Genomic DNA, 62,500 nt, shown 5'->3' on the forward strand with positions numbered 1-62,500 from the left:
CAGTGCCGTTGTGGAACACCGCTAACAGCTAGGTAGCCAGGACAACAGGTGGTGTCTATCACAGCAGCTGATTAGAGTCTTGTTGAAAAGTCGCTTTAGCAGTGAAAAGTCTTGTTGCCATTGACAGCGGTCTGTTATAGACCAACCCGTCCGTTATCGAAAAATAACAGACGTGCGAACGTTGGGGAGCCCCGTTGAAATGAATGGAGCATTCGACAGATGACGTCACAACCATATAATAACTGATGATAAACAGGTTGCCATGGATAGCAACAAGTCCCACTAGAACCTGCGATGTAAAGTCAGAGGTTCAGAAAGCAGGTTAGACATGACTCAGTCAGAAATGTATCTGAATCTCACTCATGAGGTATCACCATAATTCATCATTTGTTCATACAATGAACAGGAACTCAACTCAACATAGTCACATGAAGCAATCAAACTGGCCTAGTCTATCAGAACCCTACATTCTATCATTCCATTTGGTCATGAAGTTCAAACACATAAGCTTACAGCAGGACTTATTTCTGTATGCTCATTCTGCACTGGTGGAAGGTACCTCACAGATCAGCACATACAATTCATGTACTTGTGTCATGTGTACTTCATGTTTACTTGTTTTACTACAAAAACTGAGTCAGTGCTGCTTGATTGTAAACAAATAGTATGCTAGCTGTCAAAAGGTACAAAGACTCCCTTTCATCATGTGCCGGGAAATCAACATGGAAACAGAGCACTGTATCAGTAGGTCCATATCCACATAACCGCGGAGAATCCATGGTAGCACACAGGGTCAGCCTAAAAATAGACGGTGCGCTTCCAGTTCCTCCAGATGCTGGCATCAGGGGCTAAGTATGTAAAGTAGGTGTTTTACTCTGTCCCTCAGATGGAATGCAAATTAAATGTCTCACTCTCCCACCCCTCTAGACAAGGTCATCACAAGGACATACAGTAACAAGCAAAGGAGGGGATGAGGTGAGGTTTGAAACGCAAAAGCTGAGTCGAAATTAGACAGCTTCCCAGTGCTTCACTAGTCAGACACTTTTATGTTCTTCATGTCTGACAGTAAATAGGGGATGACGTGCCAATGTTACTAGTACTACGGTACGCTTAGTTGTAAAGAAATAGGCTGAGGAAATCGGTCAAGCGGTAAAGTATGGCATAGACGCGCAAAGCGGTGGAGTAGGGTGTGTCTGAGCACCGCCCCAGTCTTGTGAAGTGCTATTGTGTGCTTCGAAAGAAGAGCATCAGTTCGCTGTAATTACTGCTGTGACAGGTTTTGTTTAAATATAATTGACAGACACACTCCGTTCCCAGTCGCATCTCGCCTGAGCTATCCAGGCTGTTAATTCGTCTTTTATCGTGATGAGTAGCTGTCCCTGGTACTGAAAAAAACCCAATAGCAAAGGCACCTCGCACAAAGCCTACACAAAACACTATCAATGTGGTGCTGATAAAAATGTAATAAAATAATCGATTGTTTATGAACTTACGAACTAGGAGATAAAATTGAAGACATCTTAACATGCTTTCTGTCAAGAAAATCAATATTATAATAACTATGTGTCTCATGTGTAGATCATAACTCAGGATCTTATTCAGGAGTACAGTATTACCATTTGCATGTAGAAGGCACAGGTTTTGTCTAATGATATACTGAACACTGGTGCATACAATGCAACAGATTAAAACCTTTGGGATGCGATAATGCCTAAATAATCCGTGAAATGCTTTCTTATAGTATGCTATTTTAAAGTAGCTATCTTATATCGATTCACACAACTCATCTGTGTGATGAAGTCTGAGTTGTCCACCTGAATGAACCGATGAAAAACGCGCAGGTGACCGACCAGATTAACACTTTTAAAGGCCTTTTAAAGTCAGAAGTAAATTCGTGGAACAAATGTGGTCCGAATGAGCATCCACACGAATGGCACGTGCTATAAAGCTCTTCGCGAACGCATTAAACATTAACCAGACGAACATGGGCGGTTTCTTAACATCCAGGGGAAATACATAGCGTGTCAAATGTTTAAAGGCAACTATAGGCAGTTAGTGCACCATTGCCCATAGCGCATAAAGGTAACTAGTTTACAAGTGTATGGATGCTTATTAATATTAGGAGATGATTCAAATGTTAATATCTAGCGCACGTCTAATTCATATAATCAGGACTCAGCAGCGAGATATGTATTCAGTCTGTAGTGTAAGCTGCGTATCCAGGAGTGCCGCGAGAGGCCATGCGCCAAGTTTTACGCACAGCTCTCCACACTTCAGTAAAACTCAGGTTCTTGTGTGTTTACCATGGTTTATCCTGTGGCACTGTGAACTGCTGATACCATCAATATCCGCCAGACACTCGGTTAAACTATTTAAAGGTGTCTCCTCTTGCAGTGTAAAAAAACAGGACATTTACGCATAATGGGGCGAGTGCAACGAAAATGACATTTCGGATTTCGGTCGACAACGTACGTTGTGATTGGCAAATGGTGTCAACTCAAGTGGTGAGTGACTCAAGTGGTTCATTAGCCTATGTCATTTGTGTTTTCGTACAGTTTTGCCTTAATGGCTTTAAGTGGCACACGTTGCAGCAGGCCTTCAGGCTCGTAACGCTGGCGTCTGAAGTGCAAATGAGGTCCGTTGAAGGCCAGAGGTCACAGGGACAAACTCGCCTTGCACCATCACCCTTACCTGAAGTCGCTGTATGGATGGATAATCCAGTTGCCAGCTGATTTGACTCTCTCCTGTTCTCTTTCCACCGCTTTTTGGCTCCCAAACATTCGCAATGAAAACTTGTTAACTCCTGGCTGCAGCATAGCACTGAACTGTCTCTGCATGTAAGTTTGATTGTCTTTTGGGTCCACATCCTCCGCCAAAAGATGAGGTCCGTCCTCGGACTTGGAGAAGGTGACAGAGCTCCTGGCATGGGGCTGACTCGGTCCAGACCCAAAGCCTGGCACGGAAGAGGAGGCTTTCCTACTCGGGGCATTGGAGAAGGAAACTCTGGAGTCCTTTTTCTCAGAAACGCCACTGGCAGCGGTTGCGCCCCCGATGCTACCCGTCTCGGCAGCTTGTACCGAGAACCCGGCAGGAGTTATCGAGCCGTCCATGGTGGTGGTGGTGGTGGTGGAATTACACGCGGTTGTTTTCAGGTTGTCGTCAGCCGCAACTCCACCACCTGTCTGCGCCTCTTGTTTGGGGACAATTGACGGCGAGCTCCCCGGACCGATAGTGTCTCTAATGCAATCTCCGTTTTGGTTGCATGTCATGCCGGGGGCATCTTCTTCACCTCCAAGCCCATTGTGCAACCTGGTGACGGTGGTCCCTCTCACTCCATGTGTGAAGTCTCCTCCGCCTCTGAGGATGCACGCACCACATCCACACGCATCTTTCCCACGGAGCACCACAGATGTTGTGGTGCCTGAAGAAGTGAGAGGAGTGGAATCCTTGCCTCCCGATGATAAATCATTGTTGTTTGAAATCTTGCTCGCTGTTACCGCGGCTCCCCCTCCTGGTGCGGAATTCCTTACACCAACACTGCCATCATCCTCGCCAACATCACCAACACAACTGCTGCCCCTTCTGCCATCCACCCATGCCATCAATGGATGCACTGGCTTTTGAAATGCCAGGTCCTCATCTCCATCTTCCGATTCATCCATGGCAGAGCCAGTCTGCTGATAATTGTCCTGCTAGTGACGTGAGGGCGGCGGCGAGGTTTTGTTTCATCCAATGACACCAGCACCAGACACCCCAAATCCTGCTGCTATGGCTACAATCGCAACTGTTGATTCCTCTCCTGGCAACGGCACACAGTGAGTGCGTGATCTTTTGCACACCACTGCCATTACATGATATAGGCCTACAGTAAATATTTTTAAAATCAAATATCACTTCAAGTAAAAGCACGATGTCTACCTTTATTGTTAACAAATCACCAGAGATAATGTCCATAAGAGCAATTAAAGACGAAGGCCTTTTTAAACATGACATTGCGCATCCTTTACAACACAATGTAGGCCTACATCTACATCAACAAAATGAGTGTAGCTGGCGTCAACTATAACCCGAAACTCATGTCAATTTAGACAGAAAAGTTGCTTAATCTCACCAAGTGCACACACAACAGGCCACAGCTCACAGGCGTGCACATGCTCCGGATCACTGCGTGTAAAGATCGCCATCTAGTGACCACTGTGGTAACTCAAAAATGCTTGGTTTTCTATTGGTTTGCTGAGACTCGAGCCTTGTTTTGTTCAGCTTGCCTACCGTCCAGCTTGCCTACCGTCCACTTCACTGAGCAAACTGTTCTGTGAGGTCGAGGTCGCTTAGTTTGAGGGATAATTTCAAATAGAGGGCAAGGAGTATGGCAATGTAGAGCTTGGAATTGTGGAGGGTTCAGTGAGCGGGTTACTGGCAGAGAACAGCTGGACTTTGCACAGAATCAAAAGTCAGGGGTGTTGCTATGGGGAGGGCGAGCTGGGCATTTGCCCCTGGGCCCGGGACCCTCCCGTATCCATGCTGGGGGCTGTATTGTGACTGGGGACCCTATACGTGTCTTGCCCTGGGGCCCTGTGCAAGTATTCCACCACTGGTAGAAATTCGACTTAAAGGGACACTGTGTGAGATTTTTAGTTGTTTATTTCCAGAATTCATGCTGCCCATTCACTAATGTTACCTTTTTCATGAATACTTACCACCAGCATCAAATTCTAAGAATTCATTATGACTAGGGTGACCAGACGTCCCGGTTTGACCGGGACAGTCCCGGTTTGGAGTTGTGTGTCCCAGGTCCCGAGCAAACCCTCTCGGGACACAAATATGTCCCGGTTTTGGCCACCCACTACATTGCGCCATGTCTATCAGGGTAAATATATGGAAACGATTACATGTTTACCGGCCGCAATTAATGGCAGCCAGCGCTTGTATAGAAAGTCTGAAGGAGTCAGTTGCGATTTGACATTCCTCCCTCTAAAATTGATTAGAATGCAGGAAATGGCATCTAAAAAGTACAAATTTTCCTGGGGGAGGACCCCCAGACCCGCCCGCCAAATATTGTCCTTCAGTCACGCACGAAGTGTCCCGGTTTCAGACTACAAAAATCTGGTCACCCTAATTATGACTGGAAAAATTGCACTATTTATACATGAAAAGGGGAATCTTCTCCATGGTCCGCCATTTTGAATTTCCAAAAATAGCCATTTTTAGCTGCAAAAATGACTGTACTTGGACCATACTAGAAAATATTTGTTTATTACTTAGTAAACTTTCATGTAAAGATCAAATTTGGCAATAGGCAGCCCAGTTTCAACAAGCAGCAGAGTTGCCGTACCTTTTTTGACCATTTCCTGCACAGTGTCCCTTTAAGTCGAGGACAGTAGGCCAAAGAAGTGTGCCACCACTTACAGATTTTTCAATCTGCCCTGCTCTAGCCCCAAAGTAGTAGCAGTTTGTATCTTGAAGAGATGTCCAAAGTCCTTTCCATGTGTTAAGTCCTGGTATACTTGGGAATGTGCTGAACAAGCACGTCCTTGTGTTAGTTTGACATGTGACAATCCATCCTGCTCAACATTATGAAGCACAATTTGAAAATCGATGCAGGGCTAGTTGTTAAGACAAAGCTCACTTGTATACGGTGCACTTGAACACACGCACGCACACACACACACACACACACACACACCCGCACACGCGCACACACACACACACCCGCACACGCACACGCGCGCACACATGCACACACACACACACACACACACACACACACACACACACACACACACACACACACACACACACACACACACACACACACACACACACACACACACACACACACACACACACATTAGAACAAGGGGTTGTTAGCTAGCATGATATGGTATGCATTGTCAAGCCTGATGAGGAGATCCTAAATTGAGGCTGCGAGCTGGGAGGGAAGGGGGATGGAGAAGTAATATGTCGAGCGGTTTAAGCAGGGGTCAGTGGTCAGTGGAAATACGTAAGTATGGCCAAAATAACTTTTCCCCTGACCATACGGAATTCTATACCAAGTTCAACATAGAAATTCAGTTTGATGGCTTATTCTCAAAACGTAGCATCGCAATGTGATGACATCTTAGTGTTTGTAGGGTTAGGGTTGCTGCTTTCAAATCACTCTGGCCAACCTACCTAATGTGCCTATTATCTGTTTTACTACTTCGGGGTAAAAAAAAAAACTAGGCACTAATGAAAAGGACAATGGTACACATAGTGTTTCATTATTAGAATCAGTACTCTGATTGGGCTGTGGTTTGGGTGTAGTACATTTTGTCCCTCTGGGAGATCCTTGTTTATTGGATACTGGCCAAACTAAGCTCTGTCTATCCTACAACTTTTTGTGCAGCAGCTCAGCTCCTCATTGTGCTTTTTATCGTCTGGGAAATAACTCTCCCCCCCCCCGCCCCCTTCTTTCCTCCTGGCTATGAGCCACTGTATCACAGCTCCACATTCTAAAGGATGGGGTGGGGTGTGATTGGGGGCTATGATGCTGCTTGGTGAATCTAGTCTGATCCAGTTTGACCAGTGGTACTTTGACTTTCTCTAATCCCAACCTATTCCTCTCCTGTTCGTTAGCTGCCTCCAGTTCCACTTTATTTACTTGAGCGCAAAAGAAGCCAAGATGTACATAATAACACCCATTGCATGGTGTGCATGGTACAATTATAATTGTCTGGCTTTGATACTTGACTTTGACACTATGTCACCAATATGTGTTTTCATGACTAAGAAGATGTAAAATGTTTGCCTATGATTATTTATTATAATTATAGGCCTATAATTACATCTGGTGTTCACTGAAGCATACATTTCAGTCCATTTCAAATTTCAGATTCATACACTCAATAAAGGGGATCAGGGAAATAGGCCCAGAAAACAACAGAAAACAAAAGTCCTTCCTGAAGTTGTTGTTTCGTGCTCTGCTACACACCATCCAGGCCGGGGAGCTATGTGTCAGATACGGGTCCAGAGTCCCAAAGAGGTCTTCCCTGGGCCTGCTTGTAGAAGAAAATCCTAAGAAATAACCTTTAGGTAGAACTTTTTGAAGTAAGAAACGCACTATAGCAACGACTACTGTCATTACATTACATTACATTACATTACATTACATTACATTACATTACACTTAGCTGACACTCTTATCCAAAGTGACTTACAGTTATTTACATGGTATTGTTTACAGTCCATGAAGCATTGTGTGGTTAGGTGCCTTGCTCAAGGGCAATTCAGCCATGGGTGAAGGTGCTGGTAAGGGTGGGATTTGAACCTACAACCCTGATCGAAGGCCAACAATTGAGCCATGGCTGCCCCTGTACTGTCAATACTGCATTGTCAATGTAGACCTATACTTAATTCTTGCAAAGAAAACTCTGTCAAGCCTGAAATCATGCTGAGCTGAAAACTATCAGCCATGTCTCCCACGGGTTCCAACAGGAAGGTCTACTGCTCCAGGGTTAGCCTTATTTTTATTATTTATTTTTTGAGATCGTTTTTGGTCTTTTAGACTTTATTGGTCACAGGACAGTTTGAGAGAGAGACAGGAAACATTTGGGAGAGAGACAGGGAAGGGTCAGCAAAGGACCCGGGCCGGAATTGAACCCGGGTCAGCCCGTAGCAGACGAGTGCCCTACCATTAAGCCACGGTAGGGCCTGGGTTAGCCTTATTTTGTTGACCTAAAGGAGTGACCCAGAGAGAGCTGTGGTACTACACTATAGGCTCTCATGTGGTCGACCTGTGTGGTTTCATTGGTAAGGATTTACTTTACATAACACTCAACTGACACTTTTATCCAGCACAACTTAAAATAGGAGCCCAATCAAGCTTGACCAAGCTACAGTGTTAAGACAATGCTTGGTTACATATTACTTGACGTCGGCGTCAAACGCATGCCATAACAAGTGTCATAACAGTGTCATGACACAGTCATAGAGGAGTCATAAACTTTATGTCAATATCAGTATTTTATGGTCATGAAAATTTGACATTGTTTGGGCTGTCTTTACCAAGAATGAATGTCACTTTGTAATAACAGTCATAACAACGGTAGCTTTCAAACATGGGTAACACTTTACTTGAAGCCGTGACATGACTGTGTCATAACAGTGTCATAATACACTCATACATGTGTCATAAACATTATTTCCAATGTCATGAACATCATAAGAAGGGTAAATAATTCTGGGTAAAAAAAAGATTCTTCAAGGGTTTCGTGAGTAATGTTGACACCTGTCTATTTGCCTGATTATCCCAGTTTTTAATGGTCTCTTCAAAGAGAAAAATATTCCAGATATTAAAAGAAGGGAGCTATTGCTTACAAGTAAAAGGATAAAAAAAATGTTTTTTTGTCAGAGCTGGCAACCCTATTCTTGAAGCTACAGAGAAGTGACCATAATCCTATAGTACCTAGCTTATTGCTGCCTTGTGGACAACAGACAACACCTTTCAATCATCACCTTGGAAGAGAGGGCAAAACCAAGCAAGTTGTCAGAAACCGCACTGCATGGGATAAGCCTTTATTATAGCCTCCAGGTATGCAGGGAGGACCCCAAAGCTAGATTGCTACTTTGGAACCCCAACGCTATGGTGCTTTAAAGCTGCTATATGTCTTAGATTTTTGTATTTGTTTGTTTGAGGTTTTTTTTGCCAATTTTAATTTGGAATATAACCCACCTATTATAGTCATTTTCACAGTTAAGCCTTCTCTGGACTTTTTGGACTTACTGGGACTCGTAAAGCTGGTGCCTGCTAAGTTTTTTTTTTCTTGGCAAGTAGAAAAAGTTGTGAAATTTGGTGCAGCATTACAGGAAGCAGGGGCAGGTTCAAACCAAGTTTGCAACAAGTTCAGGAAGCTGCACGTAGGCTACTGAGTCACCATTAACACGGAAAGCCACAGTGGAAAGTAGGACATGTATGGCTTGCTACTACAGCCACACACCACGGCTTGACACAGGCACCTGCAAACCAGCCAAGTGCTGGTAAAACTTGGCTGTGGCTAGTAATCATTTCAGTGTCACTAGCCAATTTGGCAGGTATTTTACACTTTGTATGACATATTAAGAGTAATTCTGTAGTTTGCCTTATGTGTGTCAATTGTTTGTATTCACCGTCACTTCAAGAAAAAGCTCAGCCAGTTTCTATTTGTTTGATTTATATGTAGAAAGCTATACACCCATCTTGTTGTAGCACCTCATTTTCTGAAATTAAATGTACAGTGTCATCACAAATGAAAAAAAAACACTATCAAAATTGTGGCTAGCAGAATAGCTGAATGGCTAGTGACTCTGGAAAACCACTTGCCACTGTGGCTGGTGAGAGAAATAGTCAATGCCAAGCACTGGCACACACACAAGGGAGTATCAATGCCCGGGGGGCCACAGGGTGCAAGGTGTCAACAATTGAATGAATGGCTTAGGTTGCCCTTCTAGGACAGGCATTGGAGATTAGCCTTTGGCTATGGGCCTGCATGTTATCATACTTTCTCTGGGCTGTAGCACAGTCTACTACATGATATGGATCTGTCTGTCCTCACCATAAACCAACCTGAAAGATAACCTACATTCTACCCCCCTGACCATCCTCAATGGGCCTCAATCTTCAGGTAAAAGTACACCTTTACCAATGTTTTTTTGTTTGTTTTGTTTTTTAAATTATTGATTTCATTTTTAAGTCCGGCCCCCTCCGTCCCTCTTTCTCTGGGGGACCATGACCCTTTTGCCCAGTGGCACTCATTGCCTCTAAGAACTTCTAGGAATCAGGAAATTCCACCCTGTCTGTTACATTAGCCATTTAGTCCGGTCAAGCAGAACTTATTAGGCTTTGAGAACACAATACGGACACATTACGGGGAGAAGAGTACCCTAAGCCTTCTCACATTTTCCTTCCTTTTTCACTTTAAAATGTACAGATAAAAGCCAACAGGCCTATGCTTATCAGTTGTAATTAAACACTAATTAACAAAAAAAGTCTCATGAGCTTCCTTCATGTCTTTAAGCCATGTTATGAGTACTTTTATGATCTTGGTAAGAGGTTTGAAAAGGAAGGGCTTTAGTAAGCTAGTGTGAAATCAGGTTGTGCCGTGTTCAGTAGGCCTATCGATGGACAGCAGATTGTTGGCAATTAGGCTAAAGCTTGCAGCATGAAAGTTGCATACGTGCATGTTGTAGGCCTACCCAACAAAAGGTATATTGTGGTTTGTCCAAAGCTTTTGTCAGCATTTCCAGCATTATAGGGTCACTGAATCATGTGTTGGTGTGGTATAACAGCACGTAAGCAGCACATGAACGGCAGGACAGAGCCATGATTATTCCTGAGCACACACACCAAGGAGTAAGCAGGCCATGCTGCCCTGCCTGGTTGACTAGTGTCACAACAATCCATTCACAATGGGACCTACACTTACCACTTAAATCCAGGGCAGAGCCTGTTTTATTGAAGAGAACAAGAGTTGGGGGAAAAAAAACAAACACTCAAGGCAAAATTTCCAATCAAATAGGTTTATTGAAACTGTGCCAGTCAGTACAGTTTGACAGTGTTAGTTCTTTGCTTGCTGTTGCTTACGCAAAATAAATTACAATTCTTAAGGGTTTTGTTTCTTCATTGTAGCCATGATTTAAAAAACGAAAAAAAAGTATTAATACACACCCAGCCGCAGATGCATTTTTCAAAGGGTGATTGAAAGTATGGCTTCTGAACGGGTACAAGGAGGGACAAACAAAAAAAAAACCTTGCAATGATTGAACAGATTAATTTTCAAAAGCTAATTTCATTGATGCAATCCAGAATAAAATACAACATAAAGTGTAAAGTTAAAAGTATGTGTACGGTCAAACGTTTCATCACCACCTACCCAGAACAGTGAAAAGAAAATGGCACAATTAGTTTATCTTGGTCCTTTCCTTGATCTTGGTCCTCACATCTACAGAATTCCCAAGAGAGACTTCGGTGGATGTAAACTCAAAGAGCAAAGTTTTAAAGTCTACTGAAAAAGTATTTTCACGTGTTACTCAATTACTTAAAACCTTAATTAAAATATGCATAAAAGAAAGAAAATAAAAAGCAACGCGGACACTCGGTCACTAAAAAAAAAAAGTTTCGAATCGTGCAGTCACATGCAGCATGTGGTTCTGGGTATTGCATTTAAAAAGTGAGTGCAAGACTTAACACTTCATTAAACAGCATTACACCTACAAGTGAACGGAGCATATATAAAACGTCATGGACTAGTATTTAAGGCTTAAATTAAAAAAACAGAAGGAAAAGAAGAGATGACTGATGGATTAAAAAAAGAGACTGAGTGGCCTCTACTCTGCCCGCGACTCAAAAATGAGTGCAGTGAGTATGCACATCAGATGTTACAAATACCGTCACGCTGGACTTCAGCCAGAGGCCTTTCCACTTCCTGCTTTCCCACAAAAAAAATCAGAGATGCGAGGGGAAAGCTAATAAACCAGGAAGGGGAAAAATGGGGGAGGGGGGAAATTAACCAACCAACTATTTATCATTCCCACATTTACAAATGGTTTGTCACCAAGTATGAGCACACTTTTGATTACCGCAAAACATGCAAACACCCATCCGAGGCCTTCATACAGGTTCGCTGGCAGCACAATGGGTTGGAGTAATACACACAAATATTATATAGCTTTTGTTTCTTTACAAACAGCTAGAGGAGCCCAAATTATCATCTCTACAAGTTTACACTCAAGCAAACAAAAAAAAGTGGAAGGAACAAAAACAAAAAGGTTTAAAAAAATAAAATAAAATTGCACTGTGCACTAGATTGTGTGGTACTCAGCAATTCAACGCTCCTCTTGAAAACTCTTGTATAGTAGTCATAAGGAATCCTGTAAGAGAGGAAAATGACAAGTTATACCACCGCCTTTTATGAGGGTAAAAAGATTGTTTAAACAAGTGTTGCAATGGTCTTTAGTGGACCCTAAACAGATATCTTAAATGTAGACTATATAATTTCAAACGTTCAAAATGTTTGCTGCCCAAACATTGATAGCTTCATTAATATTTACTAGGTAATAAACTAATAATAGTTACTAGTCTGACTGAAGTACACCACGTTTTGCGGCCAGAGATGTCTATCTCTAGTCCAGGGGTATTCAATTATATTTCAACAAGGGCCATTTTTTCAAATTCCTCCCAGTAAAGGGGCCGAACTATACGTATGTATGGTTGCCGACGGTCAATGAAAAAAATATGGAAGACTTCATTGAAGTGGAGGGTCTGGGGGTCCTCCCCCAGTAAATTTTGCATTTCTTAGATGTAATTTCCTGCATTTTAACATCCTGTGTCCTGTTTCAGCATGATAACGGAGCCCATACTTTTATCTCCAAATTCCAAAAAGTGATTCTGTATTTGAAGGGGCTTGTGGGGGGCCAGAACCTTGCTGTCCAAGGGCCGCATCTGGCCCCAGGGCCACCATTTGAATAGCCCTGCTCTAGTCATTCAAAATTGTGGATATGTACAATGCCTACTTATTCATGGGTGGAAAGTGTATATTTCCAGCATAAGTTCTGGAAATAAACTACTGAAAACAGCAACAGTCTACCTTTAAGACCCACCTCTGCCCTCACCTCTCTAGTGGTGCTCAGTTGGAGTTCCTTTGCCGGACATTCTTGTCCTTGTGGTTGGTGGCAGAATTGCTCTTCCTGTAGAAGCACAAGTGAGTGTTGATTTGAAATGTATAGACAGCTTTTAAATTCTCACATTTTATATTACACACACACACACACACGCACCGAAATCCACACATGCATCGCACTGGACTGTCTTAATGCGCGCAAATCGCACATCTTGGAAAATGTTCAGTGCTGGATTACTGGCTGTAAGGACTGCTAATAGTGGATTATACTTACAGTGGAGCAGATCCTGAGTCGTCATCTGTGTTCCCCCCCACACAGAGGCACGCATTAGGGGAGGAGGAGGAGGAGGAGAGAGGGAGGGAGAGAGAGAGCACGAGTGTGAGATTAAGAAGCAGACAATTAAGGAGGCACACAGAGCTGTGCATCTGGAAACTGAGGACTGGCTCATCCTAAGGAAGCCTCTGCATCCGTCAGTCACACTGAAGTGAACTGTGTCCGGAACAGTCACCATGTTCCGTGAGGGTCAACTGAATCTTGCCAGCAGCAGAGACATGGACTTTTGATTTAAAGCTTTAAATCTTAATTTTTGCCAACAATTTCCTTCCACATCGCTCAAAAGTACACATAGATAGTCTGATCCATGTCAGCTGACCTGACCAACAGTTGACGTGTGGAAGAGAAATTCCCCATTCCTTCCATCACTTTTGATTCGTGAGGCACTTGAGTGTTGTGGAGAACACTGATCGCTTGTTTAACACCACACCCACAAGATTTCTTGAAAGCCCTTGCAAGGATGATCAGTGTTTGCATGCAAAAAGCAAAGCAGAATTCAAACAAATATATATATAATAAAAACAGACAAGACAAACAAAAATGAAAGGAATCTTATTGTGAGAAGCAAGCAGTTAAAGAGAAATTAAGTGCAGATGTGCGGTGAGTGGGAGAAGCATTCAGAGCATTCGGGAGGGCCTGACTGACTGACTGGCTGGCTGGCTGACTCGCTGGACGTGTGACAAGGACACATCATTTCAGAGGTCATGTGGGACAGCCCCAGTCCCTGGCCACGCCCTGCCTAAGCACAAGGCCAGATGAAGACGCTGCCATTTCCCCTGGCCGACACAAGCATGCGCACCCGAGGAGGCAGCGGAGCTGACATGCAATTTAAAAATTAAAAAAAAAAAAAAACACACAAAAATAAATAATAAAAAGGAAACTAATTTCAGAGATGTAATTATGGTCTTGTCCTCAAAAGCTTAATCTGGATGAGAATTTATTTTGATACGATGTGATGCGTTAGCAAACACGCATATCAAAATGTTTCCTTGCCCTTTCACTGGCACTGGGCGGCGTGTTACACCCACGGAATTGCCATGCTCGTGTTTCACATCAATAGCTCATACATATCACCTTTCAATGAGGGAGAGAGAGATATTTCTGGCTTAAGGGAGTAACACACCAGTGAAAGAGGTGAGCGTTCAGCACTGACTGAAGGCGTATGGTCTTATAAGACGCTTAATAAAAACAAGGCACTCTGATCTTTGGTCAAAGGTCTTATTTTCTTGCTCCTTAAACTTTACCATCAAAAACCACTCCAAACTGGCATGCAGTTCAGAACTTACCAAAACGTAAAACCAGCAGCGAACAGAACAGGAATAAGAAGGAGTAAATCATAAAATAAATACTTACAGCAGGAAAAAAATAAAACTCAAATCTCAACTCAAACAAATCCAACTGAATGAAGGATGTAAAAAGATCTGTCACAATTTACAAATTTAAGGTTGAAAGCTGAGCAACTGAAAGCCAACGGTAACGGAGAAGAGTAAACCACACTGTTGATTTCAGGAGGAGAAAAAAACACTTTAATTAGGAAACCTGATATATCTGTTGCTGTTGTATGGGCTATGGGAGGAGGAAAGTGAATGTTGGGGTCACGCTCTTTGCGGTCTGATTTTTTTGGGTTAAGTGTATTTCTTGTGTTGCAGCCCTTGCCGAGTTAATTTAGTAAACCTCCACTGTCCTTTGCTGTCTGAAATTGAGGTTAAGGGGTGGAAGTGTATATGTAGGGTCACTGTCCTTTGCTTTCTGATCTTTGGGGAACGTGTATTTATTGGGTTGCTGCTCTTGCTTACTGAACTTGGTGATGAGAAGAGCAAAACTGTAGAAATGATGTCCTTGCTGTCTGAGCTTGGGGAACGTCCACCATCCTGGGCTGTCTGATATTGGGGTTGGGGGTGGAAGTGTATTTGTAGGGTCACTGTCCTTTCTTTCTGATCTTTGGAAAACGTTTATTTGTTGGGTTGCCGTCCTTGCTTTCTGATCTTTGTAGGGGTCACTGTCTATGCTGTTTTACTTTGGGTTGCACTGTTTGTACTTCAGGGTAAGAGGAGTAGTGTTGCTGTCCTTTCTTTCTTAACTTTGAGGAGGTGGGAGTATACTTGAATTCCTGTTTAAAGATGAGTGGGTGGGGAACGGGGTATAGGGGGAGCTTTAGCAGCTGTGTTTAGGCAGTTTTTGGGTGTGAGCTGGCTTCCTTGTCATCAGCATTTTTTGTGTCAGACGGCGGCGGCGGACGACGCTTACCGTCGGTGACCTCGTCGGGCTTTCTCTTCTTCTCGTAGATGAAGATGACGGCGATGAGCACGATGACCTCGGCCACGATGCCCAGGAAGGGCCAGAGGGCGGCCAGCCGGCTGCGCACGCGCAGGTGGATCTGGCCCGTGGCCATGCCCAGCCCGTTGTCGCCCTTGCACACGTAGTCACCCATGTCGGCGGTCATGTCCAGGGCCTTCACGTACAGGATGGTGCGCTCCGGCGTGCTCTTGATCTCATACTTCTCCGTGCCGTTGATGATCGCCTGCCAAGAAGACAAAGGTCACATGGTTTAAAAAAAAAAAAGCTGACCAAAAAGCTAGGCCATTAAAGTTTGATCAACCTCTTTTCTTCAAAATGTACCCCCCCCCCTCCCATGTGGTCAGGCACCTTTAAATCATGAGTGTGGTGCAAGTGCAGTTTTTTTTTTGGGAAGGACAAAACCAACAAATCCTTATGGGCTACTACACAATGCTAAGGGTTCTTACCACTTCGCTATCCCCAGTAACCTTGAACCAGAACCAGTCCAAGGGCAGGGGGTAGCCGTGGCTCACGCAGGTCAGAACACCCTTGTCGTTCTCGTTGCCATGCTCGGACTCCTTGTAGGGCTTCACGTGGGTTGGCGCTGGAGAGAGAGAGAGACAAAGGCCCCGTTTGAAATGCCGCAAGTCTACGCAAGCGTTGGGGTGTAAATCACAGCCTCCATGACGATACGATTCAATATCGATACGATTCGATTATTATTTCGATACTTAAGAATGGCCCACGATACGATGCGATTCGATTATCTTCCCAATTACTTTCCATTTCTATTAAGTTATTGGGGCCAACGATTCGATTATTTTCGATACTTAAAAATGCCCCACGATACGATGCGATTCGATCCAATCATCAGAATATATTGCGATATATCGATATATTTTGATATTATTTACACCCCTAGCGCCCATGCGCACTACGGAATTACAATGCATTCTGGTTAGAAATTCCTAACCAGAATACATTGCAATGTTGCAGTGCGCATGCAGTAGATTTCCTACATTTTTGAGGCCTGCAACATCACGAACAAGCTCAAAGGTGAGGGTGATGCCACTATTAACACAACAGGCTTCATACTTCCTTAATAAGCATGTTACTTACACGGATAAAGCATTACTTATTTTAGAACACCCCCCCCCCCCATCCCATTTATGGCAGAAAAAAAAAAGCTTTGCTCACATATTCACAAAATGTTTCAACGGTAGCTCCAAGACTTACTTTTTACTTCAATCTCTTTGATAGATTGGGGCTGTGTGTCAAAGACGCAAGCATACTTTCCTCCGGCAGTGTTGGTGATCTTATCAATACTAGAAAACAAAAGCATGAAAACATGTTTTTGTGAGGTGCCTTCACTCAAAACACTCCACACAGCCTAGGATGCTGACTGAGCACAGGAATGAGTGCTAGTCAAAGACAAGGCAATGGAGACTGTTACTGGCACATCTTACACATCTATTCATCCTATAGGCAATACCTAGCCATCGTGTCATTTTGCTGGAGATGACATCAGGCACTCCCAAGTGAAAATACGACAGTGAGCTGGGGTCTCCAACCAGGACTTAACACAAGACATTAATAATAACAACAACAACATAGATTAAATAACACACATTTGAGATGGAATTATTAACAGTCAAGACAGCCTCCTGGCACCAACCACCTTAAAAAGTTATCTGAAATGACAAAGCTTTTCTTTTGAATGCAATTCCAAAACTTATCTTGTAAAAAAAAGCATTGCCATTCATTTAAATTTTGGATCGATGATTCATATGTAACTGCATAGCATTTCCAATTACTAAATGTCTCTGATATCAGCTAACCCCCCACCCCACCCACTGTGACAAAAAAAAAATGCTGTGACTACAAAGACACGAATCACTACACCTCTTCCCTTTTGCTTCCCCTTGAATGTTTTTCTCCAACATTTTCGTTTAAATTTCATTTTCTCGCAAATTCTTCTAAGTGGTTCCTTTCCTCCTCGGTCAGCGCACAACAAAGTTTCCTATTCCCCGCTCCCTTCGTCCGCCAGCTCTGTAGCCATTATTTGCTTCCCACAGCTCCATAGGCCAATTCGGGTCAGTGAGAGTGATCGGCTATTGGCGCTTATCCCCTGTCGCTGGCGGACTGGCTACAGGCAAAGCTGCACGTCAGCCCTGTGCAGCTTACAGTGGCTCAGGCCTAGCCGGCACTGTGGGCAATGCTAGGCTAGGCTATGCTAGGCTGGGCTGAGTGCCAGTGTGCACCCTACAGCGTTGCCACTAATGGCCACAATGGTGTGGGCGTCCATGACATGGGCCGGAGGGCCCTAGGGCAGCCCAGCCTGCACAGGCCGAGAGGTGGGGGAGGGGCGGGATAGAAGAGCGGGACACAAATCTCGGGTGACTGAGTGATCGAAGTATCGAGTGAGCGAAGTATCAAGTGAGAAAGGGAGAAAGAAAGACGGAGCAACACAAATGTGGCGTTGAGCAATGTTTACCTGTACTCGGTGGTGGCATCAGCACCCTCAGTCTCAGTGTTCTTGATCTTCTCTCCATTCTTGGTCCAGTAGCTGCCCTTGATGGGAGAGGGTGCATCGGTGATGCTGCAGCCAAGGGTTACACTGGTTTCGTTACCAGGGAATACCTCATCACCTGGGGTAGCCGTGATTTGCGGATCTATATACAAGCGGGGAGAAAAGGTGTGAGCAGCAGGTTAGAGTCGTGAACTGAAGAGAGGGTCAAGCTTGACTAACGACAGTAGCAACAGAAACCATTAAAGCCTGCACAACTCTTAAAAACCCTTCGGTGTCATTTGCAGGAATGAAACCACAGTCACTGCACTACACATTTTTTAAAACAACTCGGTGCTTCTAACCATGTGTAAAAGGTTTCATTTACCACAAATGGGCAAAGTGCATCTCTTTCTGCAGCTGCTGACAGGACGCCAAGATAATACACAAAAGACTCCAAAATGGACACAATAACAAGACATGTGCTGGTCCAATGCTTGCAGGAATAAGGGTAGGGTCTACTACACTACGAACCATGAGGAGAAAAGGTGTAATGAACACAGGCAGTGGCAGGCCAGCCAGAGAGGCACACAGAGCGTGACTTCAAAAAACACGAGAGGAAACAGCAAGATTTTTTTTCTTTTCCAGAGAAATTTCAATGGGGTTGTTGGGACACAAAAAGAGTGAAAGAGAAAGCGAGAGAGAGAGAGAGAGAGAGAGAGAGAGAGAGAGAGAGAGAGAGAGAGAGAGAGAACAAGGGAGTGTTGTGAGTCCCGTGGCTATGTTTTGCCATAAGTCCAGTTGCCGTGTTCTTTACAGGAAAAAGCAGGTTTCCGGTACACAAGAACTGCAAGTACTGTACAGTACATGTAAATCTCAAGTCAATCGATTTAAATCTGACAGATCAACCTGTAGAAGATGTACATTTAGCTAATCATATGAAATACACCCCTCAAAAAACTGGTCAACATTGTAGCTTTCAAAGTAATGCACATCACATGACAAACATCTGAAGAGCACTACTGTCAAATGGGAGCGTTGGTTAAAAAGGAGACTCTAGCATTCCTAGGGCTTCCTAATAGGACGAGAGGGGGAAAAGGCAGACTTGTTGAAGTAGTGCACTAGAGCTACAGGGAGGGGCCGTTAGTGGTAGTGTGGTAGGGAACAGAGGGGGAAGACGCCTACGGCAGACCGAGCTCCTACGAGGAGGAGGCGGCCTGGGAACCAATCGGGAGAGGGGTGGGTGGTGGGTTGGTTGGATAGGGCCGAGGGCGGGTTGACAGGGATGAGGGACGACTGGAAGACGACTGGAGGACGTCTAGGCCTAAGAGTACGGAGCAACGTCTCTCCCCCTAGCGCGGCCAGCCAGCCAGCCACCCCTCGCCGGCACTCACTGTCGAACACTAAAACGTTGGCCTGGGAGCGGATCCACTTGATTTTGGGGGTGGTCCTCAGGTCGTTGCGATGTGGGTCGTTCGAGGCGCGGCACTCGTAGGTGCCCGACTCGATGAGCGTGAGATTGGACAGGTAAAGGGCGCTGGTGGCGTGGTTGACGTAGGTGGCGTTGATTTGCACGCGCTCCTCGCGCGCCCCGTCAAACAGCTGCGAGTAGTTCTCGTACGGCTCCTCGCCCTCTACAAACCACCACTGCACCTCGGGGATGGGATCGCCTATCACCTCGCAGTGCAGCTCGGCACTGTCCCCTATCAGCTTCATCTGCGACAGGGGCGATTTGATGAAGCCAGCTGGGGGTGCGGTGCGGTGCGGTGGCACAGCGCAACCCCGGAGCGTTCAAAACACACGGGGACATTCATTACATGTGTGGTGTGGTGTGGTTGAGTGGAGTGGAGTGCAATACATTTTTTTATTTTTTATTTTTTAAAGTAGGGGTGTGATTATGAAATGGATGAAGGGCGGAAATTAAATAAATGAGAGGCAGAGGGGGGGAAAGAAAAAGAAAAACAACAGATTATTAGAGCGTGAAAAACAGACAAGACATTCATTAGAAGCAGAAATGGTGTCGAGTCATCATTAGGTTGTAAGTCATCTTTTGATTTTTTTTGTATAAAAGCCAAAAGAAACTACATCCATGATTGTTTTATTGCATCATGTAATGATACTCAACACCATGTCAATTAAAGAGGAAAAACAAAAGATGTGTTAAAATGAAATCTGTGAAACAACACAACCATTGGTAGGCATTATGGAGGCAAAAAAAAGAGAATGAGAAAGCAATGAGATGAAATCATGAGGAAGTGAATGGGACCATTTCTACACAGCGCAGTAAGCTGATGAATGATCCCATTCACATTGATCTTGTGTGATTGATTGTGTGTATTATATGATAAACTCCCACTAGCCCTTTTAACACTCCCCCCCCCCCCCCCAAACTCCCTCTACTCAGGGTCCAGAGTTCAAAAGCATAACACTTGGAATCTTGTTGCGTGGGGTTTCGCGCTCCTGCCGTGGGCTGGAGAAATAATAACCTCAAGCCGGAAAACAACGTGTGTTTGTGTTTAAGACCCCCCGCCCCTCCCCCTATAGAGCCACCTAAAGAGGGTTCCTCCTGGCCCAGACCTGAAACAATACACGGCCTGAGAAACCTGGGCGGACACCGAAGATGGAAGCACGCTGAACAAACACCCTACAAAAGATCAACCCCTGAGACAAGGTTTCAAACACTGCTGAGATGATCAACAACTAGTTCATGTTTGGATGACAAAAATAAAAAGTATGTAAGAGGGGTGGGTGTGGAGGTGGGTGTGGAAGAGGTTGTATATTTTCTTTTTCTTCTACAAAGGGGAAGGTGTACCCTCATGTTTTGGCTGAGAGGACGGACAGAAGAATGGACAATGTGAGAGCACTCTGCGCACGAGTGGCTCTGCCGCTGTGCACTGTACGCGGACTGGTCATGGCTAAATGAAACGAGTTGTTGCCCTGACGGTATGGCAGGCTGTAAATAACACTCGCCCTTTAGGAGGAGGAAGGCCAAGGAGGGCCTTTGCTATTGTGAAAGGTCGCCTTCATGCCGAACAGGCCAGAAAACTGAATAATTATAGAACTGAACTGCACGCTCGCTCCCTCGTACAGAATGTTTGATGCTACCAGAGAAAACACTTCAGAAGCTTCCTCAGAAAGGATAATAAATAAACAGGTTCTTCTGCAAGTGTGTAGCGACCAAACCATTAGGCCTAGGTCAGAGTCCAAACAGTCAATTATTTATTTCCATTCAGCTAAGCAGACAGCACACTGATGTTTGACCTGTCAAAGTCGAGGACAATAACAATCAGCCTAAAACAATGTAAACGTTTCCTCTGAGGTACAGATAAGGAGAGTAATTGTCTACAGCCTCTTCTGACATCTCGCTCAATGGGTTTTGCACACATATGTGCACAGGAACGTGGGCTACTCCCTACTCACAATCAAAGCAATTGCACTTAGCCTGAAAAAAAAAACTGTTAAAAAAAAAAAAAATCAATAATAATAATTGTACAGGAAATAACTTGGGTGCTCCATGACAGTGGCAGATCATTCAAAGCCCACTCTCCTTGATTATTTCCAGCAGAGGGAAAAAAAACTGTGTTCACCAACCCAATTTCTAAAGCAGGCAACAAGCCTGGGCTGCATGACAGAGCTGGAGGGAAATCTAAATGTAATTCTGTCTGGGGCAACCATGGCAAGAGTCAGCCCTTGCGCCTTCTTCCTTGCCATCAATCTTGAACCAAGTCATTGCTGCCAGCAATAAACAGGCCTGAAACATCTACATGGAGGTGCAAGGAGCATGTTGTTCCCACACTAAACCCTACCGATCACAAAGCAGCAATTGGTTAATGAGTAAATGATATAATGCTTCCATTGCACATTGAAAGTGGGCAGTGGATGTTCCATTTGAGATTGGAATAACTGCTGCCCAACACGGGGTCTAAGTGCAATCTCTACCTCCCATATAAACTTGGTTTGCTTTAATAACAGATGACTCTGTACCACCACTCAGACCAGCACCCTATTTCTAACCCACAGTGAAAAGCTGCTTAGACCAGGATTAAAAGGCATTCATCAAAACTGATGGCAAGAATGACAACAGTCACAGTGTAAACAAGTGACGCAGTTCAACTTAAAACACCGACACTTTTCCTGATCAAAGACAAAATTCAGAGTTCATGGGCTTTTTACAAAAATCAACCACTAAAGCAAGACCACCAAACTACTTTTGATGATGGTCTATTATGTAACTGGTTGTGTGTTCCAGGGATATAAAGTTTGCTGCGCTCTCCTTGACACGCCATGGGCTTTCGGCGACTGATGACGGCTGGGCATAATCGACTTGTCTCACAACGCCATTCTCTCCAACATTATAAACATAGCACACAGCCATGGTCTATTGTGGGGGGATTGGTGAGTGTGTTGCTCCATTAATGTAATGCTACATAATGACATGACATCTCGTTGCAATAATAGACTGCTGCGAGGAGAACCACAGGGCACTAGCAGAGACAAGTGACAACAAGGCTGAATGAATAACACGCTATCCTTCTGTCGGCATGACAAACTGGTCTATTCCGGTTCTTCCATGTCAGCTCAGCTGATGTGAACGGTGGAGTACAAACGGAACGATCATCTTATTCTATGTTCCAGGGGTTTCCCTTGTATGTCTGACATTAGTCAGACAAGAAAGTTAACATCCCCACCTGGTTGATGCCATTAGAGTAAAACCCATGCACATACACATGCAGAATGTAGGGCACAAAATAAGTTCTCTACAATCACGTGATGAAACCACACATTACGCTAAGTACTTGATATAAACATTTAAATACAACTATAGTATTTCATTCATCTATACGAGTTGCTCCTGTTTTCCTGTTTTTATGCGAGGAGATGGAGAAATATGGATAGGAGAGCTCACGTCTGTGATGGTGGCAATGATTGACTAGACTACCCCCTCGTGTAATTTTACTACCCGACAACATCCAACATATTTTGACATTTCATAATATATACTAGCTCGTATGGTGAATACACCAACTCAACGGACTGGTTCATTGTAGCCTCTCTTGCTAATTTGTTAAGGCAGATTTCTCTAATAAATGTCAGCGGGCTTGAACTAGCCTCTTCGCCAAAATGGACGTTCCCCTAAAACAGAACCTCGTTTCGATCTCCACTGAAATATCCACGGTAATCAATTTGAACGCTGGTCGTACGTTAACTACACATAGAAAATGTGATTAGTATTGTGGTGGTTTCCATTTTAAAGAAATTATTTTCAACTGACAGTTTTTTTAATCAACTCCAGTCGACAACAGAGGCATAAACACCGTACGTAGGTGAACTAAATGGACATCAAGCAGTTGCGGTCTGTAAGCTAATTTACGTTTTTTTTTTTAACATGAGAGGTTTGGCTACCTACGATTGAAATTAAATGTTTAACTTAGCTGAATTTTGTAGGATCTCAAATCACTAACATTGCCAGTGTTGTTGTTTGGTGGCCTATATTTATCGTCCTCACGCTAACTAGCTTAGCGATATCAGGATAATTAGCAACCGATGACATTGCTAACTCATGTTCGTACAACGGTTGTCTACGTAGGCTAGTATAGTACATAACACCATAGATATCACAAAGCATTCAGAACGAGAAGAAATATTATGTTATGGACACCATATATGTGTCCAAATAGTCGTCAATGTTAACCCATCGCAATTGCAAAAAGAAGAAAATATATACGTTACCTGTCGCAGCGACGGTGTGGTAAACACACAACGACAGGGTTACAAACCCCCACAGTAACCTCATTTTGGCTTTCCTAATTAAGTGTCGTCTTGGTGAAGGATGTTATATACCCAACCCCGAACCCCTTCCAAACGGATGAATTCGAAATGTTCGACGGCTAGCAGGTCTTGGTGACACTGGGGTTGACCGCAGTCGAGCGTCCTCTATTTGTTCCTCGTGCGTTGCCGTGAGCCCGCACGTACACACTGGGGCGTCACCACGTCCGAGGAAGTAGAACTAGAAATGTGATAGAAGGCACAGCCCTAGCAAAACAGGTTGTTGTAACCTCACGTAGTTTCAGAAATGTGAGTGTTGTGTCGATTATTTCAACATTTATGTACCGGGTATTTCACACTTTTTTCATGCCAAGCCCGAATGTCCATAGCTGTTTTGTACGTGTATGCCAACTAGTGCGGCTGCCTGGAAAATGGAGATACAGCCAGGTCGTGTGTTTACACTCTCTCCTCCGTGTGACACGGCCATGGATTTCAACGAAGGATGTTTTGCCCTCTTATTGAACACGGTTATTGTCGATATTGTTCATAAAACGTAAAACTACCAAACGGGTATAATATGGTCAACCAATGGGGCTGTGGGTGGGTGTTCCCCTCCAACGTTACTTTGAGTATGTCTCCATCCAGTGTCGGCTGTAGGTATTGCCATTTCAAGGGACAGGCACCCCCCAGCCAAAGGTACTTGCAGCCAAGAAGCTTTTTTTGCCTCTTAATAAAATTACAAATTACATGAACCGCTATATTTGAAAAAAGAAAATCCACACAAAATAAATATTCATCAAGTTTCATTCAACAAAACAATCAGCAATAACCCTAAATGAAATATCTACAACTGAACATAATTCAATATGTCAAACACATCCATCAACTCTCTCCAAAGAGCCAATAAAAGAGTTGCAGTATAGCGTATTGGTAGCCTATGTACAACCCTAGGCACTGGACAGCAATCAGCATTCCATAATTTGGGTTCTGAGGTGGTCCGGGTCATCAATATCTTCATCATCTTATCCATGTTTTGTAGAGAACACAGACATCTACATGTTAGCACTTATTTTCACAGTGACAATACCCAAAGGCCAATCTTGAAAAGTCATAAATGGGCATGGAGTAATAAAGCAGTGTCATATGGGCTTAAATCTGGTCGATAATACCATAATGTTCAACTTAAACATTATGAACATTATGGTATTATTGACTAGATTTAAGCCTTTATGACAATGTTTTAAAGGAACAGACCTCCCTTTTTTGATTTTCACATATTTGCAGTATTTCCCAGCATTATTCATGAATGTGCATATCATTTCCTTCTCAGTGTTTTCAGTAGGCACCTACTTAGATTTATTGGATCAGAATTATTAGCATAGCTTAGCATAATCACTGGAAGTAAACGGTAACTTCAGCATCAAGCCACAAGTGATCACTGGACGGAATTAAATTGCCGTTTTACACTCTGGTGAATTTTACACTATACTGTTAAACGGGGCAATGCAAACACATAGACGAAAATGATATGCACATTCGTGAATAATGCTTGGAAATACTGCAAATATGTGAAAATCAAAAAAGGGTGGTCTGTTCCTTTAAGGTACATTACAACTGAGGACAGTGAAATTGTATAAATCAGCTCTCCATAACCATGCTTTACCTGAAGTAATAAATCACATTTGAAATGAAAGTTTTATTTCTGAAATATGGGCTATCTGATATATGGCAGAACCAACACAAGTCCGGTAAAAATAGTTAAGCATTTTTTTAAATTTAGCCTTAAATAACCCAGCAAAGTGACATCCTTATATTCATGGCACGTCTTTACACAACATAAGTGAATTTGTTTTTGTTTTGGCATGATTTGTTTCATCCTCACAGCAGTGCCTTCAACTTCCCAATCCTACTTTTATATGAATATAATAAATTGGTTTAGTGTACAGTCAACAATTATGAACATGCACCTGTATTCCGACTGCACTGAAGTTGGTAAACCATCAGATTCTTTTTTTGATGGTGTATTACAATCATTTACAATCATTCTATTATGCAATGTTGAGTCTGTTTCATTACTAACGGTGTGTGATTGACAGACTATGATGCCTTGCCTCTTAGTGAAAGAAATATTGTCTCTTCGGTATTGCAATTTTTTTTACCACAGCATTGATATGTTTAGCTCTAACTCTCTACAACCATAAAAAGGCGATCACGCTTTCTCTGGCTTTCGCGCACTAACGACTTACTTACAAACTGAAATATTTAACACTTAAAAGTAAATCTGTTATGGGGATTATTGACATTGAATGCTTTCCTGACTGTTTTGGGTGTGTTGTTTTAACTGAAAAGTTCACATCAGGTTGCTTCACCAATTTACCCCCCCTTAAAAGAAAAAAAATCTGTACAACTGTCATTTCAACAGCACCTACACAATTAACAGGTACAGATCCTTAAAAAACCCATCACAAGAGTTCACTTAAGCTTCCTTTAAGCAATTCACAAAACAATGTCACAGATATGGGCTCTACTTAAATATTTATATATAGGTATATATAAACGTGGGTCAGTAAATGGGCACATTACATACAATCCCGCCTGTATCAACTTAATTTGTGCAGCCCAAAAAGTATTATACATAAGAAATGTCTCGTGAAAACAATGCATGCCCTCTCCCTCCCTCTTCAAGAAGAGCGAGCAGAGCAGGATGAAAAGTCTACAGATCAGGGAGTATTCCTGTTCTTCAGCTCAACGAGGCCCACTGGGGATGACCCACCCACTGTCTTGCAGAGGTTCTGAAAAGCTCTGCCTTTTTCACTCCTCCTCTCGTGCAACATATCAGCTGGCAGCAGGAGAACAGGTTTCACAGAGGCCTGTTGGGAGAAGGCGGCGGGGCCCTGCAGTGTATAGATTGTGTACGTCGTCATCACCTGGGCCAAATGGTACAGGGTGGCTGGCCAAGTCAGCTAGCTGAAGTGACCCGGGCCACACCCCTCCCTCCCTCCCCTCGTCGGGCGGGTGGGTGTGAGAGCAGGAGACCAAGCGCCGCCACTTGTCAATTTTGGTCTTTAGGAGTTGTTTGGCATGCTGTCGTCGTTGTCTGGAGGGCCCTCGTTGTTCTGGGGGTCCAGAGGAGAGTTCATGTCTGGCGGGTCCATCGCCGTGTTCTGGCCACTCAGGCTCTTCCTACACACCGGGCATGTGTCATGCTGAGGGAGAGAGCAAGCGCGCGGGCGCACACACACACACACACACACACACACACACACACACACACACACACGGCATGTCAACAAGAGGTATTAGCGAGCGACAAATCCACTAAGTGCACCCCTCTAATCCTAGCAGCAGGAGCTTGGCCTTACCTGTTCCAGCCATGGCACTATGCAGTCGTTGTGGAATAAATGAGTACACGGGAGCTGCCTGACAGACTCCCCGGCACTGTAGTCTTCTTTGCACACGGGGCACTCCAGCCCAGAGCCTGCAAGAGAACAGGGAAACAGATTAGCCCCTGTGCGCAAATGCGGTAATAACATTCTTGTCACCAAAATTATAATGATCAAGTCTTGCAGTGTGCTACAGGAGTGAGTACACTCCTCACATATCATAACTGCTTCAATTTATTGTTCATTCAAGATGACTAAGAATACAGCCTTTAATGTCTCAAAATGTACCTCTTAAAAGTGAGTACACCCTATGTTAAAATTCCAGAGAGGATCATGAGCTGCTTCAGTAGACACAGGACATGTTGACATGCATTTTTCCTTTTGTGAAATTCAGCTTTCCAATGTTGACAGCAGAAGCAGATCATGATCTTCTCTGTGGGTTTTTAACATAGGCTGTACTCACTTTTGAGAGGTACATTTTGGAGACATTAATGGATGTATGTACATTGGAATTATTTTGAGTGAACAATACATTTAAGCAGTTGCACAAGTTGTACACTGGCTACTTTTCATTGTGTCAAAGTGCAATGTCTTTAATGTTTTCCCATGAAAAGATATACTTACAAATCGGCAAATCTATCTGAGGGGTATACTCACTTCTGTGACACACTGTAATCTGTGTTACTTAAGGGTCTCTGTAATTTCATAGCAGTGCTAGGATATAGTTGAGTCTTTTCAGCAAAGGGTGAATGGCTGTTAAGATGACGCTTTTCACTCACCGACATGTTCGTCTGTGACTTCCACAGTAGGGAGGTTTTTTATCTTTTCCCGGTCTGCTGGTGGGGGGCCGGTGTTCTCAAACTGATTTAGTAACTGGGGAGGGGAAAAAAGGCTTGCGTTTTAAGGGGCACAATGTAGGATGACATCGTTTGCACGGTGCCCGTGGCATGCCCGTCTCAAAATCTACACAGTCATGAAAAAATGCTGTTTAAATAAACTCGCTGTGAGAATGTTTTTCATCACGGAATGCCAGCATTTGATACAAATATGAATAAAGTATGTGAAGCGATTTTTCGTATGAGAAATGTTTCCCACAGCACTCGTTCGGACCGCTCTGCCAAAACTTGCATTTGGGGTTTTCTGACAGCGGACCGTGGAAGTGGTCGCGAGAATCATCGTTCACCTATTAATGACTCAAATAAGGATCGGCTGACTCTGGACAGTGATTAATTAAACATTTAATCCTACCTAGAGCCCCTTTAAGTAGTCAGCTAATTGACTAGCTTAAAGGGCCGTTTAAAGAGGCCTGTGCTGATGACTGCATTATTCTGCTTGATTTAGGTAAACACAATAGATTTCAAAACAAGACCTTTCCAGTGATGGCAACCTTTCTGTTAAATTGTTCTCTATTCTTGCCAAGGTGAAGGCTATAAAAGCATTAAAGAGAGAAGCTGGAGCACACTGCAGCTTAAAGTTTTAACCATTTGGTGCAAACATCGGATTAACGTTTCAATGTTTACAGCATCTAAACCTTGAAGCGTTAGTCGGGCGTTTTTGCAACTAATAAATGTTTAAAACTTTTAGCTGCAGTGCGCTCCAGCACCTCTCTTCAATTGCCGTTTATCCCACTGTGAAGCTCAGGGATGAGGCGTAGAGTGCCAATTCAACTTGGACTATTCACATCTATAAAAGCATGCCTGTGTTGCTTTGCATATTCTATGGTTAACATCCAGCCATGTACCTTGTTTTGGTAGACGTACAAGAAAAATTTTTTAATTTCAATGCTGTTTTGAAAAGAAGAGTAATTTCCGTCTGATTATACCTGTGTAATAATAGCATCCAAGCCATTGGCACCCCATGCATAATCCATTGGATTTGAGTGAAGAACCCCCCTGTTAGAAAAGACAGAGATTATGCAGTAGAAATAAAGCACAAAATTAATTTTCAAATACATGATGCAAATACAAGAACATTTCTGAGCACACCGCCCGCGCATCTTACCATGGCCCTACACCGATATTTGGCATTGCCGTGGGTGCAATTATCCCATTGACCAGCTGTTGAATGATTCTGAGGAGGGAAAAGGGCAGCAGAGCAGTCAGTCACTATTGCAGAACCCCTGAGACATTTCTGAACCTAACTGCACATACGCAGGCGTATGTTTCTTGACGGTGTTATTGCTATCCACTTAGAATGTTTGGCTGCCTATAGGAGATTGCATTGCAACCAATTAAGGCCTTGGTATATTTTTAAATCTGTTGGTATATAATCTGACTATGTGGATGAAAACAAAAACACCATTGTGACAGGTGCATTTTAGGTCCCTAAAGCAGATATTTGTAAAACCCGAGTTTTAAAAGGAGATTTCTAAAACTCTGTTTCCATGTGTACACAAGAGGCCCAAACTAGGGATGCAAATTATCAATTAATTCTTAAATCGTAAATTGATTGACTTTATAAATTGACTTACGATTAATTGTAAGCAGACCCCCCCAAAGGTGATTGAAATGTTCCCACTCTTCACACGCACTTCATCATGCCCATTTCACCTGGGTCCCTCGCCAGTTGAGTTGGCGAATTAATTGCGCTTTTTAAAAATTGATTAACGTTTTAATCGACTTAATTAATCGATTAATTGTTGAAATCCCTAGCCCAAACCAATGCATTTATAAAAATATTCTCATACATGTAAACAGGGTCTAAGTTAATCCACTTTTGAGAAACGGGGTCCTGTCTACTTAGCTTACCCTTCCAGAGTGGGCACCCCCTCGTGCCGTACCGCATGCCTCCTCGGGACATGTCGTCCCCTGGGCTGCCTGGCGCTGTAGCGCTGGCGCGATGCCGTCTCATGTTCCCGGCGGTGCTCTGCATCCCGATTGTCCTCCGTGGACGCCCCCGCCGTCCCAAAGTCAAAGTTGTCATCGAAGATGCCCAGAGCAAACTGGCCATATGCCGAGGGAAATGTGAACACATGGTGATCTAGATTCTGCATGGGAACAGCATGTTGGATGTCAGCTATTGCTTTTGTGGTTTTCAAAAGTGCAGGTTTTCATTAGGTCAGATCAAATGTTTTAAAGTGCCTTTCACAAACCTCAAACCTCTGTTGGTTTTGGTCAGTGCTTGACGTGCTAGATGCAGTCCCATTTTCCGCACTGATGAGAGAAAAAGGTCATGATTTTTATTTAGACAAATGTTGCAGTTTTGCATAGAATATCAACAAATCTGGTTACAGTGTGTCACTTACAAGAATTGTTCAGAAAAAAACTATAGTCACCACATAAAAACACGACAGGTTCTATACCGTACTTGAGTGGTAAAAAGATAGGTGAACAACTTAAGTTATATGAACTGTTCCAACATATTATTAATTCATTACATTACATTTAGACACATGTATCCTTTTAGTAATGTATGAACACTTAATATCAAAAGCAAGTCAATGCTACTTTGTAATTTATCATCATAATTGGCATTTATACCTCCTCTACACCAATGCTTGGCTTCACCACTATATTAGACCTACTGATGCCATGCTCTGGTTAGGGCAGCAAAGTTCCATGGTTATTCATCCAAGCTGTAGGCAAAGTCTGTTCCCATAAGTCCCATCACTCGGCGGCCATCTTGGCTACGCCTCAAACTGACTATTTGAGATTAGTCAGTGATGGGGTATATAAGAATGAATGGGGGAAATAATGTTGAGTGACAGTGGGACAACACAGCGATACACAACTCATATGGTTGGAATCACAATGAAAAACTGGGTTTAATGGCAGTCTTAGAATGACCGAAACATGAAAGTAACACTTTAAAACAGCGTTTTTCTTTATGCTATTTTTGATCTGCGCATGCGCCACATTCCACGACAACGTTCTGTTTTGCGGCAGGTGGGAGCAAGTTGCGTGGACTTCACCTCTTCCGGCCGGCTGTCAAACGCACCATTCTCCGGTCATGTACAGAAAAGACACTGGATTTATTTTCTGATAGCCAAAGCAGTAAGCACAATGGTCGTCCCTGCTCATCAGTAATAAAAAAAATAGGCTATTGAATAAATTAATGATGTAGGCTAGCCTGCCTCAAAATTGGTGTTTTAAACTGTGATATCATGTTGTTGCCTAAACTGATAATAGCTATGACCAACGGTGAAAAATATAAGAAAAAAGTTGAATGTCTTGCAGACTTGCTCCCGTTTTGCTTTTTCTTACTTATTTGTTTTCAACCATAAGAAAAACCACAACGGGTGTGCACATGTATGCACACGGACGGTTTTGTTTCCGTGTATGTCCCTTTGTCTTGCACCTGCATTTTGGATGGGCACAGAAAGGTGATTAATGGTCGATTTGCGCTCTCTGCCCAATTCACAATTAAGTTTCCACGGACGGCAAACAAACCACATGGCCGCCAGCGAACAAACCGATTAGGTACGAGCAGTCGTAAAGGTTTACGTTTGCACTTGCGTCGAGGCGTCGAGACGATTGGATAAGTGACAGCGCAGCTCAGCAAGCAATTGGTTCTCGTTACCGGACAGGTGGGAGTGACGCCGGCAAACGCCATATTCGCGTAGCCAAATGCTCTCGTTCATTCCTATGGAAGGTTTCATGAGTGATTCGTCTCGTATAAGACCGTTTCTGCTGTAGGCCAAGTATCGCCATCTCAAAAGCACCTCTATCTCGTAAGACTGCAGCTCTATGGTATACAAGTGAAATACACGTGCAGATTTTAAGCTGTTTTGGCTTTGTAAGTATTGTACAGTAAAAATGAACAAACCCTCTCTCCTCCAGCAATTCTTCAATAAAGCCAGACTCACAACGAGGGCATATGTAATCCTGGAAAACACAACAGAGCAAGTGTTTTGTGAACGTTAATATGATTACGATAAGAACTGTATCATTTGCAGGATTTATGTCATAGGCAATAACAACAGACTCCATGTGTGCTTTAGCTGTAATCACCCACAAAATCCTCCCCAAAATCCCAAAACAACACTTGGTACACTAACTTCAGCAACCTAAGAGGAAGTTGATAGGAATACATCTCGCTTAGACGACATATAGCACATGTACAGTTTACTAATGTGAATTAAGGCTCCGTCAAGCTCAGCTGACACGAATACAGACCTAAAGTGACAGCAGAGGAGCTTCGAATGGTCGCTACAACCAGGGGCATGTAAACAAAACGGCCAAACACTGCAATGATAGTTCCAGACAGACAAGAATAACACTTCCTGAAATGTAGCCAAGACGGCCGACATCCAAGCAAAAACACCACCAGAATTTCATCAAGCTATGGAAATGTGAAGGACACGAAGACCACAAACCCCTGCAGCTGGTCTAGAAGATAACTTTGCTATGGCTGAGATAAGTTAGCCAAACGACGCATACCATGCTAGCAAGCTATCAGTTAAACAAGGGCGATCTACCAGGTGTCCCAGGTAACTTAGCTAACCACATTTTAAAAGGAATATCACTGTGTCACAATCTCACTTAATAGGCAACTATTAACATGCACAGTATTCTGTATTGCTGTGTGTTGGCTAAGCCTGTTCGTTAGCATGCTAAACGCCGTTTGATTCTTGACACAGTGAGTTAGATAAAGAGGATAGCTAGCTAGCCATCGCAAATGTACATAATCGTTGGTTCTCTGTGTCACTCCCGAATATTTGAAAAGTTTCACTTAAAAGCCCGTGTTAACACACAGTAACTCACAGGGAGACGGGGGCTGATCTCTGTCGAACATCTATGACAGAAAAACCGGTTGCTGGGACATGGTGGAGCTTCTGCCATCTTTCATCACTACCTTGCTAGTGAATCATGGGGGGATATTATAGCTACGGATCCCTGTCGCGGACAAATACTGCACGTTCGAGACTTGAGAAAATACTGGTACTTGACATGGGCTTGATACCGGTAATAAAACCACAAAAACAGTTTGTTATTTTTATTTTTAAAAATATCGTATGGGCTTTCTTTCTTTCATTTCAATGACTAATTTTGAACACATTTGTTCAAATCATAACGACATTTCTTGGAAAATCGCAAATCAAGCAGAACATTCTAGACAGTTCAGGGATCATTGATCATGAGACAAGTTAACTGTCGTTTTTTCCTTCTAAATGTGGCTCTCTTACAATCAGATATTTGTATTTAAAGAAAATATTTAGCATCAGAAATATAACCTATCCGAGCTGTTTGAAACATAGGCTTTCTGGTGTGTTAAGAGACATGCTAAAGGGTGCCACAGGGTGGTGTTGTTCAGTCAACAAGCAACGAGTCCAAAAGTGCGCCTGAACTTCACAGGCCCATCATGCCTGCCTACTGTCTGCGCCTGAATCAACATCTTTCATAACTTCTAGCCCTTTAGGCTACTAGGCTACACTGCACAGGCTTTAAATAGGCTAAATAACGACAACAGTTGTAATTATAATAAACACCTTTAGTTTACTGTAAAATAAAGAATTCTAAAAATTCCAATTTACGTAAAATAGTCTATGTTGTAGGCCTACAAAAGAGGCAATAAATAAATACAAATTAAAGATAATTTTGAACCGTCTTTTGCACAGGTTGCACTAGAAAATCGACCATGGTTTTATTAATAGCAACCATGGTTCTACCATGGTAGGCCTGGTTACTCTAAGTAGGCCTTCTGAACCAACCATTGTATTACTATGGCTCACTATGATTTGTTGTGGTTTACCATCGTTTTACTATAAAAACTAACCATGGATCATGGTTAATGGTTTTCATGGAAAAACCATGAAAACCATGAATGACCGTGGTTAATTGTGGGCTTCATGGTTACCTCCTAAAAACATGAAAACCATGAATATCTACTTGTGGGCAGCCATGGTGTAATGGTTAGGGAGTTGGACAGAAGATCACAGAGTTGCAGGTTCAAATTCCACCCGTACCTCGCCCTACACCTCCACCCAAGGCTGAAGTGCCCTCGAGTAAGGCACCAAACCCCACATTGCTCCAAGGACTGTCACCAATATGTTGGATAAAAAAGCGTTAGCTAAGTCAATTTTTTTTTGGTCTAGTTTTAAAAGTCCAATTTAATGAATAACTATAAACTGTGATAAAGCCATGGTTAGTTTTCAGAGTAAAACCATGGTTAATTTTATATAAACTTGTATATATTTACTATAGTTAAAACATAGTCAAACCATGATTGAATAATATATATATTTTTTTTTAAAAGCTAAAAAAAAAAACATGACTTACCATGGTCACTTTTCGTAAGAGTGGCCTAGGAGTATACCCTATCGTCTGGGTGGCTGTCTCTCAGGGTTGGTTTTCTTGGGTGGGATTTCAGAGAGAGGAATGTTCATATTATTTTTATATTTTTCAAAAGAATTTTTAATGTGAATCCCAGATATCAGTAGCCATATAACACATCCATTCTCAGGGACCTGCTGTGCTTTCATTCAGGCCCAACTGGATCAGCATACCTCGATTTTAAAATATCTCTGACACTTGGCAATACGTCTTGTGGAGGCAGTGTGAGGAGTGTTTGACTGTCTGCTTGTCCCTGTTCTCTCTCAAAGAAGGCTATTCAAGTCCATCCTCACCAGATTCTCCATCTGTGGCAGGAAAATAAAGAGTACAAACCTGTTGACCTGTTGAAATGTGAACATGTTCCCCTATTGACATGCTATTTATTGTACAGCCTGCTTCACCGTAAATTCCCCCCGAAAGTTAGAAAGACCAAATGAAAAAAAAAAGTGCACATGGCTGTTTCATCAGGGTCAAAAAAGGGAGGTTAGGTTATGGTACGTATGAACGCAACATGTCCCGTTCAGGGCAATGGGGGGCCAGATTAAAGCAAGATTAAATTAGCAATATTGGGAGAACATTGTAATTCTATCAGGCTGATGGCCGCTGGCGTGTGTTGTGTCTGGGGCACTGTGGGAGCTGCCGAGTCACCAGTGTCCCATGGACTGCGATTAGAGAAGTCTGATACCAGAGAACTTGCTATGTCTGTGTCCATGAAGTGGGGCTTTGTCTCCCTGGTCCAAGTGCGTCATCGCAGCAGTCCAGTGTTCATTGTAGCTCTCAGAATGAAGGGGTGACAATGTTGCGCTGACTGAGGGCCAGGGCTCGGTCATGAGAGTAAGACAACTGCAGAGAACAACGCTTTTCCTTTCATGTGCCTTTCAGGACAGTTGCATTGATATAGGCTGTTGTTCTTTTTTTGATTGTGATTTTATTTTTTTTAAAGAAATTGATATTGAGTATCATTTTCTGTGTCTCGTGACAACGAAGTGAGCAGTGATTTTTATTTATTTTTTTGCTCTGCAGTATTTTTCCCCCTTCTTTGCCTGTTGATTATTTGTCTTCCTTTAGAGATCAGTCAACAAATTTTAATTTTCAAAGCTTGAGCACATAGTTTAAACCCATCAAGACAAATATATGGGACAAAAACATTTGATGGCTCTACCAACAGCCAATAAATTATTGATTTGCCTGAAGGTCGAGCACAACATTTGAATTGTCCATTCCTGGTTTCTGACATAGAGCGGTACACCTTGCAGCTACTTCTATTTTCCCCCGAGTTGAGCTGGTCTCATGTTGACCCACTGTACTTACAAATGAAGAGCTCTTTTCCAAAACGCTATATCCACCATTTTTGACTTTTTGCATTTTAATATTGGAATTGACTGTTAAGAAGTCCTATCATCTATATGTGAAATCTTTCCATTCAAATGTTTTGAGAACATTCTTTTAAACCTCTATGAAAATGCTTTTTGCAATTAAATACATTCATGATCAGCAGGGCAGCCAAGGGAGACAGGGGCCCAGAATTGGGTCCTCATTACACTGTCTGTATTGTGTGGGGTCCTTTCAGATGAATTTGTCCCAGGCCCGGCCAATGCTGTGCAGCGGCCCTGCTGATCAGACACCTGGCTGGCACACTGCCTTGGGGTGACTGTCACCTCCTCGTGCTCGTTCCAACTCCACAGTCTGTGTGGGTAAAGCAAGTGCCCAGTTGTTCTGGCTGAACCCCCCGAGCAGCAGACACATGCACTGCAGTATACAGCAGACACACACGCTGCCGTAACAGCATTCTGGAACTTCCTGACACTCTTAGTCATGGCTCACTTGTTTTTACCCCCCTCTCAACACTCTCCCTCTCCATCCTCACGCCCACCCAAAACACAGACGCACACACACACACACACACACACACACACACACACACATCCCACTCCCAGCCTCCCACCTCCAGATCATTATTTTGAAATGTACATTTGCTGAAGACATGCGTCAGAACGAGCTTGAGAAAGACTTAGCGCGTCCTGGAAATGACTGCCAAGGCTTATAGAGGTTTCCCTGCCCACTAAAGAATGTATCTAAAGAGGAGGCGGAAATGTTTTTCACGCACTAGCTGAGTGCCACATAAAAACCTGCAATTAAGATGACATTAGACAGTGTGAGGAGCTTTCCATCACAGACAAAGCACTGACATGTTCTTTTTTGGAGATAATCCCTCACAGTTACTTGTCTGCTTTTTCAATGTGGTGGTGTGACTTGTGTCATAAATATTGTGTGTGTGTGTGTGTGTGTGTGTGTGTGTGTGTGTGTGTGTGTGTGTGTGTGTGTGTGTGTGTGTGTGTGTGTGTGTGTGTGTGTGTGTGTGTGTTTGTGCGTGCGTGCGTGCATGCGTGCGTGCGTGTGTGTGTTACAAAAGTCATACTGACTGCATCACTTCCCCTGCCTGGTACAGTGGATAATAACATGTGGCATGTGGATGCTATTAACACTGAATTTCTCGCCGTTTGTCATCTGATTGCAAATGTGGTACATTTGGAAACTCTCCAGGAGTTCCGTCTGTCCACTGTCTGTATGTAATGTCTAGGGAGGAAACAATATAATAAAATGGACATACAATAGTGATCACTGGGTGATATACAGTACTGTATGATGTCATACCATAACAATAAAAAAGCCGTAGACTACTCTGCTTGTGCTTTTCCAAAGAAAAAGATGAATGAAATATTATCAGCATGGAACCATCTTTATTTGATCAGTTGTGATGTACTATCACCCCCATTTACAATCTTTTTTTTCTTCTTCTTTCATTTCTTGAAACCCAGGGAACCCCACGACCGCCATTGTGCATGGAACTGGCCCGGAGCCAGGGCTGAATCAGATCCCTATCAACGGCTGGAAGACATTAGGGGAAGCACATGTGTCAAATAGATTTTGTCAAGGACCAGTGCACCAAAAACACCACCATTTACCAAAGACCAACAATATTATGAACACTGATGGTATGTAAGGCACGTCAGATTTTGTTATGATAAAGACTCTTGTGCACAGCTTTGGTCCTGGTCTCACTCCGTGGGTGCTTTCTGATGTGACGGGCAACACTGTGAGGAAATGATCTCCATATGGCTAGTGAGATCACTGTAAGGTATAACTTGCGACTGCGAGTCACCGTAATATCTCATCCACAGGGAGTTCAAATCTTTCTTGAGAAGCCATACACACTCAAGCTCATAGGGAAGCTCCTTACTTTTCTTCTACATATCTATTTCTTTCATAGGTTCTGAAAACAGTTAACATGCACCACACTCGAGAGGGTTTTTGGGTGGTACTTGAGGCAGTTGTGAATCTGACGCTGTGTGGGTGGTGAATACTCAGTCGCATCTGGTGCACCCCAACAGAAAAGTAGGCCAGGGGAGTTTTGTTGGTTTAGGTAAGTAATGTGGCCCATTCTTCCTTAGATAAGCTCTGTGTGAGTTTTGCGTCGCTCATTGTGGTTTCCCAGCCATGCTCTACCTGTGGACATTACTGTCCGCACAACTGTCACAAAGGAGCCAAAAGTCAGTTTAGCGGAGGCGTTTGCAAGTCAAAAATGTGTCTCTGAAGTCCTAGAGGGAGTATTATTTGGATTATGTAGCTGCACATTAAATAAACACTTTTCTGGATAGGGTCCAGACAATGAATTTAAGGGTTTTTTTTGTTTTTTTGCTTGAGGAGGGGACGGAGAAGAGGGAGAAATCAGCAGAGTGCAGAGCCAGGGCTGGTCTGGGACCAAAAAAAAAGGCTAGGCATTTTTTTTTTTTGCACGGCCCCCTCCTCATTGCGGGCAGTCAAGTCAAGTCAAGTCAGCTTTTATTGTAACTTTCTTCATATGCACAAGTCATACAAAGAAATGAAATTACATTTCTCTCTCTATACCATGTCAAGACATAGACATACACAGGACTGACATTTTACAGACTGACAGTGCAAGACAGGACGACAGGTAACAGTGATGGACTGGTCACAATAAGTGATTAATAATAAATACAAATTAATATTTAGCATTGAACATTTAACATGTAACCTCTAAAAAATACAAAAAGCCCCATCTGTCTCTGGGGACTGTCGACCCACCGGGAAATACCCTGTTATGCCAGATTACCAGTCCAGGCATGTGCAGTGAACTATTCCTGCAGCACTGTTCAAGACCACACAAGGGGAGTGGAAAGGGGTCAGGCTTTCCCAGTGGACTTGTCTGCGAGATCAAATCTGCATTCGTTTTCCGCAAACACACGTGTCTGTCTTATTTGGAGCAATTAAAGATTGCTCAACTTCCGAGCTCTGCTGGATATCTCATCTGGGCCTAGAAATGAGCTTGTTTTCACATTTGTGCCTGTGTGTAGTTAAATGATTGATTCTATGAAAAGAATTGGGAGAAGGCCAATTTGTTCCAAGAGCAGTCTGCTAAGCACAATATATTTTTTTGTTTGCTTTATGCAAAAAAAACATAAAACCTATTCCTGTCTATATGAAACTCAAGGGCATTGAATAGAAGATAGTAGCTCTAACATCTCAGTTCATTGTGTTATATGAAAAGTTCTGACAGTCATATAAATCTTTTTTTTTCTTTTACTGTTTTGATGAAGATGAAAATCAGTTTCAGAGTTCTCCTCTCCTGTCATGGCTACAAGCAAAAGCTCACAAAGACCCACAATGGGAATCCATTCTCAAGGACAACCAATCACTTATTGGAAACAGACACTGCACATTGTGCTGCTTGGTTGGTTAAGATTTGACTCATGGCAACAGTAACTCATAAGAGCAGCAACACAGACGCAGGATGGGTATGAACTCATCTTTCATCCTTGGTTCAAGCTGGTCCTTATGGCCACTGGATAGCCCAACGTTTTGTCATTGTTGAAGAAACCTTTATCACACCATTACGTAGCTGAGCATCACATCCTCAGTCATAAATTAGTGGAATTCATCACAAGCCCTACGGCATGGGAATGCATACTTTCCTACTGAAACGCCCTGAAGTTGATTCATTAGAGATCATTGAAAACTGGCAAGACAGCATGGCTGCCATACAACAGACCGCCATTACATTAGATCATTTTGAGGTCATACTATACAATTTCCTGATGAAACAGCCGGCACAGTTTTGAGTCCCAGAGATGATGGGATGGGATACCTGGTATGTCACACACACAGAGAGGCCTCCTTCCCCTCCTACAACCAAACTCTCAAGAAAATCTCACCATAAAAATTTAGTTTTCAAGAACCGGACCGGCCAAAACAATAGGCTCCTTCACACACGCAGCAAGGCAGAGGAAAGAGCAGCATTTTTACAGCATTGTTATTGCCTGTTTGAGCAAACATTTAATTCCATTCCCAATGTAATAAAAGGGTGCTTGGATCAGAATATAAACATCTCCCCAAAGTCAAACCAGATGCTGGTGCGAGTTGGAGGGGTGTCTCCTTCTCTCTCTCTCTCTCTCTCTCTCTCTCTCTCTCGGCTGATGGAGGAAAAGCAAGGGAGGTATTTCATGCAGGAAAGTGACTCAGTGCCCCTGTGTCCCTCACCTCATCCACCTAAATCAGGGGGGAGCCTCCCGCTCCGGACATGCAGGGAAGAGGGGCAGCACCTCCGGTTACCCCGGTCCGATGTGGTCCCCTCATCCCTCTGGCTGCTCTCTCTCTCTCTCTCTCTCTCTCTCTCTCACTCATTCACTCAGAGGAACATCCATACTTTGCACGCCAGACAGTGTGTTTGGGGGAGATGGGAGGTAGGAAGAGAGAGGAAGAGAGGAGAGGGGGTGGAGAGTGAGTGATGGAGAGGACACAGTGAGATAAGAGGAAAGATAACAATCGCCACATGGGTCATTTTGGATTCCCTTGGCCGTAGCAATCTCATGGCTCTGTTAAGCAATGTCACGCATTAATTAACTAGCTAATGGCCTGTCTCGACCTGATTAAGAAAATGGCTAACAGGTTTAGCTAGATTACCTCCACGGAAGGTCATTTTTCAGCTTTTGAAAAGATTCACATGAATCAAAAACTTGCAAAGTTTAACTTTGTACGTCATCGCTTGCATTACAGCTTGGATGCAAACATTTTCTCTCATTGTAAACCACAAAGACAGCCAAGCACCCCAAGCTTTCACACTGGGATTGCAGAAAATCACATTCAGGAGTGCCTTTCATATCAAGTTGTTACAACTTCATTGAAATGATGACTGAAACGATGTTGGGAATATTGAAATGGTTGAAAGTATTCCAAAAGAGTATAGTGTAAGTATGAGGAAGATTAAGAAAAATATATTAGTACCAAAATATTCTTTTAAGTTTTATTTCCAAACACCAGTAAAAAAATACAAAAATAACTTGATACAAATTTCCATAAATTTTCACAGTAGATATTTATACGCAGGATTTGTGGAAGGAGCTCGCTTGCACAACAAAATGTGATTGCAGTACAAAGAGCTAAAAAATAAAACAACTGAACTTTTAACAACTGCAACATGGAATGTTCCCAAATCAATTAATGCATTGTTTTGAAGATCGTAACAGTTTTTCCATGACCTGACAGCCAACTAACACAGAATGTGCGAAAGAAGCAACAAGAATAAACACATTCCTAACTCAGCATGACTCAACAAAAGTAGCTGAGAAAAAGGTTAATATCCTTAAAAACTCTTTGCCTTCAATATTTTGAAGTCAGGTCGATTAGCATCCTGCTGGTAATTTTATTGATTGGTGGGTGATTAAATTTTCCAGACCTCGATGTGTTACACACACGCAAAGGCTCATGCAGAGCAGTAAACTGCATGTCTTGGCGGCAACTCCACTCACCTCCAATGCCGGGCAGAGGAAGAACAAGTCACGCTGCTCTGTTTTGCTTCGGTCTACACTCTACAATTCTGTGATTAAGATTCCAGAACGGCTACCTAAACCAGGCCCCACACAGTCATTTAAATAACCCACAGCAAAATGAAAAAAATTTCATTGAAAGTTCTACCAGTACCACAAACTGCGTAGCCCACAAATCGCCAGACAATACCTCAATAAATACACTTGAAACGGTGCCTGGTCTATGGGTATAGGACTTCTAGATGACAGAGGTATAAATAAGTCTTTTATATTTCTTCTCCAATAAATAGTAGAGGTATTGTATTTACAATATACACATCTTGCCCATAGCATAACCCCCAATGTGATATATCACCAATAGCCTATCTCCAAAATGGACAATTCCAGCAACATCAAACAAAAAAAAAGTAACGAAACAATTCAAAAATGTCTCATGTGATAGATACGGCATGCATCAACATGTCAGTGGCTCCTTGTTTTCAAGAAGACTTGCTCTTCCCGTGGACTCCACATTCCCATGTATTGTCAAAAGACTGAAGCTAGTGAAGGGACTAACAGGAGAGGGACATTAAGTCTTGTCTGGGAACTTGGAGGGCAGGCAATCCAGGCAAGCGCTCAGGGAATTTTATCACTTTCACGCCCGAATGTTTTGAGACGCTAGTCGAGGGAATTCTCCTCGCTCCCCTCTGCACCTGCACACAAAAACAGACACAGGCCATCAGTTAAATAACCAAAAATAAACATTGGATGTGACCCTTGCCAGTTGTGTGCTGTAACTATTAAGCCTACATCTGGTTATTTCAGGCTGTTTGGCCTCACAAGAAGCAGTCAAAATGCACCCTTTACTCCCCTTTTCCCCTCCAAGTCACAGATGTAACACTTACGTAGGTGACCCCCCCTCCCACTCCCACCCTTGTTTTCCCTCCCCATTTCAGGGAACTTACTTTTAAACATTGACCACTTAAACATTTACCCCCCCCCACACACGCACACACACACACACACACACACACACAGTCCCATTTGCTTAAACACTGACCCCCCATTCCCTGGGCAGATGTGGCACTTACTTAAGCAGTGGCCGTAGTGGCGGACACCTATGGATCGGCCGCGGAAGCAGGTGGCCCGGCGCAGGTGGCACGTGCTGGCGTAGGTGATGTTGTCGTTGCCACAGATGGGCGACTCGGACATCATGGGAATTGGGCAGGGCGCGGTGCGGCACGTGACGCAGTGGGCACTGTTGGTCTGGTCAGTCACGCAGGTGTGCGTGCCCGGGCACACCACATTGGAGCAGGACTCTAAAAGGGGAACGGAAACACAGGCAAAACATTACGCCTACATTACATTACATTTAGCTGACGCTTTTATCCAAAGTCGCTCACAGTTGCTGTTTTTCAGGGTATTGCCCTGCTCAAGGGCACTTCGGCCATGGATGGAGGGAGAGGTCAGGTGGGATTTGAACCTACAACCCCCAGATTAAAAGAACAACTCCCCAACCACAGCCCCAGCTCCTTAACCTTAGGCCACAGCTGCCCAAAACAACAACAAACAACTCACCCAATGACAAGAAGGAGATAAGACAGCACAGAAACTACCCCAGTGAAAACAATGCGATAAGAAAGTTTAAGTCTGTGCAAAAAAACAAGGCTGTTGTAAAAATTAGTATCCAGCAAATTCATTTAACATTTGGAGAGTAGAACCAACAATTACGAGCGCTAACTTTGACTCTCAAAGTGTTGCATTAACATTAATTAGCCATTAATTAATTTTCCTGAGTACTACATTTTGCAAGCTTTTTTCCCCCGCATAACATTACATTTTCTTGTTGCATTTGTTTATGCAAAATTTTGCCATAGATATGTACAGTGTATCCCACAGATCAAGTAGCAATGTGTGATGTTATAGTCAAAAAATTGGGCCAGTGCATGCATAGCATGTACTCCCATTGTCATGCAGGTGTTGACTGTTGACCACTATGTGGTACTCGTTTTTTATTCTGTGAGGCTGCGCCACAGAATGATCTACAAACACGAAGATAGCAGCAAGATCAGCTGTGTCAATTAACACTAGAGATGTACAGGATCCAAGATCCGGTTCCGGATCCGGCAGGATAATAGGGTTTTTCAGACTATCCGGATCCGGCAGGATCTTAAGCAGTGGATCCGGTATCCGACAGTTACCTAAAAATCAGGGTCTGGGGCATCTCCACTTTTTACGTAGCCTAGGCTTTTCAGTCAGTCTTTAACAGCCCCAATCGCTGCATGGAGTGAAAGCCCTTTGGAAGCGGCCGTTGAAGGCAGTGTGGCAGTAAGCCAATGAGTCTTACAAATAGTTTGCGCCAACGTAATAAAAAGGGCCCACTTGTGCAAGTTGGCTATGTGTTTCAACCCTTTCGTAGGATCCGGTATCCGGTATCCGGTTCCGGATCTGGCAGGATCTTAAGCAGTGGATCCGGTATCCCGCAGGATCCTAAAAATCAGGATCCGGTGCATCTCTATTTAACACCGCATTTGAAGAGCTTCGTTGCAAAATGACGTATATCCATATTGGAACATTTTGGGAAATGGACATTTTTGTATTTGGCACTCCATTGCATTGCATTGCCAAATGCATTGGTTTAAATGTTCTCAAAATATTTGAGTAGCAAGAATTTGCACATAGATTATAAGACTTCTGAACAGTCATTTCCAATAATAAAATTACAAAAGTCTAAAATGATGGATACATCGGTTTGCAACAAAATGCTTAATTTTTTTTCACTGTGTGTGTGTGTGTGTGCGCTCACTTTTGCATTCCCCCTGGTACATGATCTCCAGTTCGGGGCGCCCCCTGCATCGGGCCACTAGCAGAGCGCACTCATCTCTGTAGGTGGTGCCGTCGCTGCCGCAGACCGCATGCTTCTCAGTGATGACGGAGCAGTCCGGGGAGCACACGCACTGGGGCCGATCAGCCTTCATCTTGCAGACTTTCCCAGGGCCACACTTGACTCCTTCACAGTTGTCTTTTATAATATAGGAATAGCAGCATTATAGCAATGGCAATAGTATTTGTATAGCATGTACATTGTTGCCATTCAGTGTACTTGAGAAAGAGAAAGAGGAAAATAATATTATGGGTGTTATCTAAAGAGAGTGTAGATAAAAAAAAGGTTTCAGGTCATAACCCTACAGGTTAGTCAAAGGCAGATGAAAATCAAGCTGTTTTTAATTTCTTTTTGAAGCATGCCACTCTTGGGGCCGTTCTAAATTCAACAGAAATCTGGTAGACCACATGAAGAATCACAAGGGAAAATATGTATTGATGGCAATGGGCTGGTGAACAGAGATGGAAGATTTCTAGATGTTCTGACTTTGAACCTGATAGCATTCGCTGATATAACACGATGCCCTGATGGACCACCAAACATATGTCTAGCACACGTACTGTACCTGCGGGACATCCACAATTTTTGGATGGAATACAACTGTCTGGAAGATCAAGCGATAAACCTGGTCTCTTACATGGACTGAGGCTATGTGAGGCTATCTATAATACTAAGTCTCCTGCAGGCATCTCCTAAAGTCTCTTCAGATGGTCGGGTGAACTACTGGAGAATCCCCCTGCCTGTGCTCTCCTCTCCCACACTTTGTTTTTAAAGTACACAGTAAAAGTGCAGTGTTAAGTCAACACTTCAGGGGTCAAATACACTCTTGAAGATGTTCGATCGACTCTAAGTGTTGAATTAACCCTGGGCTTTTTTTAAGGTACTGGAGAAGAAAGGGGTGTGGTGCTCCTGCGAGATCTTCCTGACAGCCAGTAGAGATTTATGCGCCCTCTCAAAAAAATAATGCAGGAAAGCGGATGGGTCAGGGAAGGCCCATTCGTCAAGCTTTGAGGAATGCTTTGAAGCACTTGACATCAGTAGCACACATGTACGTAAAGGCATTCTGTGAGGTCCACTACTAACCCATGCCCCCCCCACCCCACCACCCACCTCCTTTTTTTGTATGACAGCGAAACAAGCAAGCCACACTGTCACTCACACAGTCACGAAAATGCAGGGAAGGGAAGTTTCCTTTGTCTCCTTTCAATTTTTTTAAAGGCTGATGTTGATTGTATGCCCCTTTATGAAAAACAGACGCTCGAGTATGTGGGAGGCATTTCTTCAGTGGTAAACTAAAACTTTTTTTTTTTAGTGAAAATAAACAAGCTAAGTTTCCAGTGCTGTGTTCGCAGTGGTCTTGACAGGAGTTAAGGAAGGAACAGGCCTGTGGCTATTGTACTTAATGACCTAGGTTTTAGATTTGCACCAGCATGGAGGAGCTGGTGGCCAAATGTGTGTTTATAACTTTCAAAATATTCCACGATTGTGAGGAGAAAGACTGGTGTACTTAATCTCATGATCTCTCTCCTTCTGTTATGACTAACCCAGAGTGCTTTAAGATCAGTGTCGGCCTAACCACACTAATATTTATCTACATAGCAATTGCTCACCAGAGTAACCAGGAACTGTTACTCACTTGTGCTTCAAGCTGTGGAGTAAGACAGTGGCTGAAATCGTTCAATATTTTATAGCGAGGCATGTTATATCTCCAGAATTCGCTCTTTCAACACCTCTTTGATTTATGAGACTTCCTTCCTCATCGCCATGTGTATGTTTTAGTGTTCAGCCATGCTAATAGGTTATGGGAGGGTGTCCAAATGTTTCCACAATCATCTCTTTGGGGAAATTTAGGTGGGGTGTGGGGGGGAACTTGGATATATCCTTGAGTGAACCTGAATACCTGGCTAAGACTTCAGACAATGGAACCTACTCAAAACAGCTGGAGAGAGTTAGGCGGAACATCTGTCTTAGATCCATACCAAAAAATTTGAAAGTCTATGAAAGAAAAGCCATATTCAAGAGACCACAGCGCATAACAGCATTCGTTATTGGTGTCAATCACTGTTGCATGCGCTCGATGAATTCAGGCCTAAGGCTATGTGGGTCATGCAATTGTAGAAAAGTGGTTGGTCTGCATCTTTTGGGTAATTCACATCAAATCCAGCTAGATTTTGGTAGGCATAATCCTTTTCCCTCCTCAACTTCTAGGTGTGGAAACATGGTGGTTTACAAGTCCACAGCCAAGCACGTGTATAACTTTGACAACACTCAAGCATTCACTATACTGAACTAATTTTCTTTCAGAATTCATGAAAGAAAATTAAATTGCAGGCTTCCCTTGTGTCTGACAGACTGTTTTCAGGACAAGTAAAGTAGGGTTAGGCCTACCTTTGCATGGTTTGCAGGATACAATTCCCAGGAATCCAAGCAGGCTGACCTCGTTCATGGGGAGGGTGGTGTTGGACCAAGCAGTGTCCAGACGGCCGCTGGCGCAGCACTCTTCACGGGTGACCCCCCTCATGAGTACCATGTCACAACGCTGCTCCTGGTTCTGCTGCAGCCAGCACATCCCAGCTGGAACCAAACATAATATAACACAATTGAAATCAGGCCTATCCATTTTCCACGTCCCCGCATGTAAACACCTTAACGACCCAAATGATTAGGCTATTTGGGTAGAATAAAACAACCAAATGCTGATCATAACCACCATTCCATTTGTATCAGGAAATTATGTTAGGCATTTCAATGACAAACACCGAGCTAGATATAGTCTCTCACACACAATATTCGTTAATATCTTAAAAATTGTATACATTCTTCTGGGAAAAAAACATGCATCTTGTTCACAAAGCCATGTGCACCTGCGCAAAATAGAGCAAAGCCTTTTCCCATTCCCAAAAATCGACAAGGAGCACCAGTCGTCAGAAGAAGGATCAGTTATGTGCCTAAAGAGTTCAGAGAGTTCACTTATCATGCAAATTGTGTGCACATTACATATGTGCCCTGTTCTACACATCAGAAAACAGACGAGGCAATAGAAATCTATGCGCACCATAGCCTGCTCTCCAAACAGGTTACAGTCAACTTGATGCGTCAAGTGTTGACAGTGCTCACTTATACAACCTAGCAATTCAAAGGTTTGACCTGAATGCCATCTTACCATCAACGGGATACTTTCCAAATATTAGGCTCAGAGCAATACATAACGTGCATTGAAGAGCGACGGGAGAATTCATGTTGATCGCCAAAAAAAGTTTTGTGTCAATAAACTTGTTCCCCGTTCTTCCAAGTTCCAAATGCTGTGGCTATAGTACAGTCGACTACTCCTCCTGAAAGGACCTCGCTGGCTCCTCTTACGTGAATGAGTGAGTGTGCCGCGGATGATGTCGTCCCGCCTCTATATAAATATTTTGCCTTCCCCGAGTTGTGCCTCAGGGATGGGCAATGTTCATCAGCCAGTTATATTAGAGACGGGACGCTTTGGCGTCTGGGGCTAAAGGCAGCTAAAAGGGTGAAAGCAAAGCACGTCATATATCGAGGTCATGAACAATATAGCCTAAACGCTTATGTTATAGGCGTTTAGAGAATATCACATTCACAAGATGCTGTTTCTGAGGTAAATGTTCATCTGTGTCCTTTGGGCCGTCTGTGCCTCAATTCCCCTGTCGGTGCGGTCCGCTGACATTTGCCAAGTTGTTGTGTGATTGCTCTTTTCGATTGTCCACACATGTTGAATGAATAATTGTTTCACTAACGGGTGTCAAAGCTGTCAGAGCATACAGAAGTAAGCATTGGATGGAGGACACTGGCCCAATAACTCCAGTCCACTTCAGGGAAACTAAAGATAGGCCTATATTAGTCCTTTACTTTCCATGATGCTCAAGCGAGTGCAAGGTAAGGTAGCCAATCAATTTTTGTCCCGTATTTCAAACATCGTACAAAAAATAATTTGTTGACTTGTTGCAGAACTAATGCCTCCCCCCCTCTCTCTCACTCACTCTCTCTCTCTCTCTCTGTCGCTCTCTCTCTCTCTCTCTCTCTCTCTCTCTCTCTCTCTCTCTCTCTCTCTCTCTCTCTCTCTGTCTCTCTCTCTCGCTCTCTCTCTCACACACACACACACACACACACACACACACACACACACACACACACACACACACACACACACACACACACACAGGGAAGCAAGGGTCAGTTGTCCAGGGCCCAGGGAGTTGTGGGCCCTCATTACATTGAATATTGAATATATTGGGTGGGGGGCCTTTTCAGATGACTTTGTCCTAGGCCCAGCCAAAGCTGTCAGCGGCCCTGCACGCACGCGCGCGCACACACACACACACACACACACACACACACACACACACACACACACACACACACACACACACACACACACACACACACACACACACACACACACACACACACACACACACACACACACAGTTGCCTCAATTCAGCCAAAGCACCAAGATGAATTGATTGAGTTAAGACAACAAATATGTTTTTCAGTGTGAACACACATGGAACTTCCTGCCAGTGTTTGTTTATGCCCAATATCATAGTGTTCTGTTTGGCTGAATGTACTCCACGGTGAGGCCAAGTGATTTCAAAACCTGCACTCTTTCACAAGAAGTGATGCTGGCTTCTGGTTAATCAAACAAACATCCAGAGAGACACCAGTCTACGTAGTTCCTGAGAAGAATGTATCTGCATTAATTCCAACCATATGGCCACATGTGGCTCAAGTAAATCCAATACTGTGCTGTCGTACCAAGTTATGATCTTCCTTACTGCGCTCAAAAAAAACAAACCCAAAACGTTCTTTTTTCCACCGTCATGACAATTTAATGGGGATTTTACAGCAGTGCAGCCCCGCCATAATTGACATGATAATCAGTGAATGGCATTTAAGAATGTGGTCTTTGCATTGTGTTCGTTGTCCGTGGGGGGAAGGTTTTGATGCACATGGACCACCAACGACGAATATGAACACAGCACATGAGCATGTCTCTGTCTGGGGGATGTGGGGGTTGGAAGGGGGTTGCCTGTGCCGGCGACTGGGGACTGGCGGTGACTCTCGTCTGGACCCTGGCTGTGAGCAGAGCAAAGAGAGAGAGAGAGAGAGAGAGAGAGAGAGAGAGAGAGAGAGAGAGAGAGAGAGAGAGAGAGAGGGGCAGGCAGACAGGCAGACAGACAGACAGAGAGCATGGCGTGTCACACTCTCCTCCTAGCCCATCCCGCCCACTCGGATGCCTTTCTGGTGGGTCATCTGCTGGAACCTGCACTGTGCAGACAGCAGACTCGCTGACAGCACCAGACATGGCAAGCTGTGTCTACTGACACTTCGCTCAGAGCTGGGATGAGCCCATGTGGTCAGGGAAGCCAACAAGCGGGGGCAAAGGGCTCAGTTGTCGCGGGCCCAGGGAGAGGCGGGCGGGCCCAGAATTGGGTCCTCATTGCATATACCACATGTATTGGGTTGGGCCTTCCTTGTAGATGACTTTGTCCCGGGCCCAATCAAAGCTGTCATTTTTTTCTGTCCATCCCTCCCTCCCTCTGTCTGTCTGTCCCTCTCTCCCTCCCTCTGTTTGTCTTTCTCTCCCTCCCTTCCTCCCTTCCCTCCATTTGTCATTCCCTCCCTCTATCCCTATGTTGGTTGGCCTTTTCCATCCTTGCTCCTCCCATCTTCTCATAGTAACCTTGGCAGAGTTTCTTTGATGCCAGTGGAATGTAAGGACGGAGCATATGTTCTTGCAGCAATCAGATGACTGACACCCAGCTTGGAAAACAGCAGAGTAATAACAACACACCAAAAGCACTTAGTGTACTCGTAATGGTGTGACAGAATGAGGGTCACAGCCCGAGTGGCTTAAATATCTTCATGCAACAACAAGAGGCTGATGCTAGTCAGGGTTTGAATTAAAAGGACCATTAGAAAAAAAAACTGAATGGAGTCTTATATTGAACACACAGCCTGGCAATCGGGTTACAAAGTTCCTGTGGGCTTCTGGCCCGGCCAAGCTGTGGTTTTCAGGAACTTTTTAGAGGTGTAACCTGCATCTGTCAAATTCCTACCGGTTGAAGCAGAGCTGTCACTCAGACCGCTCTGACCAATGATGTAGCCTATCATTCCCTTAAACTTACATAATTGGTCTCATTTGCATGGGGCATATAATTCCGTCATTATGTAAACACTTCACAGTTTGGAATGAAAGATATTTGGAATTTACCATTATTTTGAATGAAGTGGGTAGTTTATCTAGCTGTAGCAATTTGGGTAGCAATCAAGTTGTTGGAAATACTTTGTACTGCCTCCAATTTGTGTGTGGGTGTGCAGTGTGACAAGTGGGCTAGCCCTGGCTAGAGAAGTGCTGTCTTCAGAGACAAAAGGACCAGTACGTGTTAGGGTCCCCGGAAGAAATTGCTTTTTCATGGGCCCCTGCAACACAGTTATTTCGGGCACCACTCCAACCCTGTCGCTGTCATCTCTGAGCCCTGTGACGCTCTGGGTACCTCTACAATGTCCAGAAAGGGGGGAACCCTATGAGTGGCAGCCCTTCATGCATCACCTTGGATGCATCACCACCATCACCTTGTCACGTCACATCTCATCCGGTCTTGTCACATCACACCGCAGCTTGGCTCAGATCGCATGGCAGAGGTCCCTGAGCTGCATGGCTTTGATTGTGTATAGTGGGACCCCAGCCTGACAAGCCAGACAATAACATGAAATGAATAGTCGTTTGCAAACATACAGTAAGCAAAGATGAACCAGTGCCTTAACAGCATGTAATAGGTCAGTGCAGTTGTGTCCAGTCACCATGCACCAACCCCTTGCTACACAGACAAAAAAAAAAAACCTTGACACGGACTAAAAAAAACCAAACCTTGACACACCTTGTCATTATGATTAGAGGCCATATTTCTGGCTCCTCCCCAACTATCTCCTATGGTGCAGTACACCCGTTGGGTGAAAATATACTGCTAGGGGCTTGTGTACTTTGTAGTTTGCAAGGCTAGTGGGACCCCCTTGGGGATGAGTGTTGGGGCCATGGTCTTTCCTTTCCCTGGATCCCTCAGGCATTACTTCAACACTTCAGCCGTGTGGTTGGTTGACAGTCAAGCTGCAAGTGTGTTGTGAAACCACAGACTATAAAATCAATAGTACTACACATACATGGATCAGGATATTAATCATCACAGCATTACAGCAAAATGTATGAGTTACACAGCTTGTGGGTCATTCTACGTTTCCAGTGCGCTTTTGGCAAACGCAAAATGTCAATTATCAGGGTTTTTTTTTCAAATAAATTACCTAGATGTTTCCATAGTGTATATATTTAAGTTTCCAAACAAACAAATTGCCAAGCTTAATCTTAAACCATTTGATAAATACTCTAATGAAAGCAAACATTTGGTTGATTATTTTGTCAACAGTGTTATGGACAAATACTATGTCATTTCAAACATATATGAAAATACTACAGAGTTGAAACAACATACATTTGAAAGTGCTTATGTCCCTTAGCAATAATGTTGTCATTAATCTGTGCAACTGATATAGAAAATGTGATTGTTGAGCTTCATAAGTAGGATTTTATGATTCACTGATACAGAACACACATTTTTCATTATAAATCCCTGTAATGTCTGATTTGAATTTAGTCACCCTCCTTACACAAGACTTCCCTCTCCAGAGGTAATCCCTAGTGTCTGTTCATAGGATTTTTCCAACACATAAGGGATCAATAGCACAAAAATATTTTCAAAACAGTCAACCATGTTACTCAACTGTGTGACGGTCAACAGTGCAGGGGAACAAGTCGGCACTGTTTTAGGAGAAAACCCATCTCCCTAGAACTCAAATTATTTTGTTTGTTTGTCTGTCAATATGGAGATAAATTGGCAAAAACATACTCCTCCTCAACTGTCATAGCTGATGCATAACACGGTAACACGGCTTGACATTTCAGCCATTTATATGGTGTTGTGCGAACTGAGGACCTCAGAAGTTCCACCACAACACCTTAATCAATTCATGTATTTGTATGCTTTATCTGTGTTTTTCTACATGTGATTTCTAATTCAGATTCTTATGAATATGTTGATAACACAGTTGACAGGCAATTTTCCCGCTATGAGAACATGAAAAAGAATGGATTAAATTATGGAAGGATGAAGCTCAAAACTAGCCAAAAGTCTTCCCATATCCTGCCAAAGAGGTTATGACATCACGTGATGTTATTCGTATGGCCTAAGACCAAACCATTACTGATTTATGGAGGGGGTTTCAGACCGTGACACGGTTAACATAGGCTAGTTTTTGTGGACACACACAAAATGGCAAATTTCATGTATAATGGAAAGCACAATGGTCTTTCTGACAGTTTTGTCATATTGTGATGATTACTTTGAATCAACATTTGCAATCGTTTAGGGCAAAACAAGTTTCTTTATATGCTAATATGAAGACTGAATCTGAGATTTGGAAAGCAGGACGGCATGAAAACGCCCAAAACCAGTATTAAATATTCATTCTTGCTGAGGGAAATAATGCCATGTCTTCACTTTCTGTATTATATGAAAGATAAATGTGTGCTAATGTCCAAAATATCACTGGATGCAGTTAATAGTTTGTGGAATTGGCAAATAAATTCCATGGACTTAAAAGCGCAGCCAAATCGCAGAACAAGCCTTGTACGTTTGCAGGTTGTGTTGTCTGGAGATGCCGCCATCTGCTGGCTAGAAATTTGAAGTGCATCCGGATTCAATGGTTTTGGTCTGGAATCTGGATAATGACTGACAATCACATATTTATTACAGAAGAGCCCAAGTTGGTAGGCAAAATGCTTTATATTATTTCATCTGTTATTCAAATGAAATGGTATTGTGTGTTATATTAAGATATATGCGCGTATAAAGACACTCTCACTTACAGCCAACAAAAAATAAAATCTTTAACGTTTTCTGTTGCCTCTTCATCAGTTTGAAATTTAAAAGGCCATGACTAATACATAAGATGCAGGTGTACAATTTGATTGAGTAGTTTTGCTAATGTAATAACAGGCTACATGCAAACAATATAGGCACTACATGTAGGACATTTGACAGACAGTGCAGTGCATTTACAGTAATGATAATAATATCTATGATAAGATCAGACTAAAACTGTCTAACAACATCAGCAGCAGTTTGAGAGGGGAAATACAGCACACACCCAACACATCATCGAAAGAGACAAATGATAGACACTTCACGACTTCCATACAGTTCAGTAGGCCTGGCTGCATTTCCAGTAAAGCGAATGCACTGTCAAAGGTACCTTTTCCATTACTGTCTGGTATTTAAGTTCCAAGACGATGCCTGATTATTTCCAAGACTTCAGGTATTATTGGATATGATCTTCCTCCAATCCATTCTGTGAGAGCACACAAGTGCTTTTAAAGTAAAGCATATTTATTTCAACATAACTGTAAATCGCTCAAATAGATGGATTTATGTGTTGAGAATAATCAACATGCTCAAACCCTTTGTAATGAAGAAGGTTATTAGCTCCATTGACACATACTTCAGAAACGGCTTTTTCTTTTTATTTCAAAGATTTCTTTATTCAAATTTTGTTCTTTATAAACACAATAACCCCAAACCCAAGGCACAAACACACATACATAAAAATCAATAAGTAAATAAATAAAATAAAATAAAGAACATCTGCAACAACAACAACAACAACAGCAGCAACAACAACAACAACAACAATAATAATATAAATAATAATAATAATGCTAATAATAATTAATTAATAAATTAAATGATTAAAAACCACAAAACAACCTGTGTACACAGCACCGAGGAAGAAAACAGATATATCACACTGAGCCTGTCCCTTCAACTCTCTTGAACAAACTGTGCCTTTTTGTCAGCCCAGTCATATAGCCCCGCTTGCCAAATTGACATAGCACCAGCCTGCTGAAAAGTTTGATTCATTTTTCGGAGCCGGTGCGGCGGAGCAGATGAAAACAGCAAGTGATGGAGCAGATGTTCTCCTTGTGTGTCACTCAGCCATCCGTAATGATTTTACATTTCCAGATCTGAGAGAAACGGCGGCATCTGCTGAAGACATCATTGCTCAGCCAGTCACTCACAACCTTTGCGAAACATCTCAAGATTGCAAAACACAAACAGGAAATGTGACGAGAAGACTGTCAGGCACTCAGAATGTCTCACCCCTGTTTACTTTAAGTATGATTTTTCTTATTGTTTGAGAACTGTCGTCACCTCAGAGCACTTTCCTGAGACATCATAGAACCTTCTCCTCAGCAAGCTAATTGTTTGAGTGGTCTGTGGACCGTTTTGTTTGAAAGGGCTTATGGAGCATTTGGGAGTTATAAAAGACACATGATTGTTACCTATAGAAATGCAATTAATGTTAATCATCAAGTCCTCTATAGTCACTATAAAGTGACTCAATCTGTTCGTCGAGAAGCACAGAAAATGTAATTATGCGTCATGGTTCAACTGACAGAAATATAACTTCCTTTTGGAGTGTGTGACTAATTGAGGCTTTTCACTTGAAAGGTTATGATGTGCTTTTAGCCTGTTCCTGGCATTTTATACTTTCTGAAGTATCACACAGTATGTTTGTCTCTGTGGACGACCTGTAATGATACAATGAGTGAACCAATATTTTAAATGGCACATCCGATGTGAGATTATGAAAAGTGTGTGTGTGTGTGTGTGTGTGTGTGTGTGTGTGTGTGTGTGTGTGTGTGTGTGTGTGTGTGTGTGTGTGTGTGTGAGAGAGAGAGAGAGAGAGAGAGAGAGAGAGAGAGAGAGAGAGAGAGAGAGAGAGAGAGAGAGAGAGAGGTCGAGCGAGCCATAGTCATACAGTTCGAAGTATTCACAAGCCATTGCCAATCTCCTTCAGTTTAGTGGTAAAGAAGTGAGCAAATGCTGATGTTAGCCTCTAGATGGTGCTCTGAGGATGTTTACTATGGCGTTGATTTCACTCTGCTTCTGCTTGACCAACCTGTATTCTACATCAATTCACACCTAATGACGTTATTATCAACTATGTTAGAGTTGCACGGTCATCTCTCGTGTGTGTGTGGGTGAAATCACTTGGCCTCCCCGTGGAGTACATTCAGCTGAACTGAACACTATGATATTGGGCATAAACAAACACTGACAAGAAGTGGTATTTAGCTCCATGTGCGTGCACACTGTAAAACATATTTGTTGACTTAACTCAGCTTTGACTGAATTAAAGAAACTGTGTGTGCGTGTGCGTGTGCGTGTGCGTGTGCGTGTGCGTGTGCGTGTGCGTGTGCGTGTGCGTGTGCGTGTGTGTGTGTGTGTGTGTGTGTGTGTGTGTGTGTGTGTGTGTGTGTGTGTGTGTGTGTGTGTGTGTGTGTGTGTGTGTGTGTGTGTGTGTGTGTGTCACTGAATAAAGTACAGAGTAAAAATAAACCCAAATGGGCAACTACTCAATGAGTACATCCATTTAAAATGAAGAGCCGATGGCTCTGAGTGGCGGGAAATAATTGGAACTGTCACATAGCCCTTCAGTTTCAGGAAATGAAAGGCTGGAGTGTTTTCCACCGTTTTGTTGTTTTCATCAAGTGTGCAATCAAAGCGTTATTTTCATGCAAATACACACGCTTGAAAAAGAAAAATGTTAGAATATTACTTCTGCTGCACAAGCCTTTGACTGATACTAAGACATTTTTCATCTAATAATTTGACGATAGGCTAATTGGTGGTTGGGTAGCTTCCTCTGCTCCTCATGACATGAATCTGAAGTCTACTGTCAGCATGATGTGAATGAGGCCATTCACAAGAGCTCTGTCACTGTTAGAACTCTTCAGTGGTGGTTTTAGGAAATCTGAGGCCCAGGACATAATCGATAATGTATAAGTGCAGGAAAACATGTTAACACTGATTTGTATTTTTACACAATGCTGTCAGGGATGGGGTTTAGCCTTCCACAACCTCATTCCATGACTGAGGTGTCCTTGAGCAAGGCACCTAACCCCACATTGCTCCAGGGACTGTAACCAATACCCTGCACTTAAAAATAATTGCAAGTCGCTTTTGATAAAAGTGTAAGGTCATGTTATGTAAAAACTGTGTAATATTTTTAGTTGTTTATTTCCAGAATTCATGCTGTCCATTCACAAATGTTACCTTTTAACAAACACTTACCACCACCATTAAATTCTAAGTAGCCTAATTTTACATACATGAAAAGGCAAGGCATGGCAAGGCATGGCAAGGCAAGGCAAGGCAAGTTTATTTGTATAGCGCATTTCATACACAGGTGCAACTCAATGTGCTTCACAAAATTAACAAATGCAAAAAGAAAGGAAAAAGGGTGCTCTTCTTCATGGTGCGCCATTTTGAAATTCCAGAAATAGGCATTTTTAACTGCAAAACTTACCATCCTTTGGTCATACTGGTAAATATTGGTTTATTATTTATTAATATGCATGAAAAGATCAAATTGGCAGCACACTGTCAATGAGCAGCATAGTTGCAGTACCTCTGGCCACAATCTTACACGATGCACTTTTAATGCCATGATGAGGCCGCTGATTGAGCAAGGCCCTCTGCAATTGCCTCCCGACCTTGCTCAATGCAAAAAACCACCTATGAAGCTCTTCTTAGGTCAAGAAGGGTTTGTTTTTACCTTTCTTGGTTTGTAGGTTTGTTACCAGCTTGAGAAGTTTGTCACATCCATAACTTCTTCAACTAGGTATGGATGTCTTCTAGTTATAGTCTTCAAAAGTTATGGATGGACCTCAGTGAAATTCTCAGGGTCTGTCAGCATCTGGAATCTAATATAGGCCTACAGTAGAAGTGAATTATTTTTTTCTTCACCACCTGGAACTAGGTTTTTGTAAGGTGTGCTTCACTATTGTGAGATATCCTTGGTGAAGGTGTGCACTGCCCGGTTCATAGTGTTCCTACATTTTTTTTTATTCGCAGAAGAGAAGCCTTGAATTTCCATTCATGGATGAACATCGCCTGGCTCCCGCACACCCCCATGCATTTCCCTTTCAAGGTAAGAACATTGTCTTTTACATCTGGTATTCTGTGTCAACTGGACAATTATCCTCTGTGCTGTCCTCACACTTTCTATCTGTGTTGTTTTCCATCCTCACAACTTTTAATTCTTTTTTTTTCTGCTGCCCTTGAAGACTCTCCACTACAAACACACACAAACTGATGCTCTGGCAATTACTGGCGGCAGTTGCCATGACAACAAATGACTGAAGCGGTAGCCGTCTGCGGATGTGTTTGAGCACAAACTCCCTGTTGACTGAGGTATAGAGAATTGGGTATAGTGGTATATGGGTACCCTAGTTTGGAGCTAGACCACCCTGGAAGTGCCAAAACTACTTTCATTTATCTTTTCTAGCTCACCGTGAGTCACTTCCACTGCTGCTCTTACTCTGGCCACTCACTATTGCTCACAAGTAGGCCTACACTCTGAGGAGAGGAAAATGACCAAGGTGTGTAGTGCCTTGTGTAGTGTGTAATGCTTTCTATCACCAGGGTTTTTAATGGAAACAAATAGAAAAACTAATAGACCTTGTGCAGTCATCATACATCCTTTTGACCACTGAGTTATTATTAGAGGTGCAACAAAAGGATTTCTTTCAAGTGCTTTTCATCCAAAGACCTCCACTCTATTTCTTATAGTAACACAACTTGGTATTCATTGCTCTTCTGAAACCTATGTGATTGGAATGTCTGTATGTGTGTATCTTGCAATGTTCATTATGTGTAGGCCTATATGCTATGTCTGTATGTGTGTATCTTGCAATGTTCATTATGTGTGGGCCTATTGTGTGTAAGCTACTTGACACCTTTATTTCCTCCTTGTGGTCAATAGAGTAACACTCTGCTCTAATCTACTGATATGGCACTGCTTTATGTGTTTTATGTGTCTCTATCATTTTAAGTTTAATCTCATCGTAACCCCTTGTCCCAGTTAGCCTAGACAGATACAGTATACTGCGTTAGAAATGCAGGTCATTCGTGTGCTGGTTTGAGATGCTTTAATAACAACTAAAACCCACTAAATTCTTTTGATAGATCAGCAAACTCAAGATAAGTCCAAACTACAGCTGCACCCACCAAATGCCCAATCTACAACATGCAGCCCATGGCTTTGGCAGTAAGCCAGAAGGAGTTACTGCCATTCAGTGGTGTGCCAAGTAAATGCCACCTGTAGACTACATCCTAGCTCAATAAAGAGGGACGCGGGGGGCATCCTAAGGAAGGAGGGGATCACATCAATATTTAACTGGGCAAAAGGACAGATGGCTCTTTAAACTTAATTATGCAGCGCTGTTCAAATGTTATCATTGGGTGGGGGGATTTAGATTTGTGTGTGTGTGTGTGGGGAGGGGGCATGATTAGCTGTGTGTGTGTGTGTGTGTGTGTGTGTGTGTGTGTGTGTGTGTGTGTGTGTGTGTGTGTGTGTGTGTGTGTGTGTGTGTGTGTGTGTGTGTGTGTGTGTGTGTGTGTGTGTGTGTGTGTGTGTGTGTGTGTGTGTGTGTGTGTGTGTGTGTGGGAGGAGGGGTTGTGGATGATTAGTTGTGTAGGGGTGATTGGAGGTGTGGGCTGGGTGGGGGTGTTTCGCATGCTGCAGGGAATGTGGTTTTAATGACTGTCCTCCTGGGATGCCGTGACGTATTCCCCTGCCAATCAGCTGCATCTTCGGCTGCATACCTGTGTGGTCGTTTCTTTGGTCAATGATATACCAGGTGTGACTGGTCATTGACACAGTTGCTGGACTAACTGGTCTGCTGGTCGAGAATCAAATGGTCTCTGCTATTATTACTGATGTGACTCAGGTTACTATACATGCATATAATGGCAGTCATGTGTAAGCAATAGAGATGCACAGGATCCATGATCCGGTTCTGGATCCAGCAGGATAATAGGGTTTTTCACAGGATCCGGATCCGGCAGGATCTTAAGCAGTGGATCCGGTATCCGGCAGTTACCTAAAAATCAGGATCTGGTGCATCTCTAGCCTAGGTTTTTCAGTCAGTCTTTCACAAACCCAATTGCTGCATGGGGTGAAAGAACTTTGGAGGCGGCCAGTGCAGGCAGTGTGGCAGTAAGCCAATGAGTCTAAAAAATAGTTTGAGCCAACGTAATAAAAAGGACCCACGTGTGTGAGTAGGCTATGTGTTTCAACCCTTTCGTAGGATCCGGTATCCGGTTCTGGATCCGGCAGGATCTTAAGCAGTGGATCCGGTATCCAGCAGGATCCTAAAAATCAGGATCCGGTGCATCTCTAGTAAGCAATTAGGGCGTCAGACTTGTAGACGGTAGACGGAAGGGTGCCAGTTCAACTCCCAACCTGCCAGGTTGGTGGGGGGAGTAGTGGTGGTGGTTAGGTCCCGCCGGACTGCTCCTGTGAGGTGCCATTGGGGGCTGCCCCTTGCACGGGTGAGGCATAAATGCAATTTTGTTGTGTGCAGCGTGCACTTGTGTGTTGTGGAGTGCTGTGTCACAATGCAAATAGGAGTTGGAGTTTCCCCAGGAGGCCTTTCACTTCACTTCACTTCACTTCACTTTGCTTCATTTGCTTGTATTGTTACTGTATGTCTTAGTACTTATTTGGCTTAGCTAATAGTATTAAATGGCATCACGGCACCTTACTGACAACGTCTCACTATGCCATGGTAATGAACTCCGACAATAGTTTTACGGAATAGAAATTATTCTGAAATGTCAATAATTGCACCACAGACAAACAATATTTAATGACTAGTCAAACTATTAATTATAATGGTAAATTAATGTCACTATTCTCCCTATTTCTTGCATTGGTTCAAGGAGTCATATTCATACCAAAGTCAAGTGGATGTTTTAACCAAAGCCACAGGACTTCAGAGGATAATAACTTGCTTGTTTGCTTCGCTTTGAAAAGTTTTCTTGACCAATTAGCACAGTCCGTTTTATGTAAGCATTTATGTAACCATGTTCTCCCAATATGGCAATGACTTGTCGCTTTTGCGAGAATTAATTGCATATTTTTTCCTCAAGACGATAGCTTGCTTGTGTACACATTTTGTAATCATCATTTTATTTCGCTCCAATGTCTCTTACCAAGGCAAGCTTACTTCTTTCTCCTATAATTTGATTCCTTCCTGGAGATGCACGAAGGGCAAGAATGTGCTTTGTAAGGAGGCAAACAAAAGGCTCTACTTAAGGGTCGTGCATTGGAGTGGAGACGGAGACAGAGATGGTGGAGGAGCAGCCACTTTCTTCAGGTGCTCATTAAAATCAAGTCCTTGCCGGCTGCCGACTCCGGCATGACTCTGGTGCGGCACCGGCGCGGATCTGGCGCCTAATCATGTCAGCAATTGGGCTTCCTGGAGATGTATTTTTTTTCTGTCTCCGCTCTGCCTGCGAGTGAATAGCCGAGGGGTGAGGGAGCTTGTGAGGGAGGGAAGGAGAGTGTGAGAGAGGGGTGGAGAGAGAGAGAGGGGTGGGGGGGGATTCCTAATGAGGTGCGAGCTGATGTGAAAAACTCGGCTGCCATTAAGATGTCACACCCACGCACACAATGGCGCAGAGTGCCAATTGGCGGGCAGCAGCAGCAGCAGCAGCAGTGGCACTGTAGGGATTTCTGCTCTGCTCTGCCTGACCGCAGCAGCAGGTCTGGAGGTCGTGGATCTTCCTGTTAAATGTCTGCTGTCATCAATCTTTTGCGGAAACCCCGGCACTGGCTCTAACAGTGGATGGATAATATAAGTGCTGCTGGGAAGTTTTGTTCCACAGCTTATTATAGAGACCACACCTCAGTATGATTTCATTCAGGTCATGTGTTTTGTTCCAGCAGTAACTGAAATCAAGCCAACAGGGGGGACAAATGGGTAAATGTTCCCGGGCCAAGGGAGAGGGGGCACCCAGAACAGTCTTCATGACACTGTATGAATTTGACGAGGGTGACCTTTCAAATGCTTGTCTCTTGCGCGACCAAAGCTGCCAACGCCCTTAACTGAATATATAAAAAGCCTTTGATGTGAATACTGCACTTTCGGATATACAGGACTTCCCCTGAATTAAACCTTCATCCGAATTTTATTAGTATAGATGGCAGCAAATATATTTTATGACAGCAGCAGGGGTGAAGCCAGTGTGCAGTGCACAGGTGATAGCATCAGTATGAAATGTACAGCCTGTGCGCAGTACCGGTAAAAGAATGGTATCAATGCTGGCCAAAAACCCACATTTGAAAAAAATAAGGTCTGCTGGTTAATTAGAAAACAAATACAACCACACAATGGCATTTGAGACAAGCAAAGAGGCACCAGAAATAGCCATGCAGCGACACAGATCTGTTGTTGACATATTTTGTTTGTTTATTGTTTGTTTGCGGGTGGGAATGGGGGGAGATTTCCTCCTCCAATTAGAAGACCTATCTTCCAGCAAAAGGAAATGGATTTCACATGATCTGAAAGTGGAAAGCTTTTTTCTTGGATTCTAGGTCATTCAGTGCAATGTGTTTTTTTCACTGGCTGCTTGCTCATGACAAAGCATCCAAATGAGCAAGGGATTATTCCAACATTTATTTAACTTTCATCACCTTCATCAATTATGTTGCCAAATTGAAACTGTGCTGCCTATTGCCTATTGATCTTTTCATGAATATTTACCATGTAATGAACTAACATTTACTAGTATGACCCAAGCACAGTTTTGCAGCTGAAAATGTCTATTTCTGGAAATTCAAAATGGTGGACAATGGAGCACCTTTAGAGAAGTTAACTGATTAACACAATGTAAGACAAGCAACAAATATTTTCATTTCCTCTCAGCACACCTAATTTTCTTTCCAGTGTCTGTTGATATCAGGAGCATTCTGTTTAGCAACAATCTTCAGTCATGGTCATACTTAAACAAGCTGACCATAACATCTTATCTCCAATTCTCTGCACATTTTAAAACATGCAGATGTACTATTCTGCCTATTGTTCAGTTTTGTTCCAGGCAAAAATAGATTGTGTTTGCTTGTCACAGTACAGTGCCATCTTTTTTGTAACAGATCATACTTCATTCTGATTTGGTTGTTTCTGATTGCATACTGATTGCAACTTTTGTGGAGACGACATTGAGCATCCGTATTCCCAGACGCATACTTTTCCAGCGTTTGCCATTTGAATTCATGGAAGATAATTATGTTCTACTTTGTGTCAGGTTCCATCACAATATATAAATGAAACATTCCTCTCTCAGACTGAAGCAGATGCAGAGCCATTCAGAGAGGCAAGTAAACACACAACTTCATGCCGCCTCACAAACCTTTTGATGTTATAAGGAGGGTGTAGTATGTCAGAAAGCACACATCGTAATTTGTTATAATAATACAATGCATTATTATAATATGGCTTGCCCTGTGATTGACCCCTTGTCATTTGTGTGTGTTTGCCCGAGAGTGAAGCAGGAAATATTCAGTTTCAGTCTCTGTTCGGTCATATTGTGTTTGCATTGCCATGGACCTTTTTGAAGAGACTATCGGATGTTGGGCTGTGTGTTTGTTTTGCGCGGCAGACAGATATTAATTGGCCGAGGAGGCAGGCTATCCCCCT

General features: G+C 43.2%; 4 protein-coding genes and 1 long non-coding RNA gene across 8 annotated transcripts in view; 1 reads left to right on the top strand and 4 right to left on the bottom strand.

Annotated features, from left to right (window-relative positions):
• Window positions 1-3,742, bottom strand: part of hcn2b (hyperpolarization activated cyclic nucleotide-gated potassium channel 2b) — a 70,105-nt gene extending 66,363 nt beyond the window's left edge. For both annotated transcript variants that reach the window (XM_063201394.1, XM_063201393.1), the window contains exon 1: window positions 2,692-3,742. In XM_063201394.1, coding sequence (XP_063057464.1) covers window positions 2,692-3,662 — 971 coding nt within the window. In that variant the 5' untranslated portion in view covers window positions 3,663-3,742. The remainder of the gene's footprint in view (window positions 1-2,691) is intronic.
• A 6,775-nt stretch (window positions 3,743-10,517) lies between these two features.
• On the bottom strand, window positions 10,518-23,715 carry bsg (basigin). 3 transcript variants are annotated; one of them, XM_063201405.1, is made up of 8 exons: window positions 23,480-23,715; window positions 17,738-17,915; window positions 16,480-16,568; window positions 15,711-15,847; window positions 15,214-15,487; window positions 12,907-12,919; window positions 12,625-12,699; window positions 10,518-11,883 (listed from the first exon to the last, which is right to left on the bottom strand). In XM_063201405.1, the coding sequence occupies exons 1-7, from the start codon at window positions 23,541-23,543 to the stop codon at window positions 12,639-12,641; spliced, it is 816 nt and encodes a 271-aa protein (XP_063057475.1). In that variant the 5' UTR covers window positions 23,544-23,715; the 3' UTR covers window positions 10,518-11,883; window positions 12,625-12,638. The 3 variants fall into 3 exon arrangements, with proteins under 3 accessions (XP_063057475.1, XP_063057473.1, XP_063057474.1); XM_063201403.1 differs by having other exon boundaries at window positions 12,907-12,931; XM_063201404.1 differs by having other exon boundaries at window positions 12,613-12,699; window positions 12,907-12,931.
• Window positions 23,716-25,191: 1,476 nt separating this feature from the next.
• On the bottom strand, window positions 25,192-32,721 carry rnf126 (ring finger protein 126). Its single transcript, XM_063201402.1, has 9 exons — window positions 32,601-32,721; window positions 31,663-31,721; window positions 29,990-30,050; window positions 29,646-29,884; window positions 28,900-28,968; window positions 28,721-28,790; window positions 27,678-27,771; window positions 26,878-26,993; window positions 25,192-26,721 (listed from the first exon to the last, which is right to left on the bottom strand). The coding sequence occupies exons 1-9, from the start codon at window positions 32,676-32,678 to the stop codon at window positions 26,581-26,583; spliced, it is 927 nt and encodes a 308-aa protein (XP_063057472.1). The 5' UTR covers window positions 32,679-32,721; the 3' UTR covers window positions 25,192-26,580.
• LOC134451174 (uncharacterized) lies at window positions 31,745-37,214 on the top strand. Its single transcript, XR_010035206.1, has 2 exons — window positions 31,745-32,326; window positions 36,989-37,214. It is a non-coding gene; the product is annotated as an uncharacterized LOC134451174 (long non-coding RNA).
• A 3,263-nt stretch (window positions 37,215-40,477) lies between these two features.
• On the bottom strand, window positions 40,478-47,593 carry fstl3 (follistatin-like 3 (secreted glycoprotein)). Its single transcript, XM_063201406.1, has 5 exons — window positions 47,041-47,593; window positions 46,266-46,451; window positions 43,800-44,015; window positions 42,085-42,312; window positions 40,478-41,706 (listed from the first exon to the last, which is right to left on the bottom strand). The coding sequence occupies exons 1-5, from the start codon at window positions 47,114-47,116 to the stop codon at window positions 41,672-41,674; spliced, it is 741 nt and encodes a 246-aa protein (XP_063057476.1). The 5' UTR covers window positions 47,117-47,593; the 3' UTR covers window positions 40,478-41,671.
• Between the last annotated feature and the right edge of the window lie 14,907 nt (window positions 47,594-62,500).

The sequence above is a fragment of the Engraulis encrasicolus genome, chromosome 6, assembly GCF_034702125.1.
Source record: "Engraulis encrasicolus isolate BLACKSEA-1 chromosome 6, IST_EnEncr_1.0, whole genome shotgun sequence".
NCBI classification, from domain to species: domain Eukaryota; kingdom Metazoa; phylum Chordata; class Actinopteri; order Clupeiformes; family Engraulidae; genus Engraulis; species Engraulis encrasicolus.

Excerpts from the sequence above, each read along its gene's own strand:
- bsg (XM_063201403.1), bottom strand. The coding sequence starts at position 23,543 with ATGAGGTTACTGTGGGGGTTTGTAACCCTGTCGTTGTGTGTTTACCAC. Across the intron at positions 15,488-15,710 it reads TTACTGGGGATAGCGAAGTG|GCGATCATCAACGGCACGGA; the intron begins GTAAGAACCCTT and ends TCTTCTTGGCAG. Across the intron at positions 12,932-15,213 it reads GCCCGACGAGGTCACCGACG|ATGACGACTCAGGATCTGCT; the intron begins GTAAGCGTCGTC and ends GGGGGAACACAG.
- rnf126 (XM_063201402.1), bottom strand. The coding sequence starts at position 32,678 with ATGGCAGAAGCTCCACCATGTCCCAGCAACCGGTTTTTCTGTCATAGA. Across the intron at positions 29,885-29,989 it reads AAAACCAACAGAGGTTTGAG|AATCTAGATCACCATGTGTT; the intron begins GTTTGTGAAAGG and ends GTTCCCATGCAG. Across the intron at positions 28,969-29,645 it reads GGGGTGCCCACTCTGGAAGG|AATCATTCAACAGCTGGTCA; the intron begins GTAAGCTAAGTA and ends TTCCCTCCTCAG.
- fstl3 (XM_063201406.1), bottom strand. The coding sequence starts at position 47,116 with ATGAATTCTCCCGTCGCTCTTCAATGCACGTTATGTATTGCTCTGAGC. Across the intron at positions 44,016-46,265 it reads ATCCTGCAAACCATGCAAAG|ACAACTGTGAAGGAGTCAAG; the intron begins GTAGGCCTAACC and ends ATATTATAAAAG. Across the intron at positions 42,313-43,799 it reads GTACCAGGGGGAATGCAAAA|AGTCCTGCTCCAATGTGGTG; the intron begins GTGAGCGCACAC and ends TTCCCCTTTTAG.